Source organism: Pseudochaenichthys georgianus, unplaced genomic scaffold (genome assembly GCF_902827115.2).
Source record: "Pseudochaenichthys georgianus unplaced genomic scaffold, fPseGeo1.2 scaffold_1012_arrow_ctg1, whole genome shotgun sequence".
NCBI lineage: Eukaryota > Metazoa > Chordata > Actinopteri > Perciformes > Channichthyidae > Pseudochaenichthys > Pseudochaenichthys georgianus.
Window position 1 is genome coordinate 1 of NW_027261989.1, and position 51,464 is coordinate 51,464.

The 51,464-nt window shown below is 47.5% G+C and overlaps 1 protein-coding gene and 1 pseudogene across 1 annotated transcript; both read right to left on the reverse strand.

Moving 5' to 3' along the window:
• Window positions 1-3,529: 3,529 nt before the first annotated feature.
• On the reverse strand, window positions 3,530-12,084 carry LOC117440515 (melanophilin-like; annotated as a pseudogene).
• Window positions 12,085-12,616: 532 nt separating this feature from the next.
• On the reverse strand, window positions 12,617-39,628 carry LOC117440514 (NLR family CARD domain-containing protein 3-like). The gene is made up of 5 exons (XM_071202039.1): window positions 38,371-39,628; window positions 34,265-34,361; window positions 29,084-29,381; window positions 27,275-27,557; window positions 12,617-14,403 (listed from the first exon to the last, which is right to left on the reverse strand). The coding sequence occupies exons 2-5, from the start codon at window positions 34,345-34,347 to the stop codon at window positions 12,617-12,619; spliced, it is 2,451 nt and encodes an 816-aa protein (XP_071058140.1). The 5' UTR covers window positions 34,348-34,361; window positions 38,371-39,628.
• Window positions 39,629-51,464: the final 11,836 nt, after the last annotated feature.

The following is a 51,464-nucleotide window of genomic DNA, read 5'->3' on the forward strand; positions in this document are numbered from 1 at the left end:
CAAAACGATGCAGAGAGAAACTAGTCCATGCATTTGTTACTTCTAGGCTGGATTATTGTAACTCTTTATTATCAGGGAGTACCAAGAAGTCAGTCAAGTGGCTTCAGCTGATTCAAAATGCTGCGGCTCGTGTACTAACCAGAGTTAGGAGAAGGGACCACATTACTCCTGTTCTGGCTGCCTTACACTGGCTCCCTATAGAACACAGGATAGAATTTAAAGTTCTTCTTCTCGCCTACAAAGCCCTTAATGGGCAGGCGCCATCTTACCTTAAAGAACTCATTATACCCTACTGGCCTACTAGGGCATTGCGTTCCAAGAATGCAGGGTTGTTGGTTGTTCCTAGAGTCTCTAAAAGTACAATGGGAGCCAGAGCCTTTTCTTATCAAGCTCCACATTTGTGGAATCAGCTTCCAGTTTGTGTTCGGGCGGCAGACACCCTATCCGTTTCTAAGAGTGCGCTTAAGACCTTCCTTTGTGATAAAGCTTATAGTGATCAAATGAAATATTCTAATAAGAGTGCATTGACGTAGACACGCTGTGCCTCTTCACCTACATTTTAGCTCTTATTCTTTCACTTAAATCCTAAAAACTTAGATCTTATATTTAAAACTTTATCCAAACCGTTCCCCTCTCTGACCTCTCGAGGTTCTAGAGGGTGACGGGTTGCAGAGAGGCCCGGCCCGGCCCGGGAGTGTGGAGCGTGGCCACAGACCCACTCCTACCTCTCACCAACTCAGGTCCAGTGGGGACCTCTCTCCCTGCGTGCCTCTCACCTCTGCTTCCTACTTCCTACCCGCTACCCTTTCCCTCACCCTATCCTGAGGGAGTGCTTGTATGTAGACACGCTAGTTTAGCTGCTATAGGCTTGGACTGTTGGGGGGGGGGGGGGGGCACCTCACTCCGTCTCTCTGGCTGGCTGTACCTGTGTACTCTCATGTTCCGATCAACCCAGCTCCCCCAAATCTCTTTGTTGTGTCCATCTCTACGCCGGGACCCTGAGTCGAGGCTGATCCTCTTGCTGTGGTCCTGTGTCCTAGATCCTCTATCCTGAGTCCTGGACCCTCTATCTAGTTTTCCAGGTATTTATATTTATTGGGTGTTTTCCAGGTATTTATTGGGTGTTTTCCAGGTATTTATATTTATTGGGTGTTTTCCAGGTATTTATATTTATTGGGTGTTTTCCAGGTATTTATATTTATTGGGTGTTTTCCAGGTATTTATATTTATTGGGTGTTTTCCAGGTATTTATTGGGTGTTTTCCAGGTATTTATATTTATTGGGTGTTTTCCAGGTATTTATTGGGTGTTTTCCAGGTATTTATATTTATTGGGTGTTTTCCAGGTATTTATATTTATTGGGTGTTTTCCAGGTATTTATATTTATTGGGTGTTTTCCAGGTATTTATATTTATTGGGTGTTTTCCAGGTATTTATTGGGTGTTTTCCAGGTATTTATATTTATTGGGTGTTTTCCAGGTATTTATTGGGTGTTTTCCAGGTATTTATATTTATTGGGTGTTTTCCAGGTATTTATATTTATTGGGTGTTTTCCAGGTATTTATTGGGTGTTTTCCAGGTATTTATATTTATTGGGTGTTTTCCAGGTATTTATATTTATTGGGTGTTTTCCAGGTATTTATATTTATTAGGTGTTTTCCAGGTATTTATTGGGTGTTTTCCAGGTATTTATATTTATTGGGTGTTTTCCAGGTATTTATTGGGTGTTTTCCAGGAATTTATTGGGTGTTTTCCAGGTATTTATATTTATTGGGTGTTTTCCAGGTATTTATATTTATTGGGTGTTTTCCAGGTATTTATATTTATTGGGTGTTTTCCAGGTATTTATATTTATTGGGTGTTTTCCAGGAATTTATTGGGTGTTTTCCAGGTATTTATATTTATTGGGTGTTTTCCAGGTATTTATATTTATTGGGTGTTTTCCAGGTATTTATATTTATTGGGTGTTTTCCAGGTATTTATATTTATTGGGTGTTTTCCAGGTATTTATTGGGTGTTTTCCAGGTATTTATATTTATTGGGTGTCTTCCAGGTATTTATATTTATTGGGTGTTTTCCAGGTATTTATTGGGTGTCTTCCAGGTATTTATTGGGTGTTTTCCAGGTATTTATATTTATTGGGTGTTTTCCAGGTATTTATATTTATTAGGTGTTTTCCAGGTATTTATTGGGTGTTTTCCAGGTATTTATATTTATTGGGTGTTTTCCAGGTATTTATTGGGTGTTTTCCAGGAATTTATTGGGTGTTTTCCAGGTATTTATATTTATTGGGTGTTTTCCAGGTATTTATATTTATTGGGTGTTTTCCAGGAATTTATTGGGTGTTTTCCAGGTATTTATATTTATTGGGTGTTTTCCAGGTATTTATATTTATTGGGTGTTTTCCAGGTATTTATATTTATTGGGTGTTTTCCAGGTATTTATATTTATTGGGTGTTTTCCAGGTATTTATATTTATTGGGTGTTTTCCAGGTATTTATTGGGTGTCTTCCAGGTATTTATTGGGTGTTTTCCAGGTATTTATATTTATTGGGTGTTTTCCAGGTATTTATTGGGTGTTTTCCAGGTATTTATATTTATTGGGTGTCTTCCAGGTATTTATATTTATTGGGTGTTTTCCAGGTATTTATATTTATTGGGTGTTTTCCAGGTATTTATTGGGTGTTTTCCAGGTATTTATTGGGTGTTTTCCAGGTATTTATTGGGTGTCTTCCAGGTATTTATATTTATTGGGTGTTTTCCAGGTATTTATTGGGTGTTTTCCAGGTATTTATATTTATTGGGTGTTTTCCAGGTATTTATTGGGTGTCTTCCAGGTATTTATATTTATTGGGTGTTTTCCAGGTATTTATATTTATTGGGTGTTTTCCAGGTATTTATTGGGTGTTTTCCAGGTATTTATATTTATTGGGTGTTTTCCAGGTATTTATTGGGTGTCTTCCAGGTATTTATATTTATTGGGTGTTTTCCAGGTATTTATATTTATTGGGTGTTTTCCAGGTATTTATATTTATTGGGTGTTTTCCAGGTATTTATATTTATTGGGTGTTTTCCAGGTATTTATATTTATTGGGTGTTTTCCAGGTATTTATTGGGTGTTTTCCAGGTATTTATATTTATTGGGTGTTTTCCAGGTATTTATTGGGTGTTTTCCAGGTATTTATATTTATTGGGTGTTTTCCAGGTATTTATATTTATTGGGTGTTTTCCAGGTATTTATATTTATTGGGTGTTTTCCAGGTATTTATATTTATTGGGTGTTTTCCAGGTATTTATATTTATTGGGTGTTTTCCAGGTATTTATATTTATTGGGTGTTTTCCAGGTATTTATATTTATTGGGTGTTTTCCAGGTATTTATATTTATTGGGTGTTTTCCAGGTATTTATATTTATTGGGTGTTTTCCAGGTATTTATTGGGTGTTTTCCAGGTATTTATTGGGTGTCTTCCAGGTATTTATTGGGTATTTTTCAGGTATTTTTGAGATATTTTTCAGGTATTTATCTTACGTTCTCCTCGAGTTCCCTGAACGCCTCGTCGGCCTGCTTGGCGTCGGGCCGCCCAGTGGGGGGCCGCCCAGCAGGGGGGCTCTGAGGCTGGAGATCGCACTCCTGCGCCGCGTTCTCCGTGGCGTTTATCGTCCTCAGAACCTCCGCCGTGAGGTCGCAGAGCGCCGCCGCACTGGACCTCTGCAACCACACAATGCCTTACATTATTATCTATTATTAGATCTTATATCTTTTTTAATTATTGTTATTATTTTATTATTTGTATTATTATTTATTTATACCTTTTTAAATATTTTTTGTCAGTTTTAATTATTTGCTTTAGCTTTCCTTTTTTCTTAAAGTATATTTGTTAAATGATATGTATTTGTGTATTTGTTTATTTGTTTATGTATTTATTGTGTATTATGTTATATCTTGGCCTTTAAGGGACGTTACTGATCGGCGCTGCGACGGAGCTTCTGAGGAAGACCTCAGACAGTAACTGTAACATAGAGTCGGACCCCCCCTCACCTTCTGGGCCTGGGTGGGCGTCTCGTCACTGGAGGAGCTCATCTCTTTGTCCCGCCCCCCCCTCACAGCAGGGGGCCTCCCAGCAGGGGGCCTCCCAGCAGGCTTCCTGAGGGGCTCCTCGTCTGAAGAGGGACCCCCCTTATCACTCAGAGGCCCCCCCAACTCACTCAGCTTCCTGCGCAGCTTCTCCTCCTCGCCGGGACCCCCCTGACAAATACATTATATATCAATATATACTTATATACATATATACAGTATATATATACACAGAGCAGCTTCTCCTCCTCGCCGGGACCCCCCGACAAACACATTATATACAGTGTGTATGTAGAGTGTGTATAAGTACCTGGTCGGCGGGGGTGATCTTTCCCTCCAGGCGGTTCAGCAGACTCTCGATGGCCGACATCCGTTTATTCAGCTCGTTCATCTGGAGGGAGAAAGCATCCGGGTCAGAACCCACCAACACACACATCGACGGGGGAGTGGAACCTGACTCTGATTGGATGTCCCTGATTGTCGGCGGGGCTTAAGTAACAGTTAGGTGATTGGTCAGTTGGTCAGTCAGTGCTGTGATTGGCTCTTACGGGGCGGGGCTTGGGTAAGGGTCAGGTGAGTTGTCAGTTGGTCAGGTGGTCAGTCAGTGCTGTGATTGGCTCTTACGGGGGGCGGGGCTTGTCCCAGGTTCTCTTGAGACGACGCCCTGCTGTTCCTGCGGCGGTGTGGGGGGGGCTGCTGGTAGAGGGGGGGTGGCTGCTGGTAGGGGGGGGGGGTAGCTCTCCTCTTCATCAGACGTGTCCACGTACTGCCGGGCGGCCGAGGAGCTGATCCTGGAGAGAGAGCGGGTCCTCACCATCCTGCTCTCCTCCTCTGCAGGTGAACATACAGGTACACACAGGTAAGCAGTGTGTACTGTGTTCCATTGGAGACACCTTGTGGCGGTCCAGGCTCTTGTGTACTCTGTGTGTACTCTGTGTACTTGTACCTGCTCTCATGTTGTAGAGGCTCTTGCGGCGGTTTCCTCTCATGTTGTTCGTGTCGAAGTAATCATCGTTCCTGAAGCCTCGCTCCTCCTGAAGCTGCTGCTGAGAACCAAGCAGAACCACATCCAGAACCACATCCAGAACCAAATCCAGAACCACATGAAGAACCAAGCAGAACCACATCCAGAACCAAGCAGAACCACATCCAGAACCACATGAAGAACCACATGAAGAACCACATGAAGAACCACATGAAGAGCCACATGGAGAACCACATGAAGAACCACATGAAGAACCACATGAAGAGCCACATGGAGAACCACATGAAGAACCACATGAAGAACCACATGAAGAACCACATGAAGAGCCACATGAAGAACCACATGAAAAGCCACATGAAGAACCACATGAAGAACCACATGAAGAACCACATGGAGAACCACATGAAGAACCACATGAAGAACCACATGAAGAACCACATGAAGAGCCACATGAAGAACCACATGGAGAACCACATGAAGAACCACATGAAGAACCACATGAAGAACCACATGAAGAACCACATGGAGAACCACATGAAGAACCACATGAAGAACCACATGAAGAACCACATGAAGAGCCACATGGAGAGCCACATGGAGAACTAGATGCTATATGTTAACGCTACATGCTAAATGCTAGATGCTAGATGTTAGATGTTAACACTAAATGCTAGATGTTAACGCTAAATGCTAGATGTTAACGCTAAATGCTAGATGCTAGATGCTAGATGTTAATGCTAAATGCTAGATGCTAGATGTTAGATGTTAACACTAAATGCTAGATGTTAACGCTAAATGCTAGATGTTAACGCTAAATGCTAGATGCTAGATGCTAGATGTTAACGCTAAATGCTAGATGCTAGATGTTAATGCTAAATGCTAGATGTTAACGCTAAATGCTAGATGCTAGATGCTAGATGTTAACGCTAAATGCTAGATGTTAACGCTAAATGCTAGATGCTAGATGTTAACGCTAAATGCTAGATGTTAACGCTAGATGCTAGATGCTAGATGTTAACGCTAAATGCTAGATGCTAGATGTTAATGCTAAATGCTAGATGCTAGATGTTAATGCTAAATGCTAGATGCTAGATGTTAATGCTAAATGCTAGATGCTATATGTTAACGCTAAATGCTAGATGTTAACGCTAAATGCTAGATGCTAGATGCTAGATGTTAATGCTAAATGCTAGATGCTAGATGTTAATGCTAAATGCTAGATGCTAGATGTTAACGCTAAATGCTAGATGATAGATGCTATATGTTAATGCTAAATGCTAGATGCTATATGTTAACGCTAAATGCTAGATGCTAGATGTTAATGCTAAATGCTAGATGCTAGATGTTAACGCTAAATGCTAGATGCTAGATGCTATATGTTAATGCTAAATGCTAGATGATAGATGTTAATGCTAAATGCTAGATGCTAGATGTTAACGCTAAATGCTAGATGCTAGATGTGAATGCTAAATGCTAGATGCTTGATGTTAACGCTAAATGCTAGATGCTATATGTTAATGCTAAATGCTAGATGATAGATGTTAATGCTAAATGCTAGATGCTAGATGTTAACGCTAAATGCTAGATGCTAGATGTTAATGCTAAATGCTAGATGCTAGATGTTAACGCTAAATGCTAGATGCTATATGTTAATGATAAATGCTAGATGATAGATGTTAATGCTAAATGCTAGATGCTAGATGTTAACGCTAAATGCTAGATGCTAGATGTTAATGCTAAATGCTAGATGCTAGATGTTAACGCTAAATGCTAGATGCTAGATGCTATATGTTAATGCTAAATGCTAGATGATAGATGTTAATGCTAAATGCTAGATGCTAGATGTTAACGCTAAATGCTAGATGCTAGATGCTATATGTTAATGCTAAATGCTAGATGCTAGATGTTAACGCTAAATGCTAGATGCTAGATGTTAATGCTAAATGCTAGATGCTAGATGTTAACGCTAAATGCTAGATGCTAGATGCTATATGTTAATGCTAAATGCTAGATGATAGATGTTAATGCTAAATGCTAGATGCTAGATGTTAACGCTAAATGCTAGATGCTAGATGTTAATGCTAAATGCTAGATGCTAGATGTTAACGCTAAATGCTAGATGCTAGATGTTAACACTAAAAGCTAAATGCTAGATGCTAGATGCTAAAGCTCCAGGTGTTGTCCCACCTGCACGGAGGGGCGGCGGGCGTACGGGTAGTAATCCTCGGGGTCGAAGTCCAGAGGATGGACTGACAGCAGGCGCTTGTTCTTCCTCATCTGTAGAAGAGGAGGAGGAAGAGGAAGAGGAGGTTACAGAGCTTCAGGATTAACCAATGATTCAGATTCAGGTGTAATATCTGCGTTTCTGTCACCACTTTGTAGCGCTGCACCTCGGACTCTCCGTGGTCGTCCTCGCCGTTATACGCCTCTGCAGGAACAGCACACACACATTGATATGAATACATAAACACGTATACATCTGTGTTTATTAGGTTTACTCACGGCTGTGGACGTCCGGCATGCTCATGGTGTCGTCATCCCGCCCGCCTGCAGAGGAACAGGAAGTTTCATATATTAAATAATGATTATAATAATGAATATTAGCGATACTTTGACCCTGTTACCTTCTCCGTTCAGCCTCTTGTACAGAGACCTCATCACCTTGGCGCTGCCGAAGCGCTTGAAGCGGTTCCTCACGTTATCATGGTACCAACCCGCGGTCCCCACCTTCAGAACCCTGCAGAGCACACAGGAAGTACCTCAGAACACACAGGAAGTATCTCAGAACACCTGGCCCCGCCCCCTCACCTGGTCATACGGCAGTTGTCACAGACCCAGCCCCTCTCCTTCCGGTTGTAGCCCCGCCCCCTCACCTGGTCATATGGCAGTTGTCACAGACCCAGCCCCTCTCCTTCCTGTTGTAGCCCCGCCCCCTCACATGTAGCCCCGCCCCCTCACCTGGCCATACGGTAGTTGCCACAGACCCAGGCCCTCTCCTTCCTGTTGTAGCCCCGCCCCCTCACCTGGTCATACGGCAGTTGTCACAGACCCAGCGCCTCTCCTTCCTGTTGTAGCCCCGCCCCCTCACCTGGTCATACGGCAGTTGTCACAGACCCACGCCCTCTCCTTCCTGTTGTAGCCCCGCCCCCTCACGTGTAGCCCCGCCCCTCGCCTGATCATACGGCAGTTGTCACAGACCCAGCCCCTCTCCTTCCTGTTGTAGCCCCGCCCCCTCACCTGGTCATACGGCAGTTGTCACAGACCCAGCCCCTCTCCTTCCTGTTGTAGCCCCGCCCCCTCACCTGGTCATACGGCAGTTGTCACAGACCCAGCCCCTCTCCTTCCTGTTGTAGCCCCGCCCCCTCACCTGGTCATACGGCAGTTGTCACAGACCCAGCCCCTCTCCTTCCTGTTGTAGCCCCGCCCCCTCACCTGGTCATACGGCAGTTGTCACAGACCCAGCCCCTCTCCTTCCTGTTGTAGCGGCTGCAGCTCTTGCAGGTGAACACCTTGCAGTCGATGCAGAGCCTCTTGCTGCTCAGCAGGAACCTGAAGGGCTGCAGGCAGCGCAGGCAGTGGGAGGTGGAGAGGGAGGACTGGGAGGAGAGCAGGGTCTTCTTAGAGTCCTCCTCCTGGATCTTGCTCTTCAGGTCCCTGACAGAGAGGAGAGGAGGCAGTGAGAGGAGGAGAGGGAGGACTGGGAGGAGAGCAGGGTCCTCTTAGAGTCTGCAGGTCCCTAAGAGAGAGGAGAGCAGGGTCCTCTTAGAGTCTGCAGGTCCCTGAGAGAGAGGAGAGGGAGGAGAGCAGGGTCCTCTTAGAGTCTGCAGGTCCCTGAGAGAGAGGACAAGGAGGAGAGCAGGGTCCTCTTAGAGTCTGCAGGTCCCTGAGAGGGAGGAGAGGGAGGAGAGCAGGGTCCTCTTAGCGTCTGCAGGTCCCTGAGAGAGAGGACAAGGAGGAGAGCAGGGTCCTCTTAGAGTCTGCAGGTCCCTGAGAGAGAGGACAAGGAGGAGAGCAGGGTCCTCTTAGAGTCTGCAGGTCCCTGAGAGAGAGGAGAGCAGGGTCCTCTTAGAGTCTGCAGGTCCCTGAGAGAGAGGAGAGGGAGGAGAGCAGGGTCCTCTTAGCGTCTGCAGGTCCCTGAGAGAGAGGACAAGGAGGAGAGCAGGGTCCTCTTAGAGTCTGCAGGTCCCTGAGAGAGAGGACAAGGAGGAGAGCAGGGTCCTCTTAGAGTCTGCAGGTCCCTGAGAGAGAGGAGAGCAGGGTCCTCTTAGAGTCTGCAGGTCCCTGAGAGAGAGGAGAGCAGGGTCCTCTTAGAGTCTGCAGGTCCCTGAGAGAGAGGAGAGGGAGGAGAGCAGGGTCCTCTTAGGGTCTGCAGGTCCCTGAGAGAGAGGAGAGGGAGGAGAGCAGGGTCCTCTTAGAGTATGCAGGTCCCTGAGAGGGAGGAGAGGGAGGAGAGCAGGGTCCTCTTAGAGTCTGCAGGTCCCTGAGAGAGAGGAGAGGGAGGAGAGCAGGGTCCTCTTAGGGTCTGCAGGTCCCTGAGAGGGAGGAGAGAGAGGAGAGCAGGGTCCTCTTAGAGTCTGCAGGTCCCTGAGAGGGAGGAGAGGGAGGAGAGCAGGGTCCTCTTAGAGTCTGCAGGTCCCTGAGAGAGAGGAGAGGGAGGAGAGCAGGGTCCTCTTAGGGTCTGCAGGTCCCTGAGAGAGAGGAGAGGGAGGAGAGCAGGGTCCTCTTAGGGTCTGCAGGTCCCTGAGAGAGAGGAGAGAGCAGGGTCCTCTTAGAGTCTGCAGGTCCCTGAGAGAGAGGAGAGGGAGGAGAGCAGGGTCCTCTTAGGGTCTGCAGGTCCCTGAGAGAGAGGAGAGGGAGGAGAGCAGGGTCCTCTTAGAGTCTGCAGGTCCCTGAGAGGGAGGAGAGAGAGGAGAGCAGGGTCCTCTTAGAGTCTGCAGGTCCCTGAGAGGGAGGAGAGAGAGGAGAGCAGGGTCCTCTTAGAGTCTGCAGGTCCCTGAGAGGGAGGAGAGGGAGGAGAGCAGGGTCCTCTTAGAGTCTGCAGGTCCCTGAGAGAGAGGACAAGGAGGAGAGCAGGGTCCTCTTAGAGTCTGCAGGTCCCTGAGAGAGAGGAGAGCAGGGTCCTCTTAGAGTCTGCAGGTCCCTGAGAGAGAGGAGAGGGAGGAGAGCAGGGTCCTCTTAGGGTCTGCAGGTCCCTGAGAGAGAGGAGAGGGAGGAGAGCAGGGTCCTCTTAGGGTCTGCAGGTCCCTGAGAGAGAGGAGAGGGAGGAGAGCAGGGTCCTCTTAGGGTCTGCAGGTCCCTGAGAGAGAGGAGAGGGAGGAGAGCAGGGTCCTCTTAGAGTCTGCAGGTCCCTGAGAGAGAGGAGAGGGAGGAGAGCAGGGTCCTCTTAGAGTCTGCAGGTCCCTGAGAGGGAGGAGAGGGAGGAGAGCAGGGTCCTCTTAGCGTCTGCAGGTCCCTGAGAGAGAGGAGAGCAGGGTCCTCTTAGAGTCTGCAGGTCCCTGAGAGAGAGGACAAGGAGGAGAGCAGGGTCCTCTTAGAGTCTGCAGGTCCCTGAGAGAGAGGAGAGCAGGGTCCTCTTAGAGTCTGCAGGTCCCTGAGAGAGAGGAGAGGGAGGAGAGCAGGGTCCTCTTAGCGTCTGCAGGTCCCTGAGAGAGAGGAGAGCAGGGTCCTCTTAGAGTCTGCAGGTCCCTGAGAGGGAGGAGAGGGAGGAGAGCAGGGTCCTCTTAGCGTCTGCAGGTCCCTGAGAGAGAGGAGAGGGAGGAGAGCAGGGTCCTCTTAGAGTCTGCAGGTCCCTGAGAGAGAGGAGAGGGAGGAGAGCAGGGTCCTCTTAGCGTCTGCAGGTCCCTGAGAGAGAGGAGAGCAGGGTCCTCTTAGAGTCTGCAGGTCCCTGAGAGAGAGGAGAGGGAGGAGAGCAGGGTCCTCTTAGGGTCTGCAGGTCCCTGAGAGGGAGGAGAGGGAGGAGAGCAGGGTCCTCTTAGCGTCTGCAGGTCCCTGAGAGAGAGGAGAGGGAGGAGAGCAGGGTCCTCTTAGCGTCTGCAGGTCCCTGAGAGAGAGGAGAGGGAGGAGAGCAGGGTCCTCTTAGGGTCTGCAGGTCCCTGAGAGGGAGGAGAGGGAGGAGAGCAGGGTCCTCTTAGAGTCTGCAGGTCCCTGAGAGGGAGGAGAGGGAGGAGAGCAGGGTCCTCTTAGCGTCTGCAGGTCCCTGAGAGAGAGGAGAGGGAGGAGAGCAGGGTCCTCTTAGGGTCTGCAGGTCCCTGAGAGGGAGGAGAGGGAGGAGAGCAGGGTCCTCTTAGAGTCTGCAGGTCCCTGAGAGGGAGGAGAGGGAGGAGAGCAGGGTCCTCTTAGCGTCTGCAGGTCCCTGAGAGAGAGGAGAGGGAGGAGAGCAGGGTCCTCTTAGCGTCTGCAGGTCCCTGAGAGAGAGGAGAGGGAGGAGAGCAGGGTCCTCTTAGGGTCTGCAGGTCCCTGTGTGAAAGGTCACAAAGAGCTTGAGCCCTGAAGACATAAACATGTGAGTTTAGAGATTTCCTCAAATGCCGTTGCCATGGCATCCCTCGCCATGACGCCGTGACGCCGTGACGCCGTGACGCCATGACGCCGTGACGCCGTGACGCCGTGACGCCGTGACGCCGTGACGCCGTGACGCCGTGACGCCGTGACGCCGTGACGCCGTGACGCCGTGACGCCGTGACGCCGTGACGCCGTGACGCCGTGACGCCGTGACGCCGTGACGCCGTGACGCCGTGACGCCGTGACGCCGTGACGCCGTGACGCCGTGACGCCGTGACGCCATGACGCCATGACGCCGTGACGCCGTGACGCCATGACGCCGTGACGCCGTGACGCCGTGACGCCGTGACGCCGTGACGCCGTGACGCCGTGACGCCGTGACGCCGTGACGCCATGACGCCGTGACGCCATGACGCCATGACGCCATGACGCCATGACGCCGTGACGCCATGACGCCATGACGCCGTGACGCCATGACGCCATGACGCCATGACGCCATGACGCCGTGACGCCATGACGCCATGACGCCATGTTTATGCTGTAACTCGCATGTGTTTCTTATAATAGGCCAGTGCTCTTATTGTGAAAGGACCTGATGTGTCAGCGCCCCTGGGGCTGCTGGGAGTTGCAGTCTTTAGTGAAAGAGAGTCTTTGTGAGGCGCATGTGACCGTCATGTGACCAGAGACAGGAAGCACCCTCACAGAAAACACGTGTTGCATAGGAACTCATGATATTATTTATATACATATATAGATGAAAAGAATTGAACTGCTTAAAAATAAAAAGCTGAACTCTGACCTGAGAGTCTCCAGTTCACAGTGTGGACTCTCCAGTCCAGCAGACAGCAGCTTCACTCCTGAATCCGGCAGGTCGTTGTTACTCAGGTCCAGATCTCTCAGACTGGAGGACTGGGAGCTGAGGACTGAGGACAGAGCTGCCCAGCTTCTCTCTGACAGCTCACAGCCACTCAGCCTGGGGAAAGATCAGCAGTGAACACAAACAGTTTTATTCTCATGTCTCAAACTGTTCCTAGTTAATATAGATTTATCTCCACTTACAGAGCCTTCCTGGAGGCTTTGACCACTGGCAGCAGCCTCAGAAGAGCCTCCTCTGAAGCAGAGTATTTCTTCAGGTCAAACACGTCCAGATCTTCTTTTGATGACAGCAAGATGAAGACCAGAGCTGACCACTGAGCAGGAGACAGATCCTCTGTGGAGAGACTTCCTGAACTCAGGGACTGTTGGATCTCCTCCAATAGAGAACGATCATTCAGTTCATTCAGACAGTGGAACAGGTTGATGCTTTTCTCCGGAGACGGGTTCTTTCCTATCTTTCTCTTGATGTATTTCACTGTTTTCTGGTTGGTCTGTGAGCTACTTCCTGTCTGCGTCACCAGGCCTCGTAGGAGTTTCTGATTGGTCTGCAGTGAAAGACCCAGGAGGAAGCGGAGGAACAAGTCCAGGTGTCCGTTTGGACTCTGTAAGGCCTGGTCCACAGCACTCTGGTAGAGATGTGTTAGTTTAGGTTTGTTTCTGAAGAGTTTAGGCAGCCAGGAGGTTGTTGGTTCTTCTGACAGCAGGTTGACCCTAGAGTTGATGAAGGTCAGATGGACATGAAGAGCAGCCAGAAACTCCTGAACGCTCAGATGGACGAAGCAGAACACCTTGTCCTTGTACGTTCCTCTCACCTCTTTAAAGACCTGTGTGAACACTCCTGAGTACACTGAGGCTGCTTTGATATCGATGCCACACTCTGTCAGGTCGGACTCATAGAAGATCAGGTTGCCTTTCTGCAGCTGCTCAAAAGCCAGTTTCCCCAGAGCCTCCATCATCTTCATCCTGCTCTCTGGACTCCAGTGTGGATCTGTCACAGCTCCTCCATCATACTTGACGTTCACTTTGGACTGAACCACCAGGAAGTGGATGTACATCTCAGTCAGGGTCTTGGGCAGCTCTCCTCCCTCAGTTTCCAACATGTTCTCCAGAACTGAAGCAGAGATCCAGCAGAAGACTGGGATGTGGCACATGATGTGGAGGCTTCGTGAGGTCTTGATGTGGGAGATGATGGTGCCGGCCTTCTCCTGATCTGTGAATCTCTTCCTGAAGTACTCCTCCTTCTGTGGGTCAGTGAACCCTCTGACCTCTGTCACCATGTTCACAAACTCAGTGATCTGATTGGCTGCTGCAGGGCGTGTGGTTATCCAGAGGCGAGCCGAGGGAAGCAGCTTCCCCCTGATGAGGTTTGTCAGCAGCCGATCCACTGAGGTGGACTTTGTGATATCAGTCAGGACCTCAGTGTTGAGGAAGTCCAGAGGAAGTCGACTCTCATCCAGACCGTCAAAGATGAACACGACCGGGAACTGATCGAACCTGCAGATTCCTGCGTCTCTGGTTTCAGAGAAGAAGAGATGAACGAGTTCCACCAAGCTGTACTTTTCATCACTCTCCACATTCAGCTCTCTGAAGGTGAATGGAAATATGAACTGGATGTCCTGGTGGGCTTTGCCTTCAGCCCAGTCCAGAGTGAACTTCTGTGTTAAGACTGTTTTCCCAATGCCAGCCACTCCCTTTGTCAGCACTGCTCTGATTGGTTTACCTCTTTCAGTTGAGCCTTTAAAGAGGTCTTCTTGTCTGATGGCTGTTTCTGGTCTGTCTGGTTTACTGGATGCTTGTTCGATCTGTCTGATCTCATGTTCCTTGTTGACCTCTGTGGTGTCTCCCCTGGTGATGTAGATCTCCGTGTAGATTTTATGTAGGGAATACGATTTTTCCATAAATGTGACATTTTCAATTTTTTCCTTCAGGTTTGATTTGAGTTCACCTTGGCACTTCGTGAGAATATCTGAATGAATAAGAAAGACATTTACACGAAAGACACATCAAACGATTTCCTTCTAATTGGACCCATTTCTGACAAAATAGCAGGTTATTTTCCTCATATCAAGTCACTGGATCTCGTTGCATATTTATCCGTACATTGTCCAGTATAAGTTCCACCCCACAGAGAACCATGGCCCTAAACCTGACTGACTCGTATTCCTGCTGCTACCAGCAGATCCCAACACCCACTGACGGTGTGGACACAGCTCTCTCTCCAGCTATACAGGAAGTGGATGGCTCTTACTGTGTTGCAGTATACTCCTGCAGTAGCCTACCATCTACAAGACACCCTGGGGGGTCCCAGTAATAACCCGTCCCTTCCTCACCAAGTCATGTAGGACGGCAAATAATACCCCCTTCCACCTGTAGGCGGCTGGGCCATTAGTAATGACTAGGACAGTCCCATTCAACATCCTGAGACTGAGTCAGCAGCTAACCTACACTGTGGGAAACAGCCGGGGTTTATCCATGACTCCTCCTCCTGAGAGATCTGACAGTTCGGCAGGACGAACCTCATTCCAAACAGAAATGGCCGTTTCCTGGGAAAACGTAGCACTCAAGGACTCACTGCCATTTCAGAGCACACTGATGACTTTCTGGCCATTCCTCTGAGCCATCCCCTCCCCAACGCTGGCTTTTAGCATCACCCACTTGTATTACATATCTCCAATGTCCCACCAGGATGAACTCGTTAATATAGCATTGGTGGTTCAGTGGTAGAATTCTCACCCGGATGCCCGGTTAGATTCCCAGCCAATGCAGCAGAGTGTTTAAGTGGCGCAGTCTGCAGGAATTTGTGTTGGGAACCGAAGGGTCGCCGGTTGGAGTCCCGATCGGACCAAAATAATACGGAGTGTAGACTGGTTCCTGGAGAGGTGCCAGTTCACCTACTGCCCTTGAGCAAGGCACAGAACCCCCAACTGCTCCCTGGCGCTGGACAGACTGGCCGCCTGTTTTGCTCAGGCCTCTCTCACCTGTCCTGTGCATGTGTGTGTATCGTACTGTGTGTTACCACGACCGAGTGAACAACTGAGCTGAATTTCCCCTTTGGGATGAAACGTCGGGTTACGTAGTGTAACCCTTGTCATATTAGCACAGGCGGAGCCCTCTACTGGACTCTATGGGTACTCTCTTACCCCGCAAGCATTCTCCCACTGAGACTTCTATAGACGTAGCCGGCCCTGGGCGGGCCTACCTGAATGCGCGCGCATCACACCGTATAAAAGGAGGCCTCGCCTCCTGACTATCATCCTACACTTCTCTTCAGCGAGCGGAATAGGACAGACAGTGCCCCGAGTAGAGGGCTCCGCCTGTGCTAATATGACAAGGGTTACGCTACGTAACCCGACGTTATATCTCTCACAGGCTCCGCCCTCTACTGCCCCTGACCGGCTATTATGGTCAGCAGCTGCTGCCCCACCTTCTCCTTTAACCCGGTTGTAACCGAGGAGAAATCTGGGCTGTGGCTGACAGAGCACACCCTGCTGCACTTACCTCGCAAAAAGTGTGCTCAAAAAACAGTGCCGGGGGACCCCCCCACCCTGGATGGGGAGAGCCCCCTCGGCCCCGAAAGGGCTAACTACACGCCTGCCTCCCTGAATCCCTAAGGATAACAGGGAGAGCGCCAGAGCCCCTGCCCCACACTCAAACACTGACCCCGTGTCGAGTGTGTGGACTAAAGTGTGGAGGGCTCCCCCCCTCCTGCTCTCGGCAGGAGGAGAGCAGCCCTCCAGCCCTGTAAGGGCCCAGTGCGCCACCCCCGCCCCTCCCGGGACCCTCCGAAGGCCTGAGAACAGCGAAGGTGCATTACGTCCAGGGAGGGGGTCAGATGCCAACTGACCCACAACCCCCCTCCCCCCTACCAGTCCTGTGTTGCCCCCGCAAGTACAGACGAGGAGAAAGAGCCCGACATGTCCAAGAGATAAAACCTTATGAAGGGGCCTGGCGTCGACCAAGACGCCGCTGTGCATATATCCTCCACTCACACCGTTGAATAAGGCTGTTGACGCAGCCACAGCCCGTGTGGAGTGTGCACAAACCCCGTGGGGCAGGCTCTCCCTGCCTGTCCGTAGGCATGTGCAATGCACTCGCAGAGCCAGCCTGCCAGGCGTTTCTTGGACAGAGCTTTCCCGATCACCCCGCCCCCGAAGCACACGAACAGCTGTTCGGTGCGTCTAAGGGCAGCCGTGCGCTCTACATAACATGCTAGCGCACGCACCGGGCAGAGGAGGTGCAGTTTAGCTTCCCTGGTCCCACATGGGGGGGAAGCCTAAAACCCCCCAACTGAATAGCCCTCGACCTGAACGCACTCCTTAGGCTCTTGGGCACAAAGGAGGGGTTCGGTCTGAGTGTCGCGCCGCTCCGGTCACCCCGAATCTGTAAACAGCTCGGGTGCACCGACAGAGCAGTTAACTCGGACACTCTTTTGGCTGACGTTAAGGCAAGAAGCAAAGCTGTTTTCCACGACAATGCTTTCAGAGAGGAGAGCTCCAGAGGCTCAAACGGCCCAGAGGCCAGAGCCTCGAGCACTAGGGGCAGGTCCCACTGTGGGGTGGAGGCGTGCACTACTGGGCGCAGCCTCCTGACCCCCTGTAAAAACCGCGACATCAGTGGTTGACTAAAGGCTGACCTGCCGCAAATCCCTCATGGCAGGACGGGATGGCTGCTGCATACACCTTCACTGTTGAATGCGCAAGCCCTCTGTCCCCCAGTAACTGTAAGAAGGATAAAATAGAGCCTAACTCACAAGATAGGGGCTCTATTCTCCTCTCCTCACACCATCGCTGGAATCCCAGCCACCTCAGCCTGTAACAGGCTGTGGTGGATCCAGCTCTAGCTGCCTGGATCAGACAATCCACCCTGTCTCAACCTGTCCCTCTCAGGAGCCAAGCCTGGAGAGGACGGCCGAGAGTGGGTAACGCCCCGATTGCACCTGCCTCTTGAGACATCGCCCCCCAGAACTGGGGAACCGCCCAGGGCTGGCCCACCTTCATCTGTGTCATCTCTGAGTACCACGGAGCCCCGACGCGGTCCGGAGCCACTAGGATGACTGACAGACGTTCTCGCCTCACTCTCCCCAGGAGGGGGAGAATGAGACGCAGCGGTGGAAAGGCGTAGAGCAGCTTCCTTGGCCATGGCTCGTGTGCAAACGCGTCCACCCCCAAGGGTGGGTCGTCGCTCCGAGCCACGGAGAACCACAGGGCACAGTGGCTGTTTCGCCGGCTGGCGAACAGATCCACTTCCGCTCTCCCGAACTGGGCCCAGATCTGCTTCACCACCTTCGGGTGAAGCACCCACTCGCCTGGCAGGGGGCCGCCCCTCGACATGAGGTCGGCTCCCCCGTTCTCCAGTCCCGGGATATGGAGGGCTCTCAGAGATAACACCACCTCTGAAGCCCATAACCACAGCCTCTCCGCTGTGGCCAACAAGGCGGCGGATCGAACTCCGCCCTGCCTGTTGATATAAGCCACTGTGGTGCTGTTGTTGATCCTGACCATTACATGCCTCCCTTGAATTAGGGGCCTGAAATGCCGGAGGACTAACACTACCGCCCGTAGCTCTAGGAGGTTGCTGTGTCGAGGCTCTGTTAGAGCCCAGCGCCCACCTATAGCCCTCTTCAGGCAGGTCCCTCCCCATCCTGTTCCGGATGCATCCGTGAACACTGTGATGTAGGAGGTCACCCGTCCCAGTGGAGACCCCCTCCGGAGGTGATCCGGGGACCCCCAAAACCGGAGGTTGCCCCTCACTGAGGGGGGTATGGTCACCAGCCGCCGCTTGTGAGCGGAAGGAGGAACCTATTGCGGTGAGCACGTTGCACGTTGTAAACTTCCGGTTGTTGTTGTTTTCATCTCCGGGTATCCCGTGTGCCTGTTCTGTTGCTGATAGCTTATTAACTTAAACTTAATCGATCGTTTTAAAACTCTTGATCACGGCAACTGCCTGACGTTGTAATCACACGTTACTACAGCTTAAGCACTCACAACTCTCCTTCTCTTAGCGACTGTAACTCCACAGTTGCCTACACTCTTTTCGGGTTTGCTAACGGTAGCTACTTTAGCTTGATAGCTAGCCATGGCTCTTTCCCCACCTTCTGGTGCTATTTCCTGCTCTTCCTGTCTCATGTTTGGTTACTTCCCGGCCTCCCTTACTGGTAAGGATACATGTGTTAAATGTAGTATAGTTGTTAGGTTGGAGGCGGGAATCATAGCCATAGAAGCCCGGCTCCGCATCTTAGAAAGTAACTCAGTTAAAGTAAAGCCCATGTTAGCATGTGCGGACCGGCAAAATGTAGCTCCTCTTAGCCGTCCCCCGGCAACTCCCGAGCAGCAGGGAGGCTGGGTGACTGTTCAGAAGGGGCATAACGCGAAACCCGCAGGTCCCCACCAACCCGTTCACGTATCTAACAGATATTCCCCACTCAGCGAGACACCCGCTGAGAAGCCAACTCTGGTTATTGGTAGCTCTATTATGAGACACGTGAATTTAGAGACCGAAGCCTCCACAGTCACATGCATTCCGGGGGCCAGAGCGGGCGACGTTGAGGCGCATCTTAAACTGCTGGCTAAAGATAAACGTAAATACAGTAGGATTGTTATTCACGTCGGTGGTAATGATGTTCGTTTACGCCAATCAGAATGCACAAGTTAATGTGGATTCGGTGTGTAGTTATGCTAAAACAATGTCGGACACCGTAATCTTCTCTGGTCCCCTCCCCAATCTGATCAATGATGACATGTATAGCCGCATGTCATCATTTCAGCGCTGGTTGTCTTGGTGGTGCCCAGCAAACAATGTGGGCTTCGTAAATAATTGGACAGCCTTCTGGGGAAAACCTGGTCTGATTAAGAGAGACGGCATTCTCCCTACTTTGAAAGGTGCAGATCTCATTTCGGCAAACATTTCAGGGCTTTGTGGACGTAATCCATGACAAACTGGAGTTGAGACCAGGAGGCAGAGTCGCAGTCTTACACGCTTCTCTGCGCTCTCTCCTAGGCAGTCACCCATAGGAATCCCGAACCCAATAAAATACCCAATATTAGCTGTGTGTGTGTCTGCCCAAGGACAATTTAAGGTAAAACCTAATAGAGGTGTCATACATAATAACCTAATAAAAGTAAATGTAACAACTACTACAGTGCAACAAAACAGGAAGATTAAATGTGGTCTCTTAAACATAAGATCTCTAGCATCTAAAGCAATATTGGTAAATGATTTAATATCAGATTATAATATTGATATATGCTGTCTCACTGAAACTTGGTTGAGACATGAAGAATATGTCAGCATAAATGAGGCCACTCCACCCAGCCATGTCAACACTCATATTGCTCGAGGCACGGGCCGAGGAGGTGGAGTTGCAGCAATCTTTGACTCAAGTTTACTTATCAATACTAAACCAAAATGTAATTATACCTCTTTTGAAAGCCTCGTTTTTAGTCTTACGCATCCGACCTGGAAAACTTTGCAGCCAATCTTATTTGTTACAGTGTATCGTGCACCAGGTCCTTATTCAGAATTCTTATCAGAATTCTCTGAGTTTTTATCAACTTTGGTTCTTAAAACAGACAAAGTAATTATCGTAGGTGACTTTAATATTCATGTTGACGATGATAAAAATAGCCTTACTGTTGCATTTAACTCTATATTAGATTCTGTTGGTTTCTGTCAGAGTGTAAATAAACCAACCCACTGCTTATAATCACACTCTCGACCTTGTTCTGACTTATGGTATTGAAATTGAGCAACTATTAGTCGAACCGCATAATCCTGCTTTATCCGACCATTTCTTAGTAACTTTTGAAGTACTGTTACTAGACTACAAAGCATTAGTCAAAAGCTCTTGCAGCAGAAACCTATCTGTTAGTGCTATAGCCACATTTAAGGAAGAGATTCAACCAATACTTAACTCGATAGCATGTCTGCATGTAGGGGAGGAAACTTATACAAAATGTACACCACCCCAAATTGATCATGTTGTTGATAGTGCTATAGATGCGCTGCGAATAAAATTAGATTATGTTGCTCCTTTGAAAAAGAAGAAAATAAAACAACATAGATTAGCTCCATGGCATAATGCCGAAACCCGCAAAATAAAGCAAAAGTCTAGACAACTTGAAAGGATATGGCGTTCCACTAAACTTGAAGAATCTCGTTTAATTTGGCATATTACTCTCAATGAATATAAGAAAGCACTGCGTAAAGCGAGAGCAGCCTACTACTCTTCATTAATAGATGAGAATAAGAATAATGCAAGATTTCTTTTCAGCACTGTAGCCAGGCTGACAGAGAGCCACAGCTCCATTGAGCCTTCTATTCCCTTAGCACTCAGTAGTAATGATTTTATGTGCTTTTTTAACGATAAAATTGTTACTCTTAGAAACAAAATTAATGACCTCTTGCCTTCGACCAGTATAGTGTTATCAACAGCTCCCGGAATCGTAAGTTCTAATATTACACTAGATAGTAAACTAGAATGCTTTTCAGCCATTAACCTTGAACAATTACATTCAATGATTCTCTCTTCTAAACCATCAACGTGTATGTTAGACCCAATTCCAACTAAGCTGTTGAAGGAAGTTTTTCCATTAATTAGCACTTCTTTATTAAATATTATGAATATGTCTTTATTATCAGGCTATGTTCCACAATCATTCAAAGTAGCAGTGATAAAACCGCTTCTTAAAAAGCACAACCTCGATCCAGAGGTTTTAGCCAACTATAGACCTATTTCTAATCTTCCGTTCCTCTCAAAAATTCTTGAGAAAGCGGTCGCAAAACAGCTGTGTGATTACTTAAAAAACAATGATTTATTTGAAGATTTTCAGTCTGGCTTTAGAACACATCATAGCACAGAGACAGCTCTGGTTAAAGTCACAAATGATATTCTAATAGCCTCAGACAAGGGACTTGTCTCTATTCTTGTTTTGCTCGATCTTAGTGCTGCATTTGATACTATCGACCATGATATCCTATTGCAAAGACTAGAGCACTTAGTTGGCATACAGGGAACTGCTTTAGGCTGGTTTAGGTCCTATCTATCTGAACGCTCTCAGTTTGTACGTGTTAACGATGAATCTTCCACGCAAACCAAAGTTAGCCATGGAGTGCCACAGGGCTCAGTGCTCGGACCTATTTTGTTCACATTATATATGCTTCCGTTAGGCAATATTATAAGGAATCATTCTGTAAACTTTCATTGTTATGCGGATGATACTCAACTATATTTATCAATCAAGCCTGATGAAATTAATCATCTAAATAAAATTCAAGACTGCCTTAAGGACTTAAAAACGTGGATGACCTTAAACTTTTTGATGTTAAACACGACCAAAACTGAAGTTATTGTACTTGGCCCGAAGAATCTACGAAACAAATTATCTAAAGACATACTAACTATGGATGGCATTAATTTGGCCTCCAGTGAGACTGTAAGGAATCTTGGTGTTATATTTGATCAGGATTTATCCTTTAACGCCCACATAAAATCAATTTCAAGGACCGCCTACTTCCATCTACGTAACATTGCAAAAATCAGGCATATCTTGCCTCAAAACGATGCAGAGAAACTAGTCCATGTATTTGTTACTTCTAGGCTGGATTATTGTAACTCTTTATTATCAGGGAGTACCAAGAAGTCAATCAAGTCGCTTCAGCTGATTCAAAATGCTGCGGCTCGTGTACTAACCAGAGTTAGGAAAAGGGACCACATTACTCCTGTTCTGGCTGCCTTACACTGGCTCCCTATAGAACACAGGATAGAATTTAAAATTCTTCTTCTCGCCTACAAAGCCCTTAGTGGGCAGGCGCCATCTTACCTTAAAGAACTCATTATACCCTACTGTCCTACTAGGGCATTGCGTTCCAAGAATGCAGGGTTGTTGGTTGTTCCTAGAATCTTTAAAAGTACAATGGGAGCCAGAGCCTTTTCTTATCAAGCTCCACATTTGTGGAATCAGCTTCCAGTTTGTGTTCGGGCGGCAGACACCCTATCCGTTTTTAAGAGTGCGCTTAAGACCTTCCTTTTTGATAAAGCTTATAGTTAGGGCTGATTAGATTCAGCCCCTAGTTTTGCTGATATAGGCTTAGTTTGTCGGGGGACATCTTACTTCTTCCTTCTCTCTGTCTATACCCGTGTACACTCATGTTCCGATTAACCCAGCTTCCCCAAATGTCTTTCTTTTTGGTGTCTATATACGCTGGGATCCGGAGTCATGGATGATCCTGCGGTCCTGTGTCCTGGATCGCGAGCGCTGGATCTTGAGTCGTGGCTGTGGTCCTGGATCATAGGTCCTGGATGGATATCCTCGTGGATTCATCTTCCTATTATACACACATGCATTTCCAAACATCTGGACTACCTATGTTGCAAATGTATTATCTTTTCAATTTACACACGGCATCTATTGCACGTCTGTCCGTCCTGGGAGAGGGATCCCTCCTCTGTTGCTCTCCCTGAGGTTTCTCCCATTTTTCCCTTTAAACTGGGTTTTCTTTGGAAGTTTTTCCTTGTACGATGTGAGGGTCTAAGGACAGAGGGTGTCGTATTGTCATACTGATATTCTGTACACACTGTGAAGACCACTGAGACAAATGTAACATTTGTGATATTGGGCTATATAAATAAACATTGATTGATTGATTGATTGATTGTGCCTCTTGGGATCCAAGCGCAGGCTGGAGACCCACCTCTGCAGGCGGCGCATATGCAGTAACCCTAACGGGACCCTCATGTGAGCAGCCGCCATGAGACCCAGCGTCTGCATGACAGTAAAAGCTGTCACTGTTGCCCCCTGTCGCAGTCTGCGTACCCCCTGAAGAAGGGACGCACGTCTGCTCTCTGACAGGGTGGCGCGTAGGGTGGCGCGCCCGCATCGAGCACCACACCCAAATACAACGCCCGTTGGTGAGGTATGGGGGTGCTCTTTTTCCAATTGATGGCGAAGCCTAATCTAGTTAGGTGTGTGATGAATTGTGCTGTGCAAAACATTGCCTGTTCCCGTGACCCAGCCATGACTATGAGGTCGTCTATGTAAAAGAAAACTCTCATGCCGTCTGCGCACAGCGGTTGAAGCGCTGTGGCCACACATTTGCTGAATGTGCGTGGGGATAGGGAATAGCCGAACGGCAGCCTGTTGACTCGTAGGCTATTCCCTGGAAGGCAAAACGCAGATACTTTCTGTGCTCTGGAGCAATTTCTACATGAAAGTACGCGTCTTTCAGGTCGATGGTGGTGAACCAATCGCCTGGCTGCACCAGCCCCAGTAACTGTTTCATAGTTAGCATGCAGAATTTCCTGCGGGAAATGTGGCCATTCAGGCCGCGGAGATCTAGAATAGGTCTGAATTCCCCTGTCTTCCTGATAACCAGGAAGTATATGGAATAAAGACCCTCTTCCCTGCGCTGAGGGTGCACAACAGACACAGCCTGTTTCTGCACCAGAGCCTGAATCTCTGCTGAGAGGAAACTCATCCTCTCTCGAGAGGATAGCTTCACCTCTCGCATGCCCATAAAAGGGGGTGGGACGCTGCAGAACTGGAGTGAATAGCCCCGTTCCAGCGTCCTGTCCATCCACCTTGTTAGCACACAGCTGAGTTTCCATTCCCCAGAACATTGTGTTAATGGACAGGCCCTCAGCTGTGGGGCAGCAGCTATGAAGCTGTGATACTCTCTGGTGACCCGTTCCACCGCAAAAACTCCCCGCGAAGGGAAGATTTGCCCCTGGAGGGTTGACACAGAATGGGCCGATTATTTACTGAGGACCCTGAACGCACCGAGCGCGCGCTCCACCCTAATGCTGTTCTCACCACTACGGTAAACAGCATTAATCGGAGTATTTATAGGCGTAGTGTGTTTTACTAAGGTCCCTGAACGCACCGCCACGCGCTCTTGTGTGAGTGCGGACTCCGCCATAATGCAGCCTTTACCACTACGGGTAAACTGCATTGGAGTCTTTGCTCTAGGCGTAGTGTGTTCTCTGACAGCAATACGCCGGCTATAATGTCCCTGTACCCGCATAGCGCTCTCCTTTAGATAGCACTCCCTGCGGTTCATCCCTCTCATCTGCGCATGCCCACTAGCCGCCTCCTTTACAGGAGCTACAGCTGGGGCAGCGAATGGGGAATTTGTACGGTTAACATTGTGTGTAGGCCTAACTCCCTAAACGCACCAGGAGCGTCTGCGCCGCGTTACGGCCGCGCCGCGGCGGTCGTAAGGATCGCGGCCACTCTAGTCAATGGGTGCTATTCCACCACACGCGCCGCATTACGGCTCAGACGCGTCCCATAAGCGGCTCGGCGCAGCGCTTCTCTAAAATTAGGATGAATCCTATTTTTGCCGCGGCGCAGCCGTAAGGTAAGGTCGAGCAGGCAGCCCCCCCTCGCAGGAAGTGGAAAGGTGAGCATCCAGGCCCATCCCGCATATATACTAATTTAGCAGACCCCCCTCCTTCATCACAACACCTCCACTACGATGCGCACAATGGACGACGAGGTGTTCATAATGGAAGTGGAGAAACACACCATTGTATACGATGTAACCGATGCTTTTTACAAGGACAACATCAGAAAGGACAAGGCCTGGGTTTTAGTCGCTGCAGTTTGTGGAGTGGAAGGTAACAACTACATATTAATGTTTTAAAGTTAATTAAGAACTGCGAGGCTGCACACACGACGCTCCGCTTCCGCAACGTTTTGAAACGCGCCTGGTGTGTTAGGTCGCAGGAGGAGGTCGCAGCGTGGCGCAGCCGCAACGTAACGCGGCGCAGACGCTCCTGGTGCGTTTAGGGGGTTAGTGTAGCCTTTGTGGAAACAAAATACACTTAGATTTGGATACAGATCAACCTCATTCTTATTAGAAAACGTAGTGATCTGTGCATTATACAGGGAGGAGGCGGGATTTGCCCCCTCGTCCCGGGCGGAGAGATGTTCTCCCCCCCGCCAGCCAGATCCCTAAAGACGGAAAACCCGTCCCCGTGAGTGCCGGCACGCCGGTTCCACGGAGTGGGCCGAAGAGGTGGAGGGCGCCGCGGGCACGGGATCTCCGTGCCTGCACCTCTCCCTTCGTCTCACCTCTCTACTGAGATCTTTGAACGCACCGTGGCCCGCCCTCGGGGGAGGGGGGCCGCAAGCGCCGTCACAATGCCGTCTCTTTGAACCGGACATTATGGGGGAAAGTGGAATTGTGGAGAGAAATGACTCTTACTCTGGGATAAATGCAATAGTCTTTACTGAATGCATTTTTCCCACACACACACCCCTCCCTCCAGAACTAGAGTTTACAAACGTAGACCACCGTTCTCCTGCGGGGGTCCCTGAACGCACCGCGGCCACTCTCACGAGGGCCGCGCGCCCACGTATTAACGCTGTATTTCCCATTGCAACGGTGAAATGCATTAATCGGAGCCATTATACTAGGCAAGGTTTGTTTTCTGACAACAGCACGCCGGCAATAGCGTCTCTTGAACCCGCACAGTGCTTTGACAGCACTCGGTTTATTCCACTCACGTGCACACGCCCACCTGCTGGCTCCCTATACTGGGGTTTACAGCAGGGGCGGGGAGTGTAGGACAGTGTTTCTTCTGCTGGGGATGGGCAAGAAGCAGCTACGCTGCGACTAATCCTCATCCCGTGAGCAAGGAGATCGATCCAAAGAGCCCTTCCGTAAACACGGGGGCTCCCAGGAGATCAACACGATCCTCTTTGGAAAGTGCCACGCGGCGTGATATCCCAGGGACATCACACGGCGGGCAGCGGTGGCGGCCTGTGATGAAGTAGGGGAGACCCTATATCACGTGAAGCCACCGAGCACCGGTCCCCGGGGGAACCGGGCCTGGGGCAAGGCCCGTGGACCAAGCTACTTATTCGGCCTTGCGGCCCAATAATCGCTCTGACCTGGTGAGGCGGGGGCATCTCTAGCAATAAGTGAGTAGCCCACACATCCGCCGCCACGATCATCATCCAGGGAGAGTACAGCCCTGGGCGGTGGACTTCCATGGACGCCAGACCCGGAAGGAATGGCGAACGTGAATGGCACCGCCTCAGGCCATATCCTGGTCCCCCAACCACTCGAAGCAAGGTGGTGGGGATCGGCGCCCGCTATTTCAACCAGGGCACGAAGGACAGGCCCGGGTCTCTAGCAGTGGTGACTCCCTGGAGGTATGATAACTCTTTCTTCTTCTTTCAAACGTCGTAGTCTCTCGTGGAATCACTTCCGCTGCTGAAGAGAAAAGGATGATAGTCAGGAGGCGAGGCCTCCTTTTATACGGTGTGATGCGCGCGCATTCAGGTAGGCCCGCCCAGGGCCGGCTACGTCTATAGAAGTCTCAGTGGGAGAATGCTTGCGGGGTAAGAGAGTACCCATAGAGTCCAGTAGAGGGCGGAGCCTGTGAGAGATATATCAAAGCGTCTTCTCCTTCTTAATAGCATCGGCTGCTAATCATAATGACGTTGGATAGTGTCAGTGCGGTCGGACTCTCAAAGCACGGCAGTTTCTTTTCCTAAGTCCTGATGAATCTTCCTATCATTAACCCCAACATGTTTCACAGAGGTTAAGGAATTGTGGGTAGGAAGAGACGAAAGGCGATATATTTTGGACAATTTGACCGAAACCCAAACTTCCTAACCCAGGAAAGGTCATTGGCTTCCTAAGATGCTGATCTATAAAGGTTTGACTACCCCTCACCTGGAACCTCTCTGCTTTCAGGGGTACCTCATTCCCAACACCATGTGGAGGTGATGGTTCTCCGAGGGGTATATCAGGAGTCTAAACACATGATGCATGGCTGTGAAAAATAAAAAACGTTATCTTTTGGTAACACTCCATTTTTAAAGACCTACCTTCAGGGTCTGATGGGATTTTTGATAATTCCTCTACAAGATCATTCCTCGGGATCTCTTTCAAAACTTCTATGGTCACTTTAATGGTGTGTATGCCGTAGTATGGCAGCATCAGATCCACTGTGTCCATCCGGTCTGCTGCTTTCTCGAGTCGACTCTTTGGGATTCCTGGGAATTTTAGGACCTTCTTCTCCAGGCACCACTTGAATTCTTTAAACTCATTTTCCCTCAAATCTTTTAAAGTTGTTAATAGGACTTTTCTAGGTGTCTCCATCTTTTCTCCCTGCAGAGCAAAGATACCAAGAAAGACATATTTATCTTACAGAACAATATGTTGTTGTATTGTATTTTTGTACTTTTGAAAACCATAACAGGCCTTCGGGTTCCAAAGGACAGCTGCCATGTGACTTTGGATGGCTTCGATTCAGATGTGGAGTTAGTAAATGCCCTAATCGGTTCTAAACTTGTTTTAATACCTTAGACTTCAAGAAAGACATTCAGGAAGTCAATCCTAAACTTGAAGACCGTCAGCACAGTCAATTCTGTCTTTTTCTTTCATGTCTTGGTAACCTGACTTTAAAGAGCAGAAACTGTCTCAGTCAGATCATAAAATGGTCGAGTACAGTGTTTTTCAAAGTGGGGGCCCCGACCCCCCGGGGGGCCGCCAGGGGGCGCCAGGGGGGTCACGCAAAGTTTGAGGAAAAGGGGAACTTTCTTATTTTTTTAAACTTACATTTTTTTGTGGTTGTAGATGTTATTAATTACTGCATATCTATCAATATATGTGTCCTTTGATGCCAATCTTTTAATATTTTCTATTTATAACATTTTTTTTAAATCACACGACCGCCTTCAAGCCAATCAGAATGGAGCTGCCGCTACTGAGAGTGAAACTGAGTATCTGCTCAGCTTTTGGAGCAAGTGAGAGCGAGTGAACATTTCGCTCTGCAGCTGGATGAGAGCACGGATGTAGCAAATATTGTTGTTTATATATATGAATATAAATATGTTTATTGTTAATATTACTGTTGAATATTATATATAATATTATTAAGGCATAAGTTGCTTTCAAAAATGATAAAAATAAATGTTAATTGTTCATATTACTGTTCAAGATTATACAATATTATAAAGACAGAAATCACTTTAAAAATGCTTTAAAATATGTTTACTGTTGACTATTGTGCTAAGAATGTTTATAACAGAAGACACAATGAATGTAATGAATGAGAAACAAAAGATAAATACAAAAACATTTTAGAAGAATAACTGATTATTAATTATTAGTACACATATATATTAAGAAAATGTATTGTCATAATGTCATATTTTCCATCATAACTCATCATTTTTTTTAAAATTGCAACAGGGGGGTCCCCGCCAGAGAATAATGCTATATGGGGTCCTTGGCATGGCAACGTGTGGGAACCCCTGGTCTAGCAGACTGATTGGTGAGTCACGGCTAAACCTGGAGCCCCTGCTCATCAGACAGTTACAGAGGCTGTCTAACTCCATGTTTAATGAAGACTCCCACCCCTGCAACCTGAATTTCAGCTTCTTCCTTCGGCCCGGAGGTTAATCTTCCTAAAGGTGTAGAACCAAGAGGTTTAAAAACAGCTTTGTCTGTGCTAGTGGTTTTCAATGTGTCTGTGTTGCTTGACGCTTGTGTCACGATGGACACCTTTTATTTTGTCTGCAAACCAAGTCTCCCCGCTGGTACAAAGAAACAACCTGGACCTGAACTGGACAGATTGGATATTGTGACAGTGGGATACAGTTAGGGCCGATGGTAGAGAGAGACTCACACACCTGGTTCTGGTCTCCGGCAGTAAGCTGGTTACTGGACACAGGTTCAGGACCAGGTTCCGGTTCAGGACCAGGTTCAGGACCAGGTTCAGGTTCAGGACCAGGTTCCGGTTCAGGACCAGGTTCAGGACCAGGTTCAGGAGCAGGACCAGGTTCAGGACCAGGTTCAGGACCAGGTTCCGGTTCAGGACCAGGTTCAGGACCAGGTTCCGGTTCAGATCCAGGTCCAAGTCCTTCTTCAGATCCCTGTCCAGGTCCAGGTCCAGGTCCAGGTCCAGCAGAATGTGTTGTTTGCTCTTGGCTGGAACACACCACACATAGCTGTGAGTGAACAATGAGTGCTGAGCTTGACACAGACCACAGTCAGCTAACGTCTGCCCTCTCTTCTTCCAGGCCCCATGCTGCACTCTCACTTGAAGAGCATGTGCACCGGTATAATAACACCCTGCATGAGTGCCTGGACAGGCTGGCACCTGAAGTAAGCTGAGTGGTCCATGGCGCTCTGCCCCATGGACCACTGACCAGCTCAGAGCGCACAGATCAGAGGGTCGGAAGCTTGAGCGCAGATACAGGACAACTGGCCGACCTGTCTCTCCCCAACATCCTGGACCTCAACCAACCTGTCTCTCCCCAACATCCTGGACCTCAACCCAACCTGTCTCTCCCCAACATCCTGGACCTCAACCAACCTGTCTCTCCCCAACATCCTGGACCTCAACCCAACCTGTCTCTCCCCAACATCCTGGACCTCAACCCAACCTGTCTCTCCCCAACATCCTGGACCTCAACCCAACCTGTCTCTCCCCAACATCCTGGACCTCAACCCAACCTGTCTCTCCCCAACATCCTGGACCTCAAACCAACCTGTCTCTCCCCCAACATCCTGGACCTCAACCCAACCTGTCTCTCCCCAACATCCTGGACCTCAACAACCCACCAACCTGTCTCTCCCCAACATCCTGGACCTCAACCCAACCTGTCTCTCCCCAACATCCTGGACCTCAACCCAACCTGTCTCTCCCCAACATCCTGGACCTCAAACCAACCTGTCTCTCCCCAACATCCTGGACCTCAACCCAACCTGTCTCTCCCCAACATCCTGGACCTCAACCCAACCTGTCTCTCCCCAACATCCTGGACCTCAACCCAACCTGTCTCTCCCCAACATCCTGGACCTCAACCCAACCTGTCTCTCCCCAACATCCTGGACCTCAACCCAACCTGTCTCTCCCCAACATCCTGGACCTCAACCCAACCTGTCTCTCCCCAACATCCTGAACTCGCTCCACCAGATGCACCAACCCTAAACTGCTTCACGGAGGTCTCGCAAGCTGAGCTTTCAAAACCATCTCAGCAATGACCTCATCGAGCTGCGCCCTTGATCCTATCCCCACCTGCCTACTGAAAGCCATCCATCCATTATTCCAACTGCCACCATCATAATGAACAGATCCTTGTTGAGAGGGTAAGTTGAGCCATTCTTTAGTTATGCTGTCCTCTGAGCAAGGAGAAATGACACGTAGTAAAATGAAAGCTCACACCTATAATTCAGGATGTCGCCTATCAATGGCAATGATAAGAATTCATATTTGATCAAGGGCAGTGAACATATTACTTCTAACAACTGGGGCTCAACTTGCCCCAGCGTAGGGGTACGTTGATCCAGGTCAGGGGGTAAATTGAACCACTGTTCAAACCTGGGCATACCTACAACACATCTTAAAGGTAACTATAAACAATAAATAACAAACCAAATACAAGCTTAGTTTTTAAAATATTTTTAATATAAATTTCGATTGAATTTATTCGATTTTTTTTTAAATGTTAAACGGAAAAGTAATCATACAAATGGTGATACAATTTCATACACCTTCGATCAAACACAGGGTAAATTCAACTTTAAATGTAGCCTCCAATGAGCTCTTATTATCAACTTGGCCTGCTTTCATTCATTTCTCCATTGAACAACTGGCTTAACTTACCCCACGGCCCGTGGTTCACTTCACCCCAAGGCCCGTGGTTCACTTCACCCCAAGGCCCGTGGTTCACTTCACCCCACGGCCCGTGGTTCACTTCACCCCACGGCCCGTGGTTCACTTCACCCCAAGGCCCGTGGTTCACTTTAACCCCACGGCCCGTGGTTCACTTTAACCCCACGGCCCGTGGTTCACTTCACCCCACGGCCCGTGGTTCACTTCACCCCACGGCCCGTGGTTCACTTCACCCCACGGCCCGTGGTTCACTTCACCCCACGGCCCGTGGTTCACTTCACCCCACGGCCCGTGGTTCACTTCACCCCACCTCACTCTTTAGCTTAATGATTCACATGGTGTAATACATCAACAGATACAATATATGTGTTTAAACCTGGATACTTTTTTTTGACATGACAGCCGATATAGCTGACATCTAGAAAATGTACTTTTACAAGCAATAAACCAATGAGCATCTCTCTTTCACAGGCAGGGAGAAATGGGAGGAGCTTGCATCATTTCTGGTCACTTGATTACAACTATAAGGCGTTGCCTGGTTACAGGGGGAGGTTCAACTTACCCCCTTCTACCCTACGTGCGTAAACGCAAACGTTCCCGTGTAAAGGCACCCAAAGACGGTTTGCCAAGCCTCGTACTACCACCTGAGGAACATCTCCAAAATGCGACACTCCCTCACCAAGCCGGATGCAGAAAAACTGCTCCATGCATCACCTCCCGCATTGACTACTGCAATTCTCTGCTTGCAGGCATTCCAGCAAAAAACACTCAGAGACTACAATATGTGCAAAACGGTGCCGCCCGGATACTCACAAAAACACGCAAATCAGAGCACATCCCCCCATCCTTCACTCACTCCACTGGCTCCCTGTAACACACCGGATCAACTACAAAGTCCTCATAATGGTCTTCAACGCCATCAACCACACCGGCCCCCCCTACCTACAGGAACGGCTAACCAGAAAACATTCCCATACCTCACGCACACTCAGGTCAGACAGCTCCAATCTCCTGGCTGTTCCGTGGACAAAACTGGTCACCATGGTCACCGTGCTTTCTCCTCCCTGGGTCCACGTCTGTGGAATCAGCTTCCAGAGAACAGACGGACCTCGGCATCACTCTCAGTCTTTAGGAAATGCCTCAAGACCCACCTGTTCCACCTCGCATGCTACTGACCGTCCTTTATTTTTAAATAATACGATAATATATTGTAAATTTGACTGGGATTGTACCACAATTCAATCAGCTCAATCAACAAAGAAAATGCCCATTTTAACTTTTTATTACTCCATTGAAGTGCAAAGTACATTTCACAGTGTCTTGGAAATGTTGTTACGGCCCCAACCTCGACTCCGCGGTAGTGGCTCGTGCTGAGACCCGCAACATGACAGAATACACGCAATAACCGGTACTTGGTAACGAGCATTTATTGATAATCAGCCGTTTGCTCACTCAAGTGAAACGGGAAACAAAAAGAGGTCTGGAGGACTGGCCAAAGGGAACACACAGAAGCAGGGAACCCGAGCCAGCCACACCACGGGCCGTAGGACCCAGAGCTCCCCCCCCAACCAGAAATCAATTATAAACCCAATGGGAAACAAAATGAAGCCGCGAACACTGGACTACCAGGTCCTCCAGGCTGAACATAAACACATCTGCAAAAATATGGCCTACAGCTCAAAATGGCAAAGAGGTATTCTGAGGAGAGTGTCTCCCGGCGTTAGGATAGGCGAGACATCCTTCTCCTCCAGCTTCTCTTTATATACACGGCTGAGTGGAATTTGGAACACCTGGGCAGAGGCGGAGCCAGGGGAAGACCTGGTGCACCTGGGCAGAGGCGGAGCCAGGGGAAGACCTGGTGCACCTGGGCAGAGGCGGAGCCAGGAGCAGACCAGGTGCACCTGGGCAGAGGCGGAGCCAGGGAGACAGAAAAGAAAACAAGGAGGGGAGCACGTAACACATGTCTACACAGACATCCACTCAAAGTAAAAAAAAATCTGAAGAATGTGCTGACATGGAGGTTTAAATTGCCATGCCTCTTTTTGGCTTTCGCGCCCGTCTCAGTGCCCAGGAAGCACCTGAAAACACTAAGCCAAGACAACAATTTCAATTTTACATAGATTTATATGTTGCATCGTTTATTTTAAGGCATGCAGCAGTGCCCCTTTCAATTTAAGTAAAACCGGCACCAAATAAATAAATTAGTATTTAAAGCCAAGCAAGGGTGATAAAAGCAAGAAAATCACTTACGGAGCGTCCACACTACAGCTTCAAAAAAAGCTTGGAGCTGGGCGTGTCTGGAGCTTGGGGATTTTATTCAAGCAACACGACCAACAACCAATCACATGAATCTCCCGCCCCCGACATACAGAGCAAAAAACCCCGGGGATTTTATGCGAGCAATATATATATATATATATAAACTCCCCAAACAGGCGAAACCCTACCAGTTTCCCCCACTGCCTCTGCCACCTCCCTCCATGCTGGTTCCTCCGGTTTGTATCCCGGTAGGTGAAGAGGGTCTGGTCATACAAAACCGGGTGATTTGCTACGGCGATAGTTAGTTTCTCCTCCGACTTTTTTTGAAATATAGAAATGAACGGCGGGATATCTCTCCCAGCTTAGACGCGGTTTGATTGGCTGGCGCTGGCTGGCGCTGGCTACTCTGGCGTCTCCGGCGTCAGAAGTTGAACATTCAACTTCTGACGCCGGAGACGGCGGAGACGGACCGCTCTGCTACCCACAATTCAGTTCGGCGAAAAAGCGAGGCTACGTGACGTCAACCCATTGAAAGTGAATGGGCAGATTGGAGTTTTCGACGCTGTCGACGCTGTAGTGTAGACGGGCCGTACATTTGTTGTGTTATCACAGAGGATGGTCTGAATACAGCATGTTACTGTGAAATAATACAGTAACATGCTGTGAAATCCTGGTAATCATTTATCCTGTACATTCACAGTAATTAACTGTGCCTGCATTGATTTCACTGTGACATTAACAATTACAGTATTATATTGTGAACATTACAGGTAAAGACTGTAAAGTGGTAAAACAGTAATTTATTGTAGAATTACAGCTAAATATTGTGAAATCATGGTAATATTTTACAGTGTGACGTTCTCTTTAAAGTGTGCTGTATAAATCAAATGTATTGAGCTGTGACATGGAGAAGATGCACAGGTGGAGATCTCACCTCTGAGCTTTGGTCTGGCTGTCATGTTCCCCAGAGCTTTTCGAGGGGGGGGCTTCCTCCTCTCCGTCCTCACACTGATCCATAGCAGAGCCCCCGCCTTCACACAAACACAACAACATGCTCATTCATTACCACAAGCTTCACGTCACAGGTAGTGCTCCTCCTCTCGGAGATTCAGGAACCTTGTTGGAGCCTGAACAGAACCGGATCAGCCCAGAGTGTTCCCCACAGCCCCAGAACCACACAGAAACACAGGGTGTGTTAGTGTGTCACAGCACACACAAACAGTCACTTCAATGAACATCCGCAGGTCATTTACAGCCCAGCCCCCGCACGATATCCCACACACCTGAACTGCGCTCACCAGCCATTCAACAAAACGTCTTTAGGTTTAGAACAAATATAATTGTTTGGCTTAAAATGTTAATTACATGAAAGCAGTTACGGACTTTAATTAAAATGAGGTCCTTTGTGAACTGATAAGAAATGTGCTTTTGATATATCATTGAAAATATGAAACATAAGTTCCCTCATAACTAAGTTACAATGCAGTTCAAATCTATGGGAAGAATCTTTTGATTTTTTTTAAATCTCCCAATTACTTTTCATGCACATGTTTTTTATAGCCCAACATATATATCAAAACATGTACTGTTATATATCTTTTCCAATTTGGGCGATTTTACGGAGCCCTGGAGGGTTCATAGAGAGAAAAATAAATAACTCGTGCGCACGCTTTAGTAACTCGTGCGCACGAGTTACTAAAGCGTGCGCACGAGTTACTAAAGCGTGGCCTCATTTTGTGTGTGTGTGGGCATTTGTTTATGAGAGTATCGTTCGTTCCGGTGCACTCCGGCAGGACTATAGCACATCGAGATTAAGATTAAACGAATTTCTTTCACTTGGGAATACACATATAACTATGGAGAACCAGATTTGTGTAAATTACTGTTCGTGGTAATTTGAAAACAAATGCCGGGGGTGTCGGACACACACAAACACACCGAACACGCACGCACACACACACACACACACACACACACACACACACACACACACACACACACACACACACACACACACACACACACACACACACACACACATCATGCGCCCCGGTGACAGGACATCTCCTTCGTAAAAGGCACCGCTCTTTGCAGCTGGTGCTGCTCTTCTCAGATTCTGCTGAGGTACACGTTACTGCCTCCAGCGCCCTGTACGACGAAGCCAGTTCAACAGACCCTGGATATGTTTGATTTACCCGGCTTAACTAACCCTAACAAACGCGATGTCGCTAAGCGGTCCTACGAAGCTGGTTATCAACTCAGCAAATCAACCAGGGTTTCTCTGTCCGGCTGAGAGCGCGTTCACGTGAAAGTGACGGGGTTACCAACATTTGACCAATCACAAACATGGAGACGCGTGCTGACAGCGCAGCGTCATACTTCATGAATGAATAGTGTAAATAGCAAATCCTGCTTCGTAGTACAGGCCACTGGTGCCGCAGAGATTTCATAAAGTGAAGGATGTTTTCCTTCTATAAAACAGCTGTGGGCAGCAGCAGATTCTGAGAGTCACGGACAGGAATCCCTCAATTTAAATAAAACGAGGCCATGCTTTATTAACTCGTGCGCACGCTTTATTAACTCGTGCGCACGCTTTAGTAACTTGTGCCCACGCTTTATTAACTCGTGCGAACGAGAAAGTAAAACGTGGCCACGTGGCCACGTTTTATTTATGTTTCTCTCAATGAACCGTCCAGGGCTCCGTACGATTTAGTCCCAGATGTATAATCTAAAATTTAAATTTAATTTGACATTTTCAAGGCTCTTCAGTGAAACCAGGTCAGTGTTGGAAGACTGTTTAGAATCAGCATCAAGAAACATGTGTCCTGTTCAGGTCTACTCACAGACTCTCTTCAGGTCCACTCAGACTCTCTTCAGGTCCACTCAGACTCTCTTCAGGTCCACTCAGACTCTCTTCAGGTCCACTCAGACCCTCTTCAGGTCCACTCAGACTCTCTTCAGGTCCACTCAGACTCTCTTCAGGTCCACACAGACTCTCTTCAGGTCCACTCAGACCCTCTTCAGGTCCACTCAGACCCTCTTCAGGTCCACTCAGACTCTCTTCAGGTCCACTCAGACTCTCTTCAGGTCCACTCAGACTCTCTTCAGGTCCACTCAGACTCTCTTCAGGTCCACTCAGACCCTCTTCAGGTCCACTCAGACTCTCTTCAGGTCCACTCAGACTCTCTTCAGGTCCACACAGACTCTCTTCAGGTCCACTCAGACTCTCTTCAGGTCCACTCAGACCCTCTTCAGGTCCACTCAGACTCTCTTCAGGTCCACTCAGACTCTCTTCAGGTCCACACAGACTCTCTTCAGGTCCACTCAGACTCTCTTCAGGTCCACTCAGACTCTCTTCAGGTCCACACAGACTCTCTTCAGGTCCACTCAGACTCTCTTCAGGTCCACTCAGACCCTCTTCAGGTCCACTCAGACTCTCTTCAGGTCCACTCAGACTCTCTTCAGGTCCACTCAGACTCTCTTCAGGTCCACTCAGACTCTCTTCAGGTCCACTCAGACCCTCTTCAGGTCCACTCAGACTCTCTTCAGGTCCACTCAGACTCTCTTCAGGTCCACTCAGACTCTCTTCAGGTCCACACAGACTCTCTTCAGGTCCACTCAGACTCTCTTCAGGTCCACTCAGACTCTCTTCAGGTCCACTCAGACTCTCTTCAGGTCCACTCAGACCCTCTTCAGGTCCACTCAGACCCTCTTCAGGTCCACTCAGACTCTCTTCAGGTCCACTCAGACTCTCTTCAGGTCCACTCAGACCCTCTTCAGGTCCACTCAGACCCTCTTCAGGTCCACTCAGACTCTCTTCAGGTCCACTCAGACTCTCTTCAGGTCCACACAGACTCTCTTCAGGTCCACTCAGACTCTCTTCAGGTCCACTCAGACTCTCTTCAGGTCCACTCAGACCCTCTTCAGGTCCACTCAGACTCTCTTCAGGTCCACTCAGACTCTCTTCAGGTCAGAGTCTGAGCTGCTGAAGGCATGGATTACCAAACTGTAGGTCGAACAGGTATACGTTTCCTTTGCTCCGCTGTCGATCAAGCTGCTGAACAGGCAGGAACAATCGTGATTATGCTGTTAGCAGTTGTTGGGAGGGGCAATGTTCACATTGTAGTGTGTGCAATGGAGAAGGTTCAATAGGGGAAGTGCATTATGGGTAAATGGTATGGACACGATAGGGATGTGTGCAATCTGACGGACACGAGGTGCTGTCCCTGTTTCGTGTTTGTTTCCTCGCCATGTGACCTCTGCCCTGTATCTATGGCTGATTGACCTGAACGCTTTGTTTCTTTTCTCGATGCCCAAGACACAATTCTCCTCAGGGAGACAATAAAGATATATCTTAATCTTAACCTCTTCCTCTTCAGTCCTGAGTCGGTCTGCAGTTCCGCTATCTTTGCTTTTTACGCAACAGTTTGAACACCAACTGTTGCAAGTATGACTTCTGTGGAAGAGGAACTCTGTGCTTCCCCTATTAGCTGCAATGAGGGGGGGGGGGGGGAAGTGCCTCAGTCGTTTTCCACTCAGGGTGTGTTTATACTCAGTATACCATTTTTTTTTTTTTACTTTTTTTTATTGAGTCAGGCACAATGAGTTTACATTTATACAGTCAATATTTTTATTTATTTTTCCCCTTTCCCCCCCTCCCGGTCCTAGCTAGTAAAATAAATAACTAACTAAATAAATAAGATAGATACCTGTATAGGTAAAAGTAAAGTAATATAGAAGATAATATTAAAATAAAATGTATAGATAAGGGAATAAAGAATAGTAACAGTAATACTTGTACCCATATACTCATATGTATACCCACATGTACACATGCACATACATACACGTACCTACCTACATACATACATGTATACAAAGACAGAACAAATAAATACTCAGTATAAAACTTAATTGAAAATACAAAATGTTCAAATGTAAGATAAAAGCCAAAAAGAAAGTGCAGCATAAATGGAAGGCATAACAATTTAAATGTTTAAATTTCAATCGGGTTGTTCACTTTCTCACGTGAGTCCTTACGCCGTTATAGTCCAATGTTTCTGCTTCGTCCGTCAACGCCATGAGGGGAAGCTCCCAGCCAGGGGAGGAGTCAGACGACCCCCCTTTCCCTGCGTCGTCTCTGTTGCGTGTGTCCCGTTGAGGCAAGGGCTGGTGCTGCACGAGGTTGTGTTTAGTGAGTGCTGTTTCTCAGTCTGGTAGATAGTAGGATGTGAATCGGGACAGGGCCATTTCTCAAACACGGATTCCAGCATCCTGCAAAAGGGATCTTCACTTCCTGTGTTCTCGGTCAATTCTTCTGAAAGGGATGTCAGGCCTTGTCACGCCTCCCGTCGCTCTGCAATCTGGGGATAATAATAATAATAATATTAATTTTATATAGCGCTTTTCTGAACCCAAAGACGCTTTACATTTGGGAGGGAGGGTAGACAAACAAAACAAAAACACAACAGAAAAGCAGTCAGGAGGAAGTTGATTGAGAGGGGGCGGGGCTTATGGATAGAGAGTTGAAGAGGTGGGTTTTGAGGCGGGACTGGAACAGGGTGAGGGACTCAGACTCACGGAGCTGTGTTGTTAGGGATACGCAGGTGGTGCCTAGGGTGCTAGGGACCCCTGGGGTCCTTTTCCTCGGGCCTCAAAGTTTCACGTCCATCGTGTTGTGATCTCGGCTGGGCAATTTAACGATTCTTCTCTTGAATCTGATTGGTTAGCTGCTATGGATGGGGTCTCGGTAGCATTGGTTTCAAATTTAAGTTTTCGCTGTCTAAGGGTCTCGGTGTCCCCCAATAATAACGGTTTTACTATCAAGAGTGCTATAGTTCAAAAGATGCACGAAGTTCCCCTTAAAGGTCACGGCCAATTCTCCTGATCATCGCTCCATCGTTGAGGTCGACTGGAACAGATTCACATTGTTCGATGTTCCAAACTCACGTTGGTTTCTCACAGCGTCTCTGAGGAGTCTGTGTGTTCACTCTCTGTCCTACACGCCTCGTTGGAGCTCCTCCCCCCCCTGTGAGCCCAGTGTGCTCTGATTGGTCCACGACCGTTACAGCAGAACATCAGTGTTTATGTGGCGTTTGTTAGCAACCAGGAAGTGACTGCGTGGGGTCCGGGCGCCGTGTCGGGGGGACGTTGCGGGTCTCGCTGCTGTGAGGAGCGGGCATGAGGCGGGCATGACGGGACGAGTTGTGTTCGCATGTGGAAAAGTCGTACTCAGTGCGGTGAGCGCTGGCTTTATTGCTACTGTATCCGTAGCAACCCACGCAACAGCTGGGTCTGTCAGTACACACCACTCGGCGTTCCGTGGCCTCTCTCTCTCTCTCTCTCTCTCTCTGAGTAAAAGTAGAAGTACTCAGGTCTTGTACTTGAGTAAAAGTAGAAGTACTCAGATATTGTACTTGAGTAAAAGTAGAAGTACTCAGATCCTGTACTTGAGTAAAAGTAGAAGTACTCAGATCTTGTACTTGAGTAAAAGTAGAAGTACTCAGAGCTTGTACTTGAGTAAAAGTAGAAGTACTCAGATCTTGTACTTGTGTAAAAGTAGAAGTACTCAGGTCTTGTACTTGAGTAAAAGTAGAAGTACTCAGATATTGTACTTGAGTAAAAGTAGTAGTACTCAGATCTTGAGTAAAAGTAGAAGTACTCAGATCTTGTTCTTGAGTAAAAGTAGAAGTACTCAGATCCTCTACTTGAGTAAAAGTAGAAATACTCAGATCTTGTTCTTGAGTAAAAGTAGAAGTACTCAGATCCTGTACTTGAGTAAAAGTAGAAGTACTCAGATCTTGTACTTGTGTAAAAGTAGAAGTACTCAGGTCTTGTACTTGAGTAAAAGTAGAAGTACTCAGATATTGTACTTGAGTAAAAGTAGAAGTACTCAGATCTTGTTCTTGAGTAAAAGTAGAAGTACTCAGATCCTGTACTTGAGTAAAAGTAGAAGTACTCAGATCTTGTACTTGAGTAAAAGTAGAAGTACTCAGGTCTTGTACTTGAGTACAAGTAGAAGTACTCAGATCTTGTATTTGTGTAAAAGTACTCAGATCTTGTACTTGAGTAAAAGTAGAAGTACCAGAGTGTAGGAATACTCTGTCACAGTAAAAGTCCTGCATTCAAAATGTTCCTCAAGTGAAAGACAGTGAAAGTAGTCGTTGTGCAGATTGGTCCATTTCAGAATAATATATATGATATGTTTTATAATGATTGATCATGAAAGTGTTCTCAAAGCTGGTGAAGGTGCAGCTAGTCTGAAGTACTTTGTAGACTGCAGGGTAGCTGGTGGAGGTGCAGCTAGTCTGAAGTACTTTGTAGACTGCAGGGTAGCTGGTGAAGGTGCAGCTAGTCTGAAGTACTTTGTAGACTGCAGGGTAGCTGGTGGAGGTGCAGCTAGTCTGAAGTACTTTGTAGACTGCAGGGTAGCTGGTGAAGGTGCAGCTAGTCTGAAGGACTTTGTAGACTGCAGGGTAGCTGGTGGAGGTGCAGCTAGTCTGAAGTACTTTGTAGACTGCAGGGTAGCTGGTGGAGGTGCAGCTAGTCTGAAGTACTTTGTAGACTGCAGGGTAGCTGGTGGAGGTGCAGCTAGTCTGAAGTACTTTGTAGACTGCAGGGTAGCTGGTGGAGGTGCAGCTAGTCTGAAGTACTTTGTAGACTGCAGGGTAGCTGGTGGAGGTGCAGCTAGTCTGAAGTACTTTGTAGACTGCAGGGTAGCTGGTGGAGGTGCAGCTAGTCTGAAGTACTTTGTAGACTGCAGGGTAGCTGGTGGAGGTGCAGCTAGTCTGAAGTACTTTGTAGACTGCAGGGTAGCTGGTGGAGGTGCAGCTAGTCTGAAGTACTTTGTAGACTGCAGGGTAGCTTGTGGAGGTGCAGCTAGTCTGAAGTACTTTGCAGACTGCAGGGTAGCTGGTGGAGGTGCAGCTAGTCTGAAGTACTTTGTAGACTGCAGGGTAGCTGGTGGAGGTGCAGCTAGTCTGAAGTACTTTGTAGACTGCAGGGTAGCTGGTGGAGGTGCAGCTAGTCTGAAGTACTTTGTAGACTGCAGGGTAGCTGGTGGAGGTGCAGCTAGTCTGAAGTACTTTGTAGACTGCAGGGTAGCTGGTGGAGGTGCAGCTAGTCTGAAGTACTTTGTAGACTGCAGGGTAGCTGGTGGAGGTGCAGCTAGTCTGAAGTACTTTGTAGACTGCAGGGTAGCTGGTGGAGGTGCAGCTAGTCTGAAGTACTTTGTAGACTGCAGGGTAGCTGGTGGAGGTGCAGCTAGTCTGAAGTACTTTGTAGACTGCAGGGTAGCTGGTGGAGGTGCAGCTAGTCTGAAGTACTTTGTAGACTGCAGGGTAGCTGGTGGAGGTGCAGCTAGTCTGAAGTACTTTGTAGACTGCAGGGTAGCTGGTGGATTCACTCCAGGTGGAACTAAAGTCTGATTCAACACTTGATTAGATTTCACATCATTCATCTGTGAAGAAACTAAAGGGATTAAATACATGTAGTGGAGGAAAAGTACACAGTTTACCTCTGAACTGTAGAGGAGTAGAAGTACAGTATAACATTGAAATACTTAAGTACAAGTATCTCAACCTTTTACTTAGTTAAATGGTTATGTGGTTATGTTATTGTTATAGACCAGGGGTCGGCAACCTTTTTGATATGAAGCGCCATTTAAAAGAAAAAATGTTAACAGCGTGCCACCGATCGAGAATTATCAACGGGGGGGGGGTTGAGGAGCTCGGGGAAGCAGTGTGTGGACCTGTCCGCCGAATTTAACAAACACCTTTAAATAATTGGTTTAAACGGTGTGCGTGTGTGTGTGTGTGTGTGTGTGTGTGTGTGTGTGTGTGTGTGTGTGTGTGTGTGTGTGTGTGTGTGTGTGTGTGTGTGTGTGTGTGTGTGTGTGTGTGTGTGTGTGTGTGTGTGTGTGTGTGTGTGTGTGTGTGTGTGTGTGTGTGTGTGTGTGTGTGTGTGTGTGTGTGTGTGTGTGTGTGTGTGTGTGTGTGTGTGTGTGTTTCTGGAAGTGAAACGAGGAAGCAGAAAAACAGAGGTCTGTGATGTATTTTGTGAAACAGAAGAACAGCTAAATAAATGCACCGGCCTCCCAAGAAGAGCCGACAGAGAGTCATCCCCTCCTCGACTCCGGTCTGGGAGCCGACAGAGAGTCATCCCCTCCTCGACTCCGGTCTGGGAGCCGACAGAGAGTCATCCCCTCCTCGACTCCGGTCTGGGAGCCGACAGAGAGTCATCCCCTCCTCGACTCCGGTCTGGGAGCCGACAGAGAGTCATCCCCTCCTCGACTCCGGTCTGGGAGCCGACAGAGGGTCATCCCCTCCTCGACTCCGGTCTGGGAGCCGACAGAGAGTCATCCCCTCCTCGACTCCGGTCTGGGAGCCGACAGAGAGTCATCCCCTCCTCGACTCCGGTCTGGGAGCCGACAGAGGGTCATCCCCTCCTCGACTCCGGTCTGGGAGCCGACAGAGGGTCATCCCCTGGGAGCCGACAGAGAGTCATCCCCTCCTCGACTCCGGTCTGGGAGCCGACAGAGGGTCATCCCCTCCTCGACTCCGGTCTGGGAGCTGACAGAGGGTCATCCCCTCCTCGACTCCGGTCTGGGAGCCGACAGAGGGTCATCCCCTCCTCGACTCCGGTCTGGGAGCCGACAGAGAGTCATCCCCTCCTCGACTCCGGTCTGGGAGCCGACAGAGGGTCATCCCCTGGGAGCCGACAGAGAGTCATCCCCTCCTCGACTCCGGTCTGGGAGCCGACCGAGGGTCATCCCCTCCTCGACTCCGGTCTGGGAGCCGACAGAGAGTCATCCCCTCCTCGACTCCGGTCTGGGAGCCGACAGAGAGTCATCCCCTCCTCGACTCCGGTCTGGGAGCCGACAGAGGGTCATCCCCTCCTCGACTCCGGTCTGGGAGCCGACAGAGAGTCATCCCCTCCTCGACTCCGGTCTGGGAGCCGACAGAGAGTCATCCCCTCCTCGACTCCGGTCTGGGAGCCGACAGAGAGTCATCCCCTCCTCGACTCCGGTCTGGGAGCCGACAGAGAGTCATCCCCTCCTCGACTCCGGTCTGGGAGCCGACAGAGGGTCATCCCCTCCTCGACTCCGGTCTGGGAGCCGACAGAGAGTCATCCCCTCCTCGACTCCGGTCTGGGAGCCGACAGAGAGTCATCCCCTCCTCGACTCCGGTCTGGGAGCCGACAGAGGGTCATCCCCTCCTCGACTCCGGTCTGGGAGCCGACAGAGGGTCATCCCCTCCTCGACTCCGGTCTGGGAGCCGACAGGGAGGTTCAACACACAGACGGCCAGTCCGCCCCTTTGTAGCATGTTATTTCGATGAGAGACGAGCAGATCGCCACCGGGCTTTCAACTAAAGACACAGCCACGCAAAAACTGCGGCATGTGTACGGCTCCTTGTGGGTACTGCCCTTAGTGAAGTGCTTTCCTCTCCGTGGGGAGACGATCAGCTCCACGGAGGAAAGCGGCAGAAAGTCACCTGGAGATAAAGAGAGCGGGGCTGCACACACACACACACACACACACACACACACACACACACACACACACACAGTAAATAATCCCACTCAACCCTATATCGAAAGCTTTCTCAGCATCACCTGAGTTGACTACCTCAGGCGTCGTAGTGGTGTTTTTGGAGTAGATCATGTTTAAAAGCGTGTGAACGTTGTCAAATAGTTGACGTCCATTTTATAAATCCACTTTGTTCCTCAGAAACTACGGTTGGGAGAATATTTTCCAAGCGGCGTGCCAAAGCCTTAGCCAGTATTTTCACATCCACCTTTATTAAAGAGGACCTATCATGCAAAAGTCACTTTGTGATGTCTTCTCTACATCAACGTGTGTCCCCGGTGTGTCCCCGCTGTGTCTCCGGTGTGTCCCCGCTGTGTCCCCGCTGTGTCCCCGGTGTGTCGGGGAACTCACGCATCGTCAGGAAATAAAACCCTCTCTTTTCCTCCGTACCCAAATCTCTAAAAACGGGGAACAACGGAGCTGATCCAGATGTGCGTCCGATATGACGTAATATCTGAAATGTGGACCCACGGGCCAATCAGAAAGCTGCTATCAGAAACAATGCCCGACTGCTTTGGACGTAACATGGTCGGTGTTTACATTAGCATGCTAACACTCAGAGCTAACCTGTACTGAAGAGCATGTGTGTGAAGAAGCAGGAAGTAGAAAGGAACTCACCTTGTGGTATAACCGGCAAGAGAGAAAGCCTTTGAGCTCCAGACTGTTTCAGATCCTTGATAATCCATGATATGGCATTTAGACCAGTGGCGGCTGGTGGAAAATATTTTTGGTGGGGCTATTGATAGAGTGAGTAAAACATTTTTTTTTGGGAGAAATTACCCCTTAAATCAGGACTTCTGGTGATGTAATGGCGCGTTTCCAGTGCAGCGCGGAGCTCGCTTTAATGCTGTGTTCAGACCGGACGCGATGCGAATATTCGCTTCGCTCTAAACGCTCCTATCGCATCGCTCTAGTCGCTCGAGTTTCACCGCAGCTGCCAGCTGTGTTTACTCGCATCATTCAAACAAGACGCGCTGGCTCGGGAGCTACAACAACATGAACATATTTGACCGTGATTAAATTGTAATACACGTTTCTAAATGATGCCGACGTAACAACATACTGATACCGGTTAGTAAAAAGCATGAATGAATGCTTTGACAAGTCTGCAGACAGACGGCAGGCGAAAAACCTTTTAGAATGCGTGTTTTCTGAATGGAGATCGGCTAAGCTAACGCTATATATGCTCCGACCGTCCACACTCACAACAACGGCCTACAGACATAAATAAACCAGCGACTGTATTCTCCATGACTCAGACAGTCTGTGGTTTGGACTTGTTTAACTTGTGTCTAGTTTCTGAACAGATCGTATCTGTCCCCGGCTGTTTGAAGAGCAAGCATGTGAAACAAAAGATAGCATTTACCTGTTAGCATCCAGCTAGCCATGCCTTTCTGGTGTACCAGTGACGTGAGAAGCCTTGTTGATACGTTTTGTATTTTTCACGAGCTTGCTGTGATATATAAAAATCGGGTTGGTCCGGTCCAAGGTCTTTAAGTATCAATTTATCTCCCAAACTTCTCCTTTCGAAAGGATTGGAGAGTAGCTCTTGCACGGAATTGGGTGCGGACCGAGGTCCGGCGACTGCACAGGAAGCCATTCTCATCCAAATACTGCGTCACCTTGGTCACTCACGAGTCTAAAAAACAACTCACGTCAACGCACGTAAGCAACATGGGCGCCAACGTGAGCGCCCACGTGACCAAAATATTTGACGGCGCTGATTGGCTGAAATTATGTTTCGGCGGCACAGTTTACTATTGAGACTTTTGCAACGTGCTGGTTGCTGCTGTTTCGCTCGGGGGCTCTGCCCCGTAATGATAAACTAATGCCATGGGCAAGGCCAGGCAGGAAACAGGTGACTTATCAGTAACTTTAGACATCGTAACACAATTTTAAACGAGATTGTATTGTAGATTATACATTTTTGTGATACCAATTGTATGATATTTACCTTGTTCATTAAAAATTTAAATATAAAATATATTTTTTTTTTCATTTAATTTATTTTTTTTTTTTTCATTTTGTATCTGGCAAGAGGTGGGGCGGCGCCCCTAGCGCCCCTATGGGCCGGCCGCCACTGATTTAGACGGTAGCTGCCGGGTCCCACATGAGCTCAGACCCCTCCTCTTTAAAGCTTTATCCCCAAATCAGGGCTGAAGTCGAATAGTCCATTTAGCTTAGGAACCTTCCTAAAGGAGTGAAATGACCCGGAAGTCCCTCAGTGGCAGCCATGATAAGTGCCGTTCGAATTCTCTAGAATGATGAGAATGATAGGAAAGGAGGTTTCAAACTTCCTTTATAACCTCCTTTAGCTTAGGAACCACTGGACCTCCCTAACCGACAGGAGAAGCGAAAATGCTGCCCCACAATGCATTGCAGCCGCAGCATTTGCCGTCACTCAACAGTCGGCCGTTCACGGAAACAACCGATTATGACCGAGAAATGATATCATGAAAGTTACGGTGCTTATTAAGCATTTTAAAACATAGGTGGTACGTTACAAAGTGCTTTGTTCTGAACGTTCATCAGTATTATAATCAAGAGAGAAATATGAACGTTAGTTTTTACTGAAATGATCAAATAAAGTCAACATTTCAGTCTTTACTGAGCTGTGAGGGGTTTGTTCAACTTTCTAAAAGATGTTTGAATGGTGATATACACAGTGATAGATGTTAAGGACTAACGTTTATAATAAATACATCTGTATTGATTTAAGATCTTTAGTTCATACAATCATACGTATTGGGATCATTGGTATTAATGTGGACCGGAGGGAGAGGGGGACGAGCAGAAGTTTCACTTTCCTTTTTTATTTCAATTCCAGCTTTGGTCCTGAAGAATCTGTTTCTCTGTTGTCCTCGTTCATAAAGCAAAGCAGCAGCATCAGAGCACGGAGCAGAGTCTCCAGATGAGTTCACAGGAGTCCCTCGTTCTTATTAAACATCCATGTTTGTAGTCCGCTATATAGAAAACTGTAGTTTCCATGGTTTCCCCATAGCAGCAGACGCACACAGTGGGCTTGTTTGAGACTAGCAAGACCTGCGCAGTTGCGATCAACGTCTTGCTGGTGCGTTGCATGATGGTTAGTCATTTTGTCCGACTTGCTCTGGAGGCTCGCCCACATGAGACTTTGAAATCTCGCGGGACAAAGACGCCCGCAGCCTTGAGAGCGAGGCGAGGCGAGTTGGCGCAGTTGCTCTCCACGAGCTGCGGAAGCGAAATGCTTGATGGGAAACGGCTCGCTGGTATCTCGAGCTGAGCGCTCATTGGTGGGTTTTACCACGTGCTGCTGATGAAGCTCTCCCATTGGCTGGCAACAGTTTGTTGTTGTTTTGTGTCAGTTTTACGTCGCCACATCCATTCCCATTTTTCATCATTGTTCCACAATGTTTATCATCATGAAATTAATATCTATATATTTTATACTATACTGCTTACCGTTTTCATACTTTATATATCTTAGCATATTCATACACACTGTTCATACTGCTCTCAGGCTGATATCTAGTGTATTAATACACACTGTTCATACTGCTCTCAGGCTGATATCTAGTGTATTAATACACACTGTTCATACTGCTCTCAGGCTGATATCTAGTGTATTATACACACTGTTCATACTGCTCACAGGCTGATATCTAGTGTATTAATACACACTGTTCATACTGCTCTCAGGCTGATATCTAGTGTATTCATACACACTGTTCATACTGCTCTCAGGCTGATATCTAGTGTATTAATACACACTGTTCATACTGCTCTCAGGCTGATATCTAGTGTATTAATACACACTGTTCATACTGCTCTCAGGCTGATATCTAGTGTATTAATACACACTGTTCATACTGCTCTCAGGCTGATATCTAGTGTATTCATACACACTGTTCATACTGCTCTCAGGCTGATATCTAGTGTATTAATACACACTGTTCATACTGCTCTCAGGCTGATATCTAGTGTATTAATACACACTGTTCATACTGCTCACAGGCTGATATCTAGTGTATTAATACACACTGTTCATACTGCTCACAGGCTGATATCTAGTGTATTAATACACACTGTTCATACTGCTCTACAGGCTGATATCTAGTGTATTAATACACACTGTTCATACTGCTCTCAGGCTGATATCTAGTGTATTAATACACACTGTTCATACTGCTCACAGGCTGATATCTAGTGTATTAATACACACTGTTCATACTGCTCTCAGGCTGATATCTAGTGTATTCATACACACTGTTCATACTGCTCTCAGGCTGATATCTAGTGTATTAATACACACTGTTCATACTGCTCTCAGGCTGATATCTAGTGTATTAATACACACTGTTCATACTGCTCACAGGCTGATATCTAGTGTATTAATACACACTGTTCATACTGCTCACAGGCTGATATCTAGTGTATTCATACACACTGTTCATACTGCTCTCAGGCTGATATCTAGTGTATTAATACACACTGTTCATACTGCTCTCAGGCTGATATCTAGTGTATTAATACACACTGTTCATACTGCTCTCAGGCTGATATCTAGTGTATTCATACACACTGTTCATACTGCTCACAGGCTGATATCTAGTGTATTAATACACACTGTTCATACTGCTCTCAGGCTGATATCTAGTGTATTAATACACACTGTTCATACTGCTCACAGGCTGATATCTAGTGTATTCATACACACTGTTCATACTGCTCTCAGGCTGATATCTAGTGTATTAATACACACTGTTCATACTGCTCTCAGGCTGATATCTAGTGTATTAATACACACTGTTCATACTGCTCTCAGGCTGATATCTAGTGTATTCATACACACTGTTCATACTGCTCACAGGCTGATATCTAGTGTATTAATACACACTGTTCATACTGCTCTCAGGCTGATATCTAGTGTATTAATACACACTGTTCATACTGCTCTCAGGCTGATATCTAGTGTATTAATACACACTGTTCATACTGCTCACAGGCTGATATCTAGTGTATTCATACACACTGTTCATACTGCTCTCAGGCTGATATCTAGTGTATTAATACACACTGTTCATACTGCTCTCAGGCTGATATCTAGTGTATTCATACACACTGTTCATACTGCTCACAGGCTGATATCTAGTGTATTAATACACACTGTTCATACTGCTCACAGGCTGATATCTAGTGTATTAATACACACTGTTCATACTGCTCACAGGCTGATATCTAGTGTATTAATACACACTGTTCATACTGCTCTCAGGCTGATATCTAGTGTATTAATACACACTGTTCATACTGCTCTCAGGCTGATATCTAGTGTATTCATACACACTGTTCATACTGCTCTCAGGCTGATATCTAGTGTATTAATACACACTGTTCATACTGCTCACAGGCTGATATCTAGTGTATTAATACACACTGTTCATACTGCTCTCAGGCTGATATCTAGTGTATTAATACACACTGTTCATACTGCTCATCAGGCTGATATCTAGTGTATTAAACACACTGTTCATACTGCTCTCAGGCTGATATCTAGTGTATTAATACACACTGTTCATACTGCTCACAGGCTGATATCTAGTGTATTAATACACACTGTTCATACTGCTCTCGGGCTGATATCTAGTGTATTAATACACACTGTTCATACTGCTCACAGGCTGATATCTAGTGTATTAATACACACTGTTCATACTGCTCTCAGGCTGATATCTAGTGTATTAATACACACTGTTCATACTGCTCACAGGCTGATATCTAGTGTATTAATACACACTGTTCATACTGCTCACAGGCTGATATCTAGTGTATTAATACACACTGTTCATACTGCTCTCAGGCTGATATCTAGTGTATTAATACACACTGTTCATACTGCTCACAGGCTGATATCTAGTGTATTAATACACACTGTTCATACTGCTCATCAGGCTGATATCTAGTGTATTAATACACACTGTTCATACTGCTCACAGGCTGATATCTAGTGTATTAATACACACTGTTCATACTGCTCACAGGCTGATATCTAGTGTATTAATACACACTGTTCATACTGCTCACAGGCTGATATCTAGTGTATTAATACACACTGTTCATACTGCTGACAGGCTGATATCTAGTGTATTAATACACACTGTTCATACTGCTCCAGGCTGATATCTAGTGTATTAATAAACACTGTTCATACTGCTCATCAGGCTGATATCTAGTGTATTAATACACACTGTTCATACTGCTCACAGGCTTGATATCTAGTGTATTAATACACACTGTTCATACTGCTCATCAGGCTGATATCTAGTGTATTAATACACACTGTTCATACTGCTCAGCAGGCTGATATCTAGTGTATTAATACACACTGTTCATACTGCTCTCAGGCTGATATCTAGTGTATTAATACACACTGTTCATACTGCTCTCAGGCTGATATCTAGTGTATTAATACACACTGTTCATACTGCTCTCAGGCTGATATCTAGTGTATTAATACACACTGTTCATACTGCTCAGGCTGATATCTAGTGTATTAATACACACTGTTCATACTGCTCTCAGGCTGATATCTAGTGTATTAATACACACTGTTCATACTGCTCTCAGGCTGATATCTAGTGTATTAATACACACTGTTCATACTGCTCTCAGGCTGATATCTAGTGTATTAATACACACTGTTCATACTGCTCTCAGGCTGATATCTAGTGTATTAATACACACTGTTCATACTGCTTCAGGCTGATATCTAGTGTATTAATACACACTGTTCATACTGCTCTCAGGCTGATATCTAGTGTATTAATACACACTGTTCATACTGCTCTCAGGCTGATATCTAGTGTATTAATACACACTGTTCATACTGCTCTCAGGCTGATATCTAGTGTATTAATACACACTGTTCATACTGCGCTCAGGCTGATATCTAGTGTATTAATACACACTGTTCATACTGCTCTCAGGCTGATATCTAGTGTATTAATACACACTGTTCATACTGCTCTCAGGCTGATATCTAGTGTATTAATACACACTGTTCATACTGCTCTCAGGCTGATATCTAGTGTATTAATACACACTGTTCATACTGCTCTCAGGCTGATATCTAGTGTATTAATACACACTGTTCATACTGCTCTCAGGCTGATATCTAGTGTATTAATACACACTGTTCATACTGCTCTCAGGCTGATATCTAGTGTATTAATACACACTGTTCATACTGCTCTCAGGCTGATATCTAGTGTATTAATACACACTGTTCATACTGCTCTCAGGCTGATATCTAGTGTATTAATACACACTGTTCATACTGCTCTCAGGCTGATATCTAGTGTATTAATACACACTGTTCATACTGCTCACAGGCTGATATCTAGTGTATTAATACACACTGTTCATACTGCTCTCAGGCTGATATCTAGTGTATTAATACACACTGTTCATACTGCTCTCAGGCTGATATCTAGTGTATTAATACACACTGTTCATACTGCTCTCAGGCTGATATCTAGTGTATTAATACACACGTTTCATACTGCTC

Bases quoted from the DNA above. Each gene is read 5' to 3' on its own strand.
- LOC117440514 (XM_071202039.1), bottom strand. From the start codon at position 34,347: ATGGATCAGTGTGAGGACGGAGAGGAGGAAGCCCCCCCCTCGAAAAGC. The intron at 27,558-29,083 runs GTGTGTGAGTCT...TTTGCTCTGCAG, and splicing joins CTGCCGGAGACCAGAACCAG to GGAGAAAAGATGGAGACACC. The intron at 14,404-27,274 runs GTAGGTCTTTAA...TTATTCATTCAG, and splicing joins AATCCCATCAGACCCTGAAG to ATATTCTCACGAAGTGCCAA.